The following is a 50,705-nucleotide window of genomic DNA, read 5'->3' as shown; positions in this document are numbered from 1 at the left end:
TCTTATGTTCTTATGGGCGTAAGGGAGAGACTCTGGTGGGGGGGCGAAGGGAACTGTTTCTATGTTACAGGGGGGAGGGATAGCTCAGTGGTTTGAGCGTTGGCCTGCTTAAACCCAGGGTTGTGAGTTCAATCCTTGAGGGGGCCACTTAGGGATCTGGGGCAAAAATTGGTCCTGCTAGTGAAGGCAGGGGGCTGGACTCAATGACCTTTCGAGGTCCCTTCCAGTTCTAGGAGATTGGTCTAGCTCCAATTATTACCTTTACAGGCAAACGTTGGTAAATTCCCCTGCGGGACTTTTCCGCCCCCGCGGCTCCTTTGTTGTTGTCGGGCTGGGGAGCAGCTGGCCCCGGAGCCGTCAGAGTTAAAGGGCCGGTGGCGTTTGCAGAGCGTCTCGGGGCCGGGAGTGCCAGCAGAGCCCGGCGCGTTGGGGGGGCACGAAGACGCTCTCTGGCCAAACCAGCTGTTCTCGGGGCCCCTCGCTGGGGGCTGGCTCTGGGGAACCCCCCTCCCCCACGGTTGGGGGCTGAGCCCCTGGGACAGTCCAGCCTTTCAGCACGTCACCCCTGTGCTGAGCTCAGCAGGTCAGGCCCGGGGCAGAGAACAGGAGCGACCAGCCCTGGAGGCTCTGCCATGCAGGGAACTGATCAGGGGCCCTGTGCTGGGGTGATCCAGGCCCCACGCTGCAGAGGAGGGTGGAAAAGCCCCCAGGGCTCCCGCCACACTGAGCTGGGGGAAATTCCCTCCCTAGCCCCACGCTGACAGCCCATCTGGGGGCCCCAGGAAGGACCAGCTTAGAGCCTGGCCCCGCCCCGCTGGTGTCCCGCCAGGTAATGCCCATTTTGCACTGGGGTAAGTAACGGCACACGCTGCAAGGCAGAGACCCGGCCCAGCGACGCCCTGGAGCCCCGGGCGCCTGGCAGCTGCCGCACGACGGATCACAAGCGCGCAGAGGTGTCACTTGAATAGATACGTGGACAGATTTGGCACCGGCGTTTGTTGCAGGGTTTGGTTCCTGGGTTAGTGTTTCTGTGGTGTGGTGTGTAGTTGCTGGTGAGTATTTGCTTCAGGTTGGGAGGTGTCTGTAAGCGAGGCCTGGCCTGTGAGAGTGGGGGATCGTCCTTCAGGATGGATTGTAGATCTTTGATGATGCCCTGGAGAGGTTTTAGCTGGGGGCTGAAGGTGACGGCCAGTGGCGTTCTGTTATTTTCACCATCATACGACCTAATCACATCAGCCACGCCATCAGGGGCTCGTTCATGTACAGACATATTAATGACATTAGATCGCACACACAAATGATTCCTTCTAGGTCTGGGAAATACCTTTTCCTACCTGGTTCAAGCCTGGCACAGCATTGCAGCTCCTCCCTGCAGCCCAGACACCAGACAAAGGGGAAGGTTTTTTTCCCATTTGTAAAAAGTTCGACCTTCCCATTGGCTCCTTTGGTCAGGCGCCCACCTGTGGGCTTGTTAACCCTTTGCAGGTAAAGCAAGCAGAGAACAGCCCAGGAAGGTTTTACAGCTAACTGGCTGGCTGGGTGTCCATAAGGGAGCTCCCCTTCATTTATCACACACCCGCACACCCCTTTTGAGAGACAAACCCGAAATAATACTGGCTTGCCCTGTATAGAAAAACCCTGCACAGCGCAAGCGTAACGCCCACAGACCTGGGATCGAACCTGGGACCTCTAGAGCTTAGGGCATGAGCCATTAAGCAAACTCATTAAGATCTCTGGCTAGGTGGTCATGGTGCCTCCTCTCCAAAGGTGCCGGAGACAAAGAGATCAGGTGACCTCCTGGCCCGGGAAAGAGACAAAGGCCAGACAGGAGGAGCTGGAGGGGGGTTCAGTCTGGAGCTGGCTGGGGCCGAGGAGTGAGGATGCTCGGCCCCAGCCAGCCCCAAACTGAACCCCCCTCCAGCCCCTCCTCCTCTGCCTTCAGCTGGCACCTTGCAGGGGAGGGGCCCAGGCCGTCAGTTGCCAGGAGACAGAGGCTGGTGGCCCAGAACCTGGGGGCCCAGCTGGCCGTGAAGGCTGCAGCCCCCCCAGCAGGGGCCAGGCTGGGAGCTGCTCCAAGGCCCTGGGGAACTTGTCTTAGAAAAGGGCTTTTATCCGCGCGGGAGGGGTACAGCCCGGAGGGGGGGGTGTCTCTGTCACCGGCCTGTGTGGCTCCCCCTCGCCGGCTCGGCCCTGGCTCTGGCTCGGCTAGTAACTAATGTCTGGGTTGGTTTTACCCCGGGCAGGGCTCTGGGGCACACACCAGGGGGCAGGGTGAGCTGGTAACAGGGGGCTGGTTTCACACGTCGGGGGGACGACCCAGAGTGTCTGGTCGGTCAGAACTCGGGGGGGGGATGGAGTTGGGGAGACTCGGTCTGGGGAGCCCCAAGCTGGCGCACGGCCGCATAGTGCCAACCCCTGGGGTGTCCCCCTGCCCCAGGCGCTGGCCCTGGCTGGGGCTCAGCGCAGCCGGCTGGTTGAAGCCCCCAGGGCACTGCCCCGTGATGTCTGCTGCAGCCAGAGGTGCCAGTGCCGCGTGGGCAGATGGCCCCGTGCCGGCTTTCACCGAGCCACGGGAGCGCCCGTCACTGTCACGCTGCCGCCCCCCGGGCTGGAGCCGCCCCTGGAATTACCCAGGTCCCGGCGGGCACGGCCCTGCTGCCACGGCTTCCCCGCTGGGGCGTCTGCGAGAGCTGCAGCAAAGCTGGCTCGGGTACGGCTCCGTGTCCTGCGGGCGCACCACCGGGGCAGGGCAGCTAGAGGCGGCCGCGAGGGCCGGCGAGGTAGCTCCGTGCCCAGGGCTGTCAGCCAGTTGAGGGCTCCCTGGGACGTCCCCTTATCTCACCCAGCAGACAGCTCCGCACACGTTCCCCGCGGGCTGCGCCCTCATTCTGCCATTCCAGCCAGCACCACCATTGTTGGGGGTAAGGTCCTGGGTTCTCTCCCTGGCTCTGGCAGGAGAGCGGGGGCTGGTGGTTGGGGCTGGGAGCCAGGACTCCTGGGTTCTCTCCCTGGCTCTGGGAGGGGAGTGGGGGCTGGTGGTTAGAGCTGTGGGATCTGGTGGGTTAGAGCTGGGGGAGCTGGGAGCCAGGACTCCTGGGTTCTCTCCCCGGCTCTGGGAGAGGAGTGGGGGCTGGTGGGTTAGAGCAGGGGGCTGGGAGCCAGGACTCCTGGGTTCTCTCCCCGGCTCTGGCAGGGGAGCGGGGGCTGGTGGTTAGAGCTGGCAGGCGGGGGCTGGGCTGATCTCTAACTAGCAGGGATCAGGAGGGAACTGTCCCCACTGGGTTCCCATCACGTCCTCCTGCCATCGGTCTCGCAGCTGAGGCTGGAGCAGCTGAGGCTGGGCTCTGTTGCAGACCAGATACCGGGCTAGATGGGCCCTGGGCTGAGCCGCCCTGGCAGTGCCTGTGCACCATCCCCGCATTTCCAGTGACAGCGACTCAGTCCCCACCACCCCTGCCCAGAGCCCAGGGCCTAGGCGGGCCCCTGACAAGTCTCCCATTGACTGCAGTGCGCTTGGACCAAGCCCCAGGATACCGACAGAAAACCCAAGCCCGGCTCCCCCGACTCCTGCTCTCTCTGTCCCTCTCTCCTCAGCCATGAGACCCCAGTGGCTCCAGCATCCCTCTCCCGGGGGCTCCCTGGCGTGGCTGCTGCTTCTCCTGGCGCTGCCGGGTAAGTGCCCCCATCCCCCTCGCCGGCTCAGGCTGCGTGTCCCCAGGGGAATGCTAGTGGGATTGGGCTGGGCTGGGTTGGCAGCGCCCCACTGGCCCGGCAGTGACATCGATTTGTTTTACTCATTGTTAATGAAGGTGCCTTCTTATAGAATCACTGGGAGGGGAGTGGGGCCTAGTGGTTAGAGCAGACCGGGGGGCGGGTCTGGGAGCCAGGACAGCTGGGTTCTCTCCCTGGCTCGGGGAAGGGAGTGGGGTTTGATGTTCTCCTCTCTCAGTTCCACTGGGCTGTATCCCCCAGAGGTGTAGCCACAGCGGGACAGATCCGTTTGCCGTTTCAGGGGCCGCGCAGGGCTCGTTTGAGGTGAGTATTTCACCGGAAGCTGCCATGGTGGAGCACGGAGGGTCCGTCTGGATAAACTGCAGCCACACGTGCCAGGATCCTGGTGCCAGTGGCGGCCTGGAGACCGTGCTCACCAAAACCAATAGTAAAAGTGGAGCCGGGTGGGCGGCCTTTCTCCTCGTCGGTATCACGGAGTGGGTGTCGGCCCCTCAGTGCTACTTCACCTGCAGTGGAGTTACGAATGTGGCGGCTGCAAACATCTCCGCTTACCGTAAGTGCTGCTGGCTCCCAGCTGCAGTGGGCCTGGGGCTTCTGTGCCACTGACACACTGGTGCGGTGCAGCGCGGGAGGAAGGGGACAGTTGCTGGCGGACAGTAGGGTACAGAGCTGGGCTCTGGCCCCAGGCAGGGGACTGGCTGGCTCGGGGTGGGGGGGGGGCAGGGAACGGGACACGGGCCTTTCCCCGCTGGGGACACCGGCTCCGCTCCATGAAGCCAGGCAGCACCTGCGGGTAGTTCCCCTCTGGCAGCCGTTGGGTGGGAGGAGTTGGGGGGGCTCAGTCCGGCTCCTGGCAGGGCAGGAATCCACATCCCAACCCCCTGCCCCCTGTAGAGCCCCTGCCGGCCGGTCAGCGAGTCTGAGCCTGGCTCTCGCCGCCAGCGGGGTCCCCTCCGGGGCAGGGCTCAGCCGGCCTGGGGCGCGGGGATGCACCTTGCAGGCTCTTCCCCCAGCGGCGCCTTTCAGCAGCACCCGGGTGACGGGATCCGATTAACCCACCTTCGGCGTCGGCTCCTCAGTGCCACTTCCCCTGCCGTGGAGGGCGGCAAACCGCAAGTGACTCCCAGAACGAGGCCGTGCAGTGCCCGGGGTTGGGTTTCCTGGGGCGCATCCCCTCGGCTGTGGGGAGTCCCGGGGTCCCGTATGGGAGAGGCCACCCCCAGAGGTGGGTGAATCGCCCCTGCCGGACTCTCCCCAGCTCGGGTCCAGTGTGGCGACTGGTGCCCGGGGAAAGGGGCTGCTGCCACAGGGCTCCGGCCGCCCCCGGGGAAGGGGCAGGTGGCCCCCGAGGGACGTGGTGGGAGGTTCTGCAAAGGCCCAGGGAACAGGCCGACCCAGGGACAAGCAGCGTTTGGCAGACGGATTTCGGCTGCATCCTCCCTCCCAGCGAGCCAGGCGCAGGCTGCACCCTCCGCTCCGGGCCTGGGCTGCACCTCGCCCCGTGCTGGCCGGCTGCAGGGCTCCGGGCGGTGCCGCTCTCGCACAGCGGCTGGCAGCCCCGCAGGGAGCTGGGCGGCTCCTGTCTGGGGAGGCGAGATAAAAGCTGCCTGAAGGGGAGAGCCAGGGGCAGTTTGAAACGCAGCCCAGGCGGGAGCAGCTACCGACGGCAGGAGGAGCCACCGCCCCAGGGCCGGGGGCCGGGGGAGGGCAGGGCCTGCGAAGGGGGCAGCAGCTGAGGGCTCCCGGCCGGGCCTGGAGGCTTCTAGACTTTGGAGGTTGCTGCTCCGCACAGAAGGGGCCCGGGCGAGGCTGACGGACGAGGTGCTGCAGTGAAGGCCCCCTGCCACTCTGCACGCGGGCACGAGGCGTGCCAGGCACTCACAGCACCAGGGCCTCCCACGGCGAGGGGGCTGGGGGCTGGGCTCTTCTCCCCCTGGGGCCGGGGCCGGGACGGTCCCGGTGTTGGATTCCTGCCCTCAGGCTGCCCATGGCTCCATGTCTGTCACTCCAGGGCCGCCGGAGCTGGTGGTGCTGGAGCCGCTCCCCGAGATGGAGCTGGGCCGGGCCTATAACCTGACGTGCCGGGTTCTGAACGTGGCTCCCGTCACGCACCTCACCGTGACCCTCTGCCAGGGGGGACGGACCCTGCACACGGAGACCTTCCAGAACCGCACCGGGACCGGACCCGACGACGTCACAGTGACCCACGAGATCATCCCTCGGCGCTGGGACCACGGGCAGGAGATCACCTGCCACGCAGCCCTGGACCTGAGGCCACACGGGCCCCACTTCGAAAACAGCTCCTCCGCGGTGGAGCTCCAGGAGGCCGGTGAGTTCAGGCTCACGCCGCGCCAGGGGGACCAACCCAGTGCTGGCAGCTCAAGTCAGACGTTTAATGGGACGCGGGTCAAGTGCTCCTCTGCCCCCAAGCCCAGAACACTGAACGGATGGAGGGAGCCAGGCAGCGAATCCCGCTCTAAAGCCAGGGCCGGCTGGTGTCATCCGGTGCAGCTCCGGGTGGCCCCCGGGGGGAAGCTGCGTGACCCACGCTAACGCCCTGCGGCGGTGCCCCCGGCCAGTGGGTGCAGCACGTACAGAGGTTTACGGGTCTGCTGCAGCTGGTTGCACAAAGCCAGGTGCTTTTCACAGGAAATGGGTGGGAAAATTCCAGGTTAGTTTGGGTCTATTTTCATCAAAATGTACGTTTAAAAGCAACACAAATGGAAAAATGTTCCGTCTCCAAGAGTGGGTGTTGCCTGACCGTGCCTCTCTGGACTGGCTCACACCTGCTTGTGGAAACACCGGACAGCCCCGGCCAAGATCGGGGCCCCCTTGTGCCTGGCAAAACCCCCTGCACGAAAGGAGGAAGGGTCAGGTTTTTAACGGGATTTGGGCACCTAAAGAGCCAGACAGGTGCCTAGTGGGATTTTGAAAATTACCAGAACAGGTAGGTTCCTAACTCCCATTGGTTCTCTGGGCACCCAGGAAAGTTGGGCACTTTGCACCTACTAGGTGTCTATTTGCATCTGTAGGCACCGAAATCTCTCTTCAATCCAGCCTAAATCCGTTGGTGTGAGGCAGGCTGGGCGCTCGGAGCTGGACTGGCCGCTAGATGGGGATAAACGCCACGTTCCCTTGGCATGGCCCAGGATCTGCCCCCGCAGCCCAGGGGAAGTGAGACTCCTCCCGAATTCCTGGGGTTTGATCCCGGATGGTCTCGGTCCTGGCCGGGGGCCGCAGTGAAAACACCGGGGCCGTATTTTCATTTTGTTTCTTTACCAACATCGTTTAGCGATTTTGTGGGGAGGGAATTTAACCCTTTTCTGTCTCCCTTTCCAGAGAGCCCGACGGCTAAAATCATTGCAATTTCTGCCATTGCCACCGTACCGGCCATGCTGCTCGGCATCCTGGTCTGGGGGCTGGCTCGGCGGGGCAGGCCCCGGAGAGAGGCCAGGCCGGAGCCCGGGGAAGCAACGCCGAGCCGGGCGGATTTCGAGATGGCCCGGGCCAGCGCAGAAGACACCCCAGAAGAGGGAGGCAGCTTGAATCCTGCTGAAGACGCTTCCCCATAGAGCAGACGGCAGAGCTCAGGCAGGCAGCGGGCAGCTGGGTGGTGACAGGAGATGCACAGAGACTATGGGACGGGGTCCATGTGCTGCAGGGCAGGTCGCGGTGCTGCTAGTGAATGTTGCCAAGTGCTCCCCGGTTTCCCATGCGTCTGCCTCTGCCAGACTTTGACTTTTCAGGCTGAAATTCCCGGGCCGGGTCTGCTCCGGGCTGGGCTTTGTGGTGAAAGTCTCTGCTGAAGCGCTTGAGAGGGAGAATGGGCAGAAATACATTGCTTGTGCCGTGCTAAACCCTTCTTGCAGCTGTTCCGTGGAGAAGCACTCGCCCTCGGGCGGCTCGTGTGCTGCGGCTGTGAAAAACCACCCAGGTCTGGCCTGGTTCGGAGCCGCTGCGCACACGCTCAGCAGGGCACTGGGAGCTCACTCGGCTCCTAGCACAGCCTCAAAGGGCAGGCCCTGGGCGCTAGGAACCTAACGCCCGGCGAGGCGCTGCAGGGGATCTGGCAGCTCCGGCCGCCCTTCGCTAGCTGGCCGAGCACAGGCGGCTGCTCTGCCTAGCGGCTGCATCCCCATCATTCCCCCCCTCGCCAGGGCGCGTGGTGAGGAACGTCCCGGGGCATCGAGTCAGCATGTCACCCACTCACCCTTTGTGAGGGAGAAAGGCTGGAAGGGGCACTGGGGAGAGCTGGCATCACCAGATCCCTGCCACCAGCCCCAGGAGAACCTGCCCTTCTGTGGGCAGAGGGCGGCAGCCACCGGGGGACACTGGAGGGAACTCGGCTCGTTCCATGCGGTGCCAGAGCCGGGCTCACACGGGAGGCAGAGTGGCCTAGTGGGTGGATCCTAGTCCTGGCTCGGCCCCAGGCCTGCTGGGGGACCTCAGACGAGGCGCATCCCCGCCCACCCGTGGGCTGTTTAGCCTGGGAGCCCTTTGGGGCGGGGGCTGGCTCGTCTCGCTGTGGCCGTAGAAGGCCCTGGCACGGAGCAGGGCTGCCGGCGTACACCCCTTGGCTGCCTTGCCAGCTGATCCGGTCAGTGACCTTCCTCCCCGGCCCCTTCTGGGAAGGCCCAGCCCAGCGCAGGCAGCCAAGGCAGAGCCCAGCCCTTCCCCTTGCAGCTTGGAGGCCCAGGGTTCAGGCCGGCTGCGCAGGGCAGGGGGCGCGTCCTTGCTGAGCCTCTGGGGGGACGAGCGATGCAGCCATGTTGTCTGCAACCATCAGGAAGCCGGTGTGACGGGCTGAATCACAGAAACCCCCGGGAGCTGCCACCTGATATGCTTCTGTCCCTGCTTTCCTGCCCCGTTCAGGGCCCTGCCTGGTTCGAGCCAGACCCACTGCCCTGCTGCAAACCCAGACCCAGCTCTGAACCACGGCCCCTAACAGCTGCAGGCTGAACTGAAAGCAGCTCACAGACGTGTTCCTGCCTTTAACACTCAGACGCCCAACTCCCAGGGGGGTCTAAACCCAACTCAATCCGTCTTACCCTGTATAACGCTCATGCAGGGTAAACTCGTCAACTGTTCGCCCTCTAGAACACTGACAGCGAGGGATGCAGGGCTGGTTGCACCCCCACCCCCACCCCCACCATTAACACACACGCTGGGTTAATTAATAAGTACAAAGTGCTGATATTAACTACAGAAAGGAGGATTGAAGTGGTTCCAAGTAGTAACAGCCAGAACAAAGTGAATTACCAAGTAAAATGAAACAAAACAGGCACGTCTGTGTCTAAGAAACCGACTACAAATAACACCTCCCCAGTTCCAGCGAGCTTCCTTTTACAGAGCAGCCTCCTGCTAGTCTGGGCCCAGCAACGCTCCCACCCCTGTAGTTACTGTCCCTTGTTCCAGTCTCTTTCAGGTATCTTTGGGGGTGGGGAGGCTCTCTTTAGCCAGCTGAAGACAAAATGGAGGGGTCTCCCACGGGCTTAAATAGACTTTCTCTTGTGGGGGGAGACCCCCTCCTCTCTCCTATGCAAAGTCCAGCTCCAAGATGGAGTCTGGAGTCGCCTGGGCAAGTCCCATGTCCATGCAGGACTCTCAGTCTTTACAGGCAGACGCCATTGTCCACATGGTATCTTGTAAGACTCCAGGAAGACTTCTTAAGTGGATTGGAGCCTTCCCAGATGCATTGTTCCCCAAGTGCTTCCTGACCGGGCACTTAACCTTGCGAATTCCTTTCTCCAGGAACTGACCACATGCTCTACCAAGGTTATTTAGCAATCAAGCCAGTACAGGGCCCATGTTCCTAACGCTGAATGCAGGAATGACACATGCCTACAGGCAGGAGGAACTCGTCCCAGGGACACTTCCCAGCTTAGCTCACTCAGGGCCTGGCCAGAAAGAAGAATTCCGGTTCACGAAAACTGGCAGGTTCCAAATTGTGCTTCTGTCTGCACTGGAACGGCAAGGAGCCCGCACGAAAGCTGCACGAGAAACCGAGACGAGCCAACAGCCCATGGGCAGGGAGGCCCGGGGGCCAGGGGAGAGCAGGGCCCAGCCCCTGCGCATCTGCATCAGACAGAGAAGGGTGCAGGGGGTGGAGGGACGGACAGAGGGGGGCAGAGGGAATGGACAGACAGTCCAGTGCGTAGGGGGACGGATGGACAGAGGGGGGTGTATGGGGATGGACAGACAGACAGGTGCGTAGGGGGACGGACGGATGGACAGAGGGGGCATATGGGGATAGGCAGACAGGTGCGTAAGGGGACGGCCCGGGGGGGGTAGAAGGATGGACGGGCAGAGGAGGGTTTCGGGGGACGGATGGACAGAGGAGGGTTTCGGGGGACGGATGGACAGAGGAGGGTGTAGGAGGATGGAGGGACAGAGGAGGGTGTCGGGGGGATGGCCGGACAGAGGAGGGTGACGGGGGACGGACGGACAGAGGGGGGTGTCAGGGGACGGATGGACAGAGGGGGCATATGGGGATAGGCAGACAGGTGCGTAAGGGGATGGACGGACGGGGGGGTGTAGAAGGATGGACGGGCAGACGAGGGTGTCGGGGGACGGACGGACAGAGGGGGGTGTAGGAGGACGGAGGGACAGAGGGGGGTGTCGGGGGACGGACGGGCAGAGGGGGGTGTCGGGGGACGGAGGGACAGAGGGGGGTGTCGGGGGACGGAGGGACAGAGGGGGGTGTCAGGAGATGGAGGGACAGAGGAGGGTGTCGGGGGACGGACGGACAGAGGGGGGTGTAGGAGGATGGAGGGACAGAGGAGGGTGTCAGGAGATGGAGGGACAGAGGAGGGTGTCGGGAGATGGAGGGACAGAGGGGGGTATCGGGGGACGGACGGACAGAGGGGGGTGTAGGAGGATGGAGGGACAGAGGAGGGTGTCAGGAGATGGAGGGACAGAGGAGGGTGTCGGGGGACGGACGGACAGAGGGGGGTGTCGGGGGACGGACGGACAGAGGGGGGTGTAGGAGGATGGAGGGACAGAGGAGGGTGTCAGGAGATGGAGGGACAGAGGAGGGTGTCGGGGGACGGACGGACAGAGGGGGGTGTCAGGAGATGGACGGACAGAGGGGGGTGTATGAGGATGGAGGGACAGAGGAGGGTGTCGGGGGACGGACGGATGGACAGAGGGGGCATATGGGGATAGGCAGACAGGTGCGTAAGGGGATGGACGGACGGGGGGGTGTAGAAGGACGGACGGGGGGGTGTAGAAGGACGGACGGGCAGAGGAGGGTGTCGGGGGACGGACGGGCAGAGGAGGGTGTCAGGAGATGGACGGACAGAGGGGGGTGTAGGAGGATGGAGGGGCAGAGGGGGCATATGGGGATAGGCAGACAGGTGTGTATGGGGATGGACGGACAGAGGGGGGTGTAGGAGGATGGAGGGACAGAGGAGGGTGTCGGGGGACGGACGGATGGACAGAGGGGGCATATGGGGATAGGCAGACAGGTGCGTAAGGGGATGGACGGACGGGGGGTGTAGAAGGACGGACGGGGGGGTGTAGAAGGACGGACGGGCAGAGGAGGGTGTCGGGGGACGGACGGGCAGAGGAGGGTGTCAGGAGATGGACGGACAGAGGGGGGTGTAGGAGGATGGAGGGGCAGAGGGGGCATATGGGGATAGGCAGACAGGTGTGTATGGGGATGGACGGACAGAGGGGGGTGTAGGAGGATGGAGGGGCAGAGGAGGGTGTCGGGGGACGGACGGACAGAGGAGGGTGTCAGGAGATGGACGGACGGGGGGGGTGTAGGAGGATGGAGGGACAGAGGGGGCGCATCGGGGGATGGCTGGAAGAGGGCGGTGTGGGGCTCGGGGCAGCGCCCGGCGCCCTGATCTCGGCCGGGATCGGGGCAGCGCCGGGCACGATGGGGCCCCAGTCTCGGTCGGGGTCGGGGCAGCGCCCGGCGCGGCGGGGCTCCGTCTCACTCGCCGCCCTGACCCCAGAGCTGCCCGCTCTCGGCAGGGACGTTCCGCGGGCTGAGTCGCTGCAGGAAGCGGAGGAAACCCGGGCTCCGGCGCCGGCCAGTCCCCAGGAACTCAGGGGCGGGCGCCCGGGCTCCTGCGCTGCGCTGCGCCGCGCTCCCTCCTCCGCCTAGATCCCGAGTCCCGGCGCCGCCAATCCCGAGCCCTGCGCGGCGCGGCGCGTCCTCAGCCATGCGGCTCCGGCAGCTCGGGCCCCTGCTGCTGCTCCTGGCGCTCCCAGGTACGTACCCCGCGGATCGGGGCCGGCCTGATGCCAGCGGGGAGGGGCTGCGAGCGCCGGGCAGCCGGGCAGGGTCGGGACCGGCCCACGTGCGGGGCTCCCGGCCACCGCCCGAGCCCGGCTTGCGGGGGCGGGGGGACCCCGAGAGGGAGCCAGTCCAGCCGCCGGGGGAGGGGGGCTGGCTTGGCGGGTGGCTCCTTAAGAAAAGGCTCCTCCCGATAGGCTGCGTGGGAGGTGGTGGGCACCAGTGGTTGCGGGGGCGTGGTCTGGGAGCCAGGACTCCTGGGTTCTCTCCCGAGCTCTGGGAGGGGAGTGGGGGGCTGGCAGCCAGGACTCCTGGGTTCTCTCCCCAGCGCTGCGAGCGTGGTCTGGGAGCCAGGACTCCTGGGTTCTCTCCCGAGCGCTGGGAGGGGAGTGGGGGGCTGGCAGCCAGGACTCCTGGGTTCTCTCCCCAGCGCTGGGAGGGGAGTGGGGAGCTGGCAGCCAGGACTCCTGGGTTCTCTGCCCAGCGCTGGGAGGGGGGGCTGGCAGCCAGGACTCCTGGGTTCTCTGCCCAGCGCTGGGAGCGGGGGCTGGCAGCCAGGACTCCTGGGTTCTCTCCCCAGCTCTGGAAGGGGAGTGGGGGGCTGGGAGCCAGGACTCCTGGGTTCTCTCCCCAGCTCTGGAAGGGGAGTGGGGAGCTGGCAGCCAGGACTCCTGGGTTCTCTCCCCAGCGCTGGGAGTGGGGAGCTGGGAGCCAGGACTCCTGGGTTCTCTCCCCAGCTCTGGAAGAGGAGTGGGGGGCTGAGAGCCAGGACTCCTGGGCATGCCATGCATCTGACGAAGTGGGGATTCACCCGCGAAAGCTCATGCTCCAATATGTCTGTTAGTCTATAAGGTGCCACAGGACTCTGTTGCTTTTTACAGATCCAGACTAACAGGGCTCCCCTCTGATACAGGACTCCTGAGTTCTCTCCCCAGCCCTGGAAGGGGAGTGGGGGGCTGGCAGCCAGGACTCCTGGGTTCTCTCCCCAGCTCTGGAAGGGGAGTGGGGGGCTGGGAGCCAGGACTCCTGGGTTCTCTCCCCAGCTCTGGAAGGGGAGTGGGGGGCTGGCAGCCAGGACTCCTGGGTTCTCTCCCCAGCCCTGGAAGGGGAGTGGGGTCTAGTGGTTGGGGGGGGAACTCCTGGGTTCTCTCCCCAGCTCTGGGAGGCAGGTGGGGGCTCGTGATGGGGTCACTGGGAGTCAGGACTCTGAGCTGCCCTAGAACTTCAGGCAAGTCCCTTCTCTGCTCCGTGCCTCAGTTTCCCTGCTGGTGAAATGGGAACAATAATGTTTGCACAGTGCTTTGGGATCGTTGGGTGGAGGGCATTGGACCCCCGCAGCGTCGTTACTGTAACGAGGCTGAGCCGCCGCCCTGGGCATGGATTCGAAACGCCAGGGGAGGCTGCCCTGACCCCGGTGTCCTCCGGCACCTGGGAGCCCCCCTGAGGCTCAGCACAACAGGCGCGTTTGCCATTTCAGGGGCTGCAGAACAATCCTTTAACGTGAGCGTTTGGCCGGAAGACTCCGTGGTGGAGCACGGAGGCTCCATCTGGTTAAACTGCAGCCACACGTGCCGGGATCCTGGGGCCAGGGGTGGCCTTGAGACCTCGCTCACCAAAGCCAAAAATAAAAGTGGGCCCAGATGGATGGCCCAAGAGCTGGTCGGTATCCGGGAGTGGCTGTCGGCCCCTCAGTGCTATTTCAACTGCTACGGAAACGTAACATGTGCAGTTGCCCACATCACCACTTACCGTAAGTGACTCATGGAAGCAGGCTGCTGGGGGATGGTTACGGGGGCTCCAGGGGTTGACCGAGTCCTGTGTGGGGAATCCCAGATTCTTTCCTGGGAGGCAGGAGATGAGCCATCAGAGTAGAGACCCTCCCGGAGCAGATGGGGATCCTCGCGTAGTTCTGGGGAAAGAAGCTGGATCGGCTTCTCCAGAGACTCCGGACTCAGTTTAGCCTCGTAGCAGCACAAACTTTCCCCGCGTCCACAAACCCCATCGGATGGGACCCACCCCCAGGGCGAAAGGGGGGTTAGTCGCAGAGGCACACGCTGCCCTCAGTCTCACTATAGAGGTTGCTGACGGGATGCCTGCACTGGGCCCAGCATGAGGATGTTGTTTTGCATCGTGGGGATCTGTTCCGTTGGGAACCCACGTGGTCCCACCTTTCCCCTGCTACTGGAGTGACCTGTGGGGCCGGCCAGCCAGCACAAAGGTCCTACGTCCGTCAGCTGGCCTGGGGGTGTGATCAGGGCAGGGAGATGCAGCCAGCTGCAGGTGCTGTCTCTTGAACAGTGCAGACGATGCGGTGGGACAGGCTACAGGATTTGGCCATGCCCTGGTGGATCCCACCGCAGCCACCATGTTGGATTCCTGAAAGGCTGCCTGTGTCTTTGTGTCACTCCAGGGCCGCCGGAGCGGGTGGTGCTGGAGCCGCTCCCCGAGATGGAGCTGGGCCAGGCCTTGTGAAGGAGTAGGAAGCACAGACTGTCTGTGCGGGGGAGGGGAGAGCCAGAGGTTTAGGTGAGTGTCAGGAATTCAAACTGTGAGCTGAGCTTGGCCTGGGGGAGGGGAGGTGACACCTCTGGCCAGGGGAGACAAAGGAAGGAGGCGGAGGAGAGAGGAGGGGCCGGAGAGGACTGGGAGTCGAGAGTGGGCTGGAGAAGAGAGAGGAACAGGGAGACCGAGCTCTGATCCCCGGGGGGGGGCTGTGAGGCCCCCCAAGATGGACCGAACCGGGGGGGGATCTGGTTATCTGTGCCTGCAAGACCTGTGTTGGACGGTGTTCCTGTCGTCTAAATAAACCTTCTGCTTTACTGGATGGCTGAGAGTCCTGGTGAATCGTAGGGAGCCCGGGGGTGAAGGCCCTGGGTCCCCCACACTCCGTGACAACTGGTGGCAGCGGTGGGATCGGCGGCACCCCGTGGACGGCGCTTCCTGCAGTAAGTGACTGGGGAGCAGGAAAACGAAGGGGCGATTCACTCCTGGGCGAGTGTGACCAGAGAGCAGGACTTTGTAGTAACAGGGTCCCCCGGGGGATCACAGCGAGCGATCCCAGGGGCGGAGGAGTCTGCAGCTCGACCCTGGCAGAGAGGGGGTGACCTCAAAGACTGGCACACGAGGGGTCCCCCTGGAACCCGTGGGGAGCGGCGAGCACCCCGGCCTGCGAGCGGCCAGCAGGAAGATGTATTCCCAGAAGCGTAAGTGTGAGCTGGTGGAGCTGTGCAAGCAGGGGGGGCTGCGCCATGGGAAGCTCACCAAGGCCCAGCTGATTGCCCGGCTGGAGGAGAGAGATCGCAGGAATGAACCGGCCCCTGCCTCTGAGGGAAGCAGCCGGGCAGATGCAGCGCAGGCACCAGTGTCTGTACCCGCTGGGAGTGGCCAGTCGGCGGATGAGGGCTCCTCGAGACCCCCCACCCCTAGGCCTAGGGGGAGGAGGAGCCCAGCTACGGAGGGCACCGTGACCCCCCCGGCCAGCAGGGGATCGTCCCGGCGACGCTCGGCCTCCGTGGAGCGCAGGCGGCTGGAGTTGGAGAGAGAGATCAAACGGATGGAGATGGAGGAGCGTAAGGAGATGAGGGCATATGAGGAAAGACAAAGGCAACGTGAATACGAGGCGAGAGAGAAGGAGAAGCAACAGCAACATGAATTTGAGGACAGGGAGAAGCAGCGTGAATTCGAGGCGAGAGAGAAGGAGGAGCAGCGCAGACATGAGCTGGCCATGGCCCAGCTGAAAAGCAGGGAGGCCCCGGCTGCGGTGAGTGAGGGGGGGCCCAAGCCTACAAAGAGCTTCGATGCGAACTTCCTGGCCCCGCGTAAGGAGGGGGAGGACATAGACACCTTCCTGACGGCCTTTGAGAATGCCTGCGAGCTGCACCAGGTTGACCCTGCAGACAGGATCCGGCGCCTCACCCCCTTACTGGACTCCACCGCCGTGGAGGTGTACAGCCGAATGAGAGGGGCGGAGGCGGGGGACTACAACCTGTTCAAAGAGGCCCTGCTCCGCGAGTTTGGGCTGACCCCGGAGATGTACCGGAAGAGGTTCCGGGGTCAACGTAAGACCCGGGAGGTCACATACCTGCAACTGGTCAACCGGGCGCAGGGGTATGCCCGCAAGTGGACAGCCGGGGCCCAAACTAGAGAGGACCTGCTTGACCTAGTCGTACTGGAGCACCTGTATGCGCAGTGCCCGTCTGACCTGAAGCAGTGGCTGATGGACCGGAAGCCGGAGAGAACCCGCAGCATGCAGGCCGGCTGGCCGACCAATACATGGACAGTCGGGCGGGGGATGGCAGGGAGGAGTCTCGAAGGAGCAGGTCTGCCTCAACGCAGAGAGAGAGTCACCATGGGACCTCCCAGAAGGAGCCGAGGGAGAGCCCCCACCAAAGGGAAGCATCTGGCGTCAGGTCCAGCCGTCCCCCTCGAGGGGACCCACGAGACATGGGCTGCTATCAGTGTGGCCAGCCGGGCCACGTACGGGCCCAGTGCCCCAAGCTCCGGGACAAACTGAGCAGACCAACCCCACACTGGGTCAACTTGGTAGAGACCCAGCCGGATGAGGGGCAGCGGTCGCACGAAAGGGGGGTGGGCCGCATACCCCCTGCAAAGGAGGGAGGGGGGCCCCGGGTCGACCCCTCCGAGGGGCTGGATGCTCCCAGCCCTGAGTTTGGGGTTTACAGGGTGGGCACGGGACTACCCCTCCGGAGCGAGTGCCTTGTTCCCCTGGAGGTAGACGGGAAGGAGGTCACTGGGTACTGGGATACGGGCGCAGAGGTGACGCTGGCCCGGCCGCAGGTGGTGGGCTCAGATCGGATGGTGCCCAACACCTACCTGAACCTGAGGGGCGTAATCGGGACCCCATTCAAGGTGCCTGTCGCGAGGGTGCACCTAAAGTGGGGGGACAAGGAGGGCCTCAAGGACGTGGGGGTGCACCCACATTTGCCCACGGAGGTGTTAATGGGGGGGGACCTCGAGGACTGGCCAAGTAACACCCAGGGTACCCTGTCCGTGAACCGTAGTCAGGGTCGACGCAGGGCTCTGCACCCTGACCCCGGGGAAAGTACTTTGGCCGAGACACCGGACCCTGACCCGGTAGGGAGGGAACGCCCAGGGACAGGGCTCAGAGAGGCTGTGGCCCCAGACCCAGCCGGGGAGAGAGAGCAGATCCCCGTCCCTGCCCCAGCGGCTGAGTACCAGGCCGCGGTGCGGGAAGACCCCTCCTTGCGGAGGATAAGGGACCTGGCCAACCTTAGGGGGGGACAGACCATGGGACGAGGTGGCCGGAAAAGGTTCCTGTGGGAGAAGGGGCTCCTGTACCGAGAATGGGCTCCCCCAGGGAAGATGGAGTCAGGGGGGATCAGGAGGCAGCTGGTGGTACCCCAGGAGTATCGCCACCAGCTGCTGTGCCGGGCCCATGACATTCCCCCCTCAGGGCACCAGGGAGCCTGGCGTACCCAGCGGCGGCTGCTGCAGAACTATTACTGGCCTGGGGTCTTTGCCCATGTCCGGCAGCACTGCCGCTCCTGTGACTTCTGCCAGAGGGGGAGGAGGGCCCGGGACAGGGGGAAGATGGCTGTAAGGCCCGGGCCTCGCCCCGAGGAGCCTGTCCAGAGGGGGGCCAGGGTCAGAAGGGGGGCTCTGAACCGAGAGAACCCGAATCACAGCCCCCCAGACTGGAACGTGGGGAGAAGGCCCCAGCCCAGCGTGCACCCCAGGGGGACTGGGGTGGGGAGAGGGCGCGGGCGGCATAAGGTTGTAGGTGGGTCCGAACTTCCCCGGGTCACTGGCTGGAGTGACCCCGCTCAGTTCAGTCTCGGAGGGGGGAGAGGTGTGAAGGAGTAGGAAGCACAGACTGTCTGTGCGGGGGAGGGGAGAGCCAGAGGTTTAGGTGAGTGTCAGGAATTCAACTGTGAGCTGAGCTTGGCCTGGGGGAGGGGAGGTGACACCTCTGGCCAGGGGAGACAAAGGAAGGAGGCGGAGGAGAGAGGAGGGGCCGGAGAGGACTGGGAGTCGAGAGTGGGCTGGAGAAGAGAGAGGAGCAGGGAGACCGAGCTCTGATCCCCGGGGGGGGGCTGTGAGGCCCCCCAAGATGGACCGAACCGGGGGGGGATCTGGTTATCTGTGCCTGCAAGACCTGTGTTGGACTGTGTTCCTGTCGTCTAAATAAACCTTCTGCTTTACTGGATGGCTGAGAGTCCTGGTGAATCGTAGGGAGCCCGGGGGTGAAGGCCCTGGGTCCCCCACACTCCGTGACAGGCCTATAACCTGACGTGCCGGGTTCTGAACGTGGCTCCCGTCAAGCACCTCACCGTGACCCTCCGCCAGGGGGGACGGACCCTGCACACGGAGACCTTCCAGAACCGCACCGGGACCGGACCCGACAACGTCACAGTGACCCACGAGATCATCCCTCAGCGACGGGACCACGGGCAGGAGTTCGCCTGCCACGCAGCCCTGGACCTGAGGCCACACGGGCAGCTTTTGCAAAACTCCTCCCCTGCGGTGGAGCTCAGGGTTTTTGGTGAGTGCCAATTCATTAGCCCGGCCTCTCGGACAGGCCCTTTTGCGAGTGCGCGGTGCCGACACTCTGATCGAGAATCTGGTCCAAACCGCAGGGAAACGAGAACCAGACCCTTGGCTCACCTGCCTCCCCTCTGAGCCGCCTGCTCACGCTCTGACAGCTGCCGGGTCTGCGGGAATTATAATCCCGTTAGCGGGAGTCTATTAATAACTCTGTGACGAATCCCCAGCCGGCTCCTCGCCTTTGTATCTGAGCTCCGGGCTCTGGTGGAGCTGCAGTGGCTGCTTGACTCACCGCGTTTCTCCCGTGCCGGGGCGAGCGAGCTCAGAGCTCACCTGGGCGTTTTCAATCTGCTGCAAACCCTCTTCTCAGCGGGAGAGAGGAAGCACCAGCGCTTGCCCCTGGGCAGGACAAGCCGTTCACAGGAGGTGTCATTAACCCCCCTCTGCCCTGCTCAGCGGTGCAGTGCTGACGAGAACGGCCGCGCTGGGGCCCAGCAATGGTCCGGCCGGCCGGGGGGTCCCTGACGAGAACGGCCGCGCTGGGGCCCAGCAATGGTCCGTCCGGCCCGGGGTCCCAACGAGAACGGCCGCGCTGGGGCCCAGCAATGGTCCGTCCGGCCCGGGGTCCCGACGAGAACGGCCGCGCTGGGGCCCAGCAATGGTCCGTCCGGCCCGGGGGTCCCGACGAGAAGGGCCGCGCTGGGGCCCAGCAATGGTCCGTCCGGCCCGGGGGTCCCGACGAGAGCGGCCGCGCTGGGGCCCAGCAATGGTCCGTCCGGCCCGGGGTCCCGACGAGAACGGCCGCGCTGGGGCCCAGCAATGGTCCGTCCGGCCCGGGGGTCCCGACGAGAACGGCCGCGCTGGGGCCCAGCAATGGTCCGTCCGGCCCGGGGGTCCCGACGAGAACGGCCGCGCTGGGGCCCAGCAATGGTCCGTCCGGCCCGGGGGTCCCGACGAGAACGGCCGCGCTGGGGCCCAGCAATGGTCCGTCCCGCCCGGGGGTCCCGACGAGAGCGGCCGCGCTGGGGCCCAGCAATGGTCCGTCCGGCCCGGGGGTCCCGACGAGAACGGCCGCGCTGGGGCCCAGCAATGGTCCGTCCGGCCCGGGGGTCCCGACGAGAACGGCCGCGCTGGGGCCCAGCAATGGTCCGTCCGGCCCGGGGGTCCCGACGAGAACGGCCGCGCTGGGGCCCAGCAATGGTCCGTCCGGCCCGGGGTCCACTACGAGAACGACCGCGCTGGGGCCCAGCAATGGTCCGTCCCGCCCGGGGGTCCCGACGAGAACGGCCGCGCTGGGGCCCAGCAATGGTCCGTCCGGCCCGGGGGGCCCGACGAGAACGGCCGCGCTGGGGCCCAGCAATGGTCCGTCCCGCCCGGGGGTCCCGACGAGAACGGCCGCGCTGGGGCCCAGCAATGGTCCGTCCAGCTCAGGGTCGTGTCTCTGACAGCGGCTGGTGCCAGGGGGCTTCAGAGGAAATGAATAGACCAGGTCAGTTCTCGAGTCTCCCTCCCATGTCGTCCAGTCTCAGCTTCTGGCAGCTGGAGGTTTAGGGAGCCTCAGAGCATGGGGTTGTGTCCCTGCCCATCCTGGCTAACAGCCACTGATGGACCCATCCCCCAGGAACTTACCTAACTTTGTTTTGATCCCAGTTATTCTTTTGGCCTTCCCGACATCCCCTGGCAGGGAGTTCCACAGGTTGTCTGTGCGTTGTGTGAAGTGGAACTTCCCTGTGTTTGTTTTTAAACCTTCCGCCAGGAATGTCCCTGGGTGGCCTCCAGCTCGTGTTACGTGACAGGCTGGGAGCTCTCGAGGCAGCCAGCTTTGGAGGAGGGGTCAGGTTTTCTCAGTGGGACGATGTTGAAATTGGAAGTTCTCAGGCCCAGATCCCGATCCTACTGCAGCTCTAAGGGCAGATCCTCAGCCGCTCTGTGACTGTCAGGCCCCTGGGTGGCCTCCCAAGTTGAACACCCACAATCACTAGTGGTGTTTGAAAAGCTTGGCCTTAATGTGTGAAAGTGAGCAGGGAGGGGAGGGGAGGGCTGGGAGCCAGGACTCCTGGGTTCTATCCCTGGCTCTGGGAGGGGAGCGGGGTCTGGTGGGTTAGAGCAGGGGGGGCTGGGAGCCAGGACTCCTGGGTTCTCTCCCCAGCTCTGGGAGGGGAGTGGGGGTGGGGGGGTTAGAATGGGCGGGGGGGCTGGGAGCCAGGACTCCTGGGTTCTCTCCAGGCACGTGGAGGGGAGCGGGGTCTGGTGGGTTAGAGCAGGGGGGGCTGGGAGCCAGGACTCCAGGGTTCTCTCCCCGGCTCTGGAAGGGGAGTGGGGGTGGGGGGGTTAGAATGGGCGGGGGGGCTGGGAGCCAGGACTCCTGGGTTCTCTCACGAGCGCTGGGAGGGGAGTGGGGGCTGGTGGGTTAGAGTGGGTAGTGGGGCTGGGAGCCAGGACTCCTGGGTTCTCTCACGAGCGCTGGGAGGGGAGTGGGGGGCTGGCAGCCAGGACTCCTGGGTTCTCTCCCCAGCGCTGGGAGGGGAGTGGGGGGCTGGCAGCCAGGACTCCTGGGTTCTCTCCCCAGCGCTGGGAGGGGAGTGGGGGGCTGGGAGCCAGGACTCCTGGTTTCTCTCCCCAGCGCTGGAAGGGGAGTGGGGGGCTGGGAGCCAGGACTCCTGGGTTCTCTCCCCAGCTCTGGAAGGGGAGTGGGGGGCTGGCAGCCAGGACTCCTGGGTTCTCTCCCCAGCTCTGGAAGGGGAGTGGGGGGCTGGGAGCCAGGACTCCTGGGTTCTCTCCCCAGCTCTGGAAGGGGAGTGGGGGGCTGGCAGCCAGGACTCCTGGGTTCTCTCCCCAGCCCTGGAAGGGGAGTGGGGTCTAGTGGTTGGGGGGGAACTCCTGGGTTCTCTCCCCAGCTCTGGGAGGCAGGTGGGGGCTCGTGATGGGGTCACTGGGAGTCAGGACTCTGAGCTGCCCTAGAACTTCAGGCAAGTCCCTTCTCTGCTCCGTGCCTCAGTTTCCCTGCTGGTGAAATGGGAACAATAATGTTTGCACAGTGCTTTGGGATCGTTGGGTGGAGGGCATTGGACCCCCGCAGCGTCGTTACTGTAACGAGGCTGAGCCGCCGCCCTGGGCATGGATTCGAAACGCCAGGGGAGGCTGCCCTGACCCCGGTGTCCTCCGGCACCTGGGAGCCCCCCTGAGGCTCAGCACAACAGGCGCGTTTGCCATTTCAGGGGCTGCAGAACAATCCTTTAACGTGAGCGTTTGGCCGGAAGACTCCGTGGTGGAGCACGGAGGCTCCATCTGGTTAAACTGCAGCCACACGTGCCGGGATCCTGGGGCCAGGGGTGGCCTTGAGACCTCGCTCACCAAAGCCAAAAATAAAAGTGGGCCCAGATGGATGGCCCAAGAGCTGGTCGGTATCCGGGAGTGGCTGTCGGCCCCTCAGTGCTATTTCAACTGCTACGGAAACGTAACATGTGCAGTTGCCCACATCACCACTTACCGTAAGTGACTCATGGAAGCAGGCTGCTGGGGGATGGTTACGGGGGCTCCAGGGGTTGACCGAGTCCTGTGTGGGGAATCCCAGATTCTTTCCTGGGAGGCAGGAGATGAGCCATCAGAGTAGAGACCCTCCCGGAGCAGATGGGGATCCTCGCGTAGTTCTGGGGAAAGAAGCTGGATCGGCTTCTCCAGAGACTCCGGACTCAGTTTAGCCTCGTAGCAGCACAAACTTTCCCCGCGTCCACAAACCCCATCGGATGGGACCCACCCCCAGGGCGACAGGGGGGTTAGTCGCAGAGGCACAGGCTGCCCTCAGTCTCGCTATAGAGGTTGCTGACGGGATGCCTGCACTGGGCCCAGCATGAGGATGTTGTTTTGCATCGTGGGGATCCGTTCCGTTGGGAACCCACGTGGTCCCACCTTTCCCCTGCTACTGGAGTGACCTGTGGGGCCGGCCAGCCAGCACAAAGGTCCTACGTCCGTCAGCTGGCCTGGGGGTGTGATCAGGGCAGGCAGATGCAGCCAGCTGCAGGTGCTGTCTCTTGAACAGTGCAGACGATGCGGTGGGACAGGCTGCAGGATTTGGCCATGCCCTGGTGGATCCCACCGCAGCCACCATGTTGGATTCCTGAAAGGCTGCCTGTGTCTTTGTGTCACTCCAGGGCCGCCGGAGCGGGTGGTGCTGGAGCCGCTCCCCGAGATGGAGCTGGGCCAGGCCTATAACCTGACGTGCCGGGTTCTGAACGTGGCTCCCGTCAAGCACCTCACCGTGACCCTCCGCCAGGGGGGACGGACCCTGCACACGGAGACCTTCCAGAACCGCACCGGGACCGGACCCGACAACGTCACAGTGACCCACGAGATCATCCCTCAGCGACGGGACCACGGGCAGGAGTTCGCCTGCCACGCAGCCCTGGACCTGAGGCCACACGGGCAGCTTTTGCAAAACTCCTCCCCTGCGGTGGAGCTCAGGGTTTTTGGTGAGTGCCAATTCATTAGCCCGGCCTCTCGGACAGGCCCTTTTGCGAGTGCGCGGTGCTGACACTCTGATCGAGAATCTGGTCCAAACCGCAGGGAAACGAGAACCAGACCCTTGGCTCACCTGCCTCCCCTCTGAGCCGCCCGCTCACGCTCTGACAGCTGCCGGGTCTGCGGGAATTATAATCCCGTTAGCGGGAGTCTATTAATAACTCTGTGACGAATCCCCAGCCGGCTCCTCGCCTTTGTATCTGAGCTCCGGGCTCTGGTGGAGCTGCAGTGGCTGCTTGACTCACCGCGTTTCTCCCGTGCCGGGGCGAGCGAGCTCAGAGCTCACCTGGGCGTTTTCAATCTGCTGCAAACCCTCTTCTCAGCGGGAGAGAGGAAGCACCAGCGCTTGCCCCTGGGCAGGACAAGGCGTTCACAGGAGGTGTCATTAACCCCCCTCTGCCCTGCTCAGCGGTGCAGTGCTGACGAGAGCGGCCGCGCTGGGTCCCAGCAATGGTCCGTCCAGCCGGGGGGTCCTGACGAGAGCGGCCGCGCTGGGTCCCAGCAATGGTCCGTCCCGCCCGGGGGTCCCGACAAGAACGGCCGCGCTGGGTCCCAGCAATGGTCCGTCCCGCCCGGGGGTCCCGACGAGAACGGCCGCGCTGGGTCCCAGCAATGGTCCGTCCAGCCGGGGGGTCCTGACGAGAGCGGCCGCGCTGGGTCCCAGCAATGGTCCGTCCCGCCCGGGGGTCCCGACAAGAACGGCCGCGCTGGGTCCCAGCAATGGTCCGTCCCGCCCGGGGGTCCCGACGAGAACGGCCGCGCTGGGGCCCAGCAATGGTCCGTCCGGCCCGGGGGCCCCGACGAGAACGGCCGCGCTGGGGCCCAGAAATGGTCCGTCCAGCCCGGGGGTCCCGACGAGAGCGGCCGCGCTGGGTCCCAGCAATGGTCCGTCCAGCCAGGGGGTCCCGACGAGAGCGGCCGCGCTGGGGCCCAGCAATGGTCCGTCCGGCCCAGGGGTCCCGACGAGAGCGGCCACGCTGGGGCCCAGCAATGGTCCGTCCGGCCCAGGGGTCCCGACGAGAGCGGCCACGCTGGGGCCCAGCAATGGTCCGTCCGGCCCGGGGGTCCCGACGAGAACGGCCGCTCTGGGGCCCAGCAATGGTCCGTCCGGCCCGGGGGTCCCGACGAGAACGGCCGCGCTGGGGCCCAGCAATGGTCCGTCCGGCCCGGGGGTCCCGACGAGAGCGGCCGCGCTGGGGCCCAGCAATGGTCCGTCCGGCCCGGGGGTCCCGACGAGAACGGCCGCGCTGGGGCCCAGCAATGGTCCGTCCATCCCGGGGGCCCTGACGAGAACGGCCGCGCTGGGTCCCAGCAATGGTCCGTCCGGCCCGGGGGTCCCGACGAGAACGGCCGCGCTGGGTCCCAGCAATGGTCCGTCCGGCCCGGGGGTCCCGACGAGAACGGCCGCGCTGGGGCCCAGCAATGGTCCGTCCGGCCCGGGGGTCCCGATGAGAGCGGCCGCGCTGGGGCCCAGCAATGGTCCGTCCAGCTCAGGGTCGTGTCTCTGACAGCAGCTGGTGCCAGGGGGCTTCAGAGGAAGTGAACAAACCAGGGCAGTTCTCGAGTCCCCTCCCCTGTCGTCCAGTCTCAGGTTCTGGCAGCTGGAGGTTTAGGGAGCCTCAGAGCATGGGGTTGTGTCCCTGCCCGTCCTGGCTAACAGCCACTGATGGACCCATCCCCCAGGAACTTACCTAACTTTGTTTTGATCCCAGTTATTCTTTTGGCCTTCCCGACATCCCCTGGCAGGGAGTTCCACAGGTTGTCTGTGCGATGTGTGAAGTGGAACTTCACTGTGTTTGTTTTTAAACCTTCCGCCAGGAATGTCCCTGGGTGGCCTCCAGCTCGTGTTACGTGACAGGCTGGGAGCTCTCGAGGCAGCCAGCTTTGGAGGAGGGGTCAGGTTGTCTCAGTGGGACGATGTTGAAATTGGAAGTTCTCAGGCCCAGATTCCGATCCTACCGCAGCTCTAAGCACAGATCCTCAGCTGTTCTGTGACTGTCAGGCCCCTGGGTGGCCTCCCAAGTTGAACACCCACAATCACTAGTGGTGTTTGAAAAGCTTGGCCTTAATGTGTGAAAGTGAGCCGGGAGGGGGAGGGCTGGGAGCCAGGACTCCTGGGTTCTATCCCTGGCTCTGGGAGGGGAGTGGGGTCTGGTGGGTTAGAGCAGGCGGGGGCTGGGAGCCAGGACTCCTGGGTTCTCTCCCCAGCTCTGGGAGGGGAGTGGGGGCTGGGAGCCAGGACTCCTGGGTTCTCTCCCCAGCTCTGGGAGGGGAGTGGGGGCGGGGGGGTTAGAATGGGCGGGGGGGCTGGGAGTCAGGACTCCTGGGTTCTCTCTAGGAGGGGAGTGGAGGCCAGTGGTTAAAGCAGGGCAGGAACTGGGTGTCAGGACTCCTAGGTTCAGTTCTCTGCTCTGCAACTCGCTGACTGTGTTAGCTGGGGTGGGTCATTTCCCCTCTCTGCACCTCCTGGGGCAGGGGCGAGGTGAGAATGGCAGAAGGTTTGTAGAACACAGTGAGGCCTCGTGTCATTGTGTCCGGATTCAGAACTGGAGCCTGGGAGGACGTGAGACGCTCTCACAACAGCCACTGGCTGCATTACAACTGGGTGGATCACGGTACTGCCTGGAGACCCCGACTGAGATGGGGGCCCCCGCAGGGCAGGCGCTGCCTAGCCCTGGAGGGTCCTTACCCCAAGGATTTCACAGTCCAACTAGACAGAGGGTGGGAGGGGAAACAGAGGCAGAGAAAAGGGAAGGATTTGCCCAAGGCTGGCGGCCAAGCCGGGAATAGAACCCAGGTGTCCTGAGTTCTGTGTACTTGGCCACATGCCTCTGAATGCTTCGTTAATGCCCACGATGGTTTTTCTCGCCCGCTGCAGATCTCCCGGAGGAGCCCCAGCTCCAAACCTCCCTCTATATCGAGGTGGGCACCAGGGCGCCCGCCCGCTGTGCGGTGGCCAGGGTGTTCCCCGCCGTGGGCGAGGCCCGGTTCACCCTGTCCTTCGGGGGAGAGAGCCTGGAAATCACCGTCACCACGTCGGGCGACACGGCCACCGCCCTGGGCGAGGTTTGGTCCCCGTCCCCGGGACAGCACCAGCTGAGCTGCACCGTGACCGTGGGGCCCGTGTCCAGATCCGCAGGGCGGAGCGTTCTCGTTTACAGTGAGTGTCTGGATTATTCCCCCCGGGGTGTGGGCAGCGCTGGCGCCGATCCTGCAAAGAGCTGCATGCTGGGCAGCCCTGGCCCTCCTCTGCCCCCTCTCTGCCGATCAGCCCCGTGTCCAGCTCCAAGCACGGAGCACAGCGGAGCTGAGCCAGCCAGGGCTCTGTTCTGCAGAGTCGCTCTCCCTGCCTGCCATGCGCGGGACTTCCCCTGGCTAATGGGAACTGCGTCGATTGCCAGCTGATCCTGGGGGGAGCAGGGCTCTTGTCCCAGAACCAGCGGGGACCCGCCCGGTGCCTGGCACACGCTCACACCGAGGGCAGAGCCAAGCCGGGGTGATTTTTATTAGAACCAAGGATAATGCCCGAAAAGCCCCAACCCACACAACCAGCTGGGGCTCGCCCTGCCCCCCTTCCTGGAGGACCTGGTGGCGAGAGACGAAGGCCCAGGACAAGCCGAATGAGTCCGATGGGCCAGGGTCCCAGCTCTCCCGCTCCAACCTGCTAGACCCTGCGCGCTCTCCTGGCGCTGGCGAGAGAACCCAGGAGTCCGGGTTTCCAGCCCCTGCTCACACCGCACCAGCCTGGCGCTATAACCCAGGCCTCCCCGGACTAGCGGAAATTGGGTTTCTTTGCAGCAGTGACGTCAGTCCCGTGTGAAAAATCATCGCTCTGCCTCTGTCCCCTGCAGGTTTCCCTCAGCCCGTCCTGGAGATCGACCAGCCACAGGCCCTCGTGAACAGGAACGTGAGCGTCACGTGCAGTGCCCCTGCCTCCCAGCCCCCCGGCACTACCCTACAGCTCAGAGACTCCGAGCAAACCCTGGTGTCCGGGCGCCAGCCCCACCTGCAGCTCACGCTGACCACCCGCAAGGGGGACAACGGGAGACAATTCACGTGTGAAGGGAACCTCACCCTGGGCAGCCGTTCCCTCGTAAAGAACACGTCCGCCCAGCTCATCGTCCTCTGTGAGTCGGGAGCGGGGCACAGACCCCGTCTCTTCGTGCCCCTGCACGTCCCGTGGTTACTGACCCCAGGGCGTCTTACGCCCTCCTGCCGGGGCCCTGGGACGGCAGCGCTGGAACATCTCAAAACCTTCAGTGCCTCTATCCTCATGCACCCCTCTGAGGCAGGGCTGTGCCATTATCCCCGGGGGTAGCTGGGGAAACTGAGGCACGGGAAGCCTGGCAGAGGAGGGAGTTGGGTCCCTAACCATTGTGCCATCCAGCTGCCTGGTTGTCCGCCCATCTCTGCTCTGCCTGACTGGCAGCCTCAGCAGGGGAACCCAGCAAATCGCTGTGAAACGCAGCCGAGCCCATTGCTGTTGCACCCCCCGGGCTTCGTTACAAACCCTCGTTAACAGAAATTAATAGGGACAGAGAGAGAGATGCTGGCAGACAAACCCATTTGCATTTTCCCATCGGCCAGAGAGGACGCACAAGCGTCTGATGATACAGAATGGAGTCGAGAGCGAGCCGAAGGAGGGGAGTCTATTGGTTGGGGGAGGGGCTGGGAGTCAGGACTCCTGGGTTCTATCCCAGTTCCAGGAGAGGATTGGGCTCTGGTGGGTTAGAGGAAGGGGGCTGGGAGCCAGGATTCCTAGCCTGTTCCCAGCTCTGCTACAGACTCTGGGTGGCCTCGGGCACATCTCTTCCCCTTTCTGTGCCTCAGTTTCCCGGTGTCGACTGCAATCATTGAGGTGGCCCCAGGCCAGGCCTCCTGCAGAAAGCCCCGGCTGGAAGGTGGGAGCTGGGGCACGAGGGATTGTTCTTGGCCACAGCCCAGCATGCGAGGCCTCTGTCTCTGCGAAGCACTTAAGGACGTGCCAAAGCTTTAGCGTGTGAGCCGGTCCCGTGGCCCAGGGCAGGCGCCGAGACGGGCGGGCGCTGACGTCCATCCCCGTGTGGCACGGCGCTAGAGCCCATGCGTCACTTCTCAGCACGTGCGCCAGGGCTGCGCTGTGTGGGGGCTGCAGTCCCAGGCCTGGAGCTCTCGCCCCTCCACCCACCCACCCACTGCCCTGCCGCTGGGGCCCTCCGGGCGCAACCAGGCCAGTGACCCAGGACATTGATCCTCCTGCCACCCCGGGAGAGAGCAGAGCGTCACGGGCAGCGACTCGAGTTCCGGCCCTGCACGTTCGGAGGAGCCCGAAACGGACGCGGCTTGAGGGGAGCTGCAGGGCCGGCGGGAGCCCAGCACCAGCTGTGGGGTGCGACTGAGACGCGGCCCCGCGGCGAGAGGGGACTGGACAGATCAGGCCGTTCAGACGGAGCAAAGGCGTCCTGGGCATCTCGCTCAGCCCTGCCGACGGGCGTTTTAACCCTTCCCACGCCAGCCTTATTCTTCTCTCTGTTCCAGACCAGCCTACGCTGGACGAGTCTGGCTGCCCAAGTCACCAGACGTGGCTCGAGGGGACCCCGCAGCAGCTGGCCTGTGAAGCCGACGGAAACCCGACCCCGGAGGTCTCCTGCAGCAAGGACAGCCAGGTGCACGGCCCCGGCGCTGTGCAGAACGTCACGAGAGGTCACGCGGGCGTCTATCGCTGCAGCGCCGCCAACGCGCACGGGACGGCCGGCAGGAACGTGACAATCCATGTGGAATGTGAGGGCAGGAGCGCAGCCGGTGGGGAGCTGAGGGCCCCACAGAGCTGGGCTCCCCGGTGTCGGGTGCTGGCGGCTTCCGGTGCTTGACTAGAAGTGACGCAGCCCCAGCAAACGCAGGACGGGTCAGACGAAGGGGGAGTGTGCGATTGCCAAGATTCCCCTTTGCTTGGGGGACTGACTGGCTTGGGGTGTGGGGAATGGGACATGGGGCCTGTCCCCCCCAGGGGGTGCCAGGCCTGACCCGCCCCAGGACTGGGAATGGGACACGGGGCCTGTCCCCTCCAGGGGGTGCCGGGCCTGACCCACCCCGGGACTGGGAATGGGACACGGGGCCTGTCCCCTTGTCACGGAGTCCCCGGGCGCTGCTCTGGAGTTGCTCCCCACCAAGCCAGGCAGGACTCTGGGAGCCTCCTCTCCCTCGGAGCAGCCTGTCTGCAGGGCAAGAAGCTCCCACGGCTTCACCTCCTGGGTCTCTCCTTGGAGCATTCAGCCTCCTCTGCCCCCCCGTGCGCTTCCCGCAGCGAGTCCACCCAGGCGGGGTCCTGGGGGGGCCACAGGATCCTGCCCCCCCACTGCGCAGTCAGACGGGACTCTCAGCCAGCCAGTAACACAGAGGTTTATTCGATGACAGGAACAGGGGCTAACACAGAGCTTGTAGGTACAGAGAACCGGACCCCGCGGCCGGGTCCATTCTGGGGGGCAGTGAGCCAGACCCCCACGTCTGCCCTCACTCCTCGTCCCCAGCCAGCCCCAAACTGAAACCCCCTCCAGCCCCTCCTCTCTGGGCTGAGTCTCTTTCCCAGGCCAGGAGGTCACCTGATCTCTCTGGCTCCCCCACCTTTAGCATCCCCTGGCAGGGGGGAAGGGCCGGGCTATTAGTTGCCGGGAGACAGAGGGTCGGCCATAACTGAGGCCCCCCCCACAGTATTCAGAGGGAACATTAAAACCAGCCCCACTTCATCACATCTCTCCCCCCTTCGAGACCGAACTGAGCGAGGTCACTTTAGCCAGTGACCTGGGGAAGTTCGAACCCACCAACGTTCCCATGGATGCCCCAGCATCTCTCCCATTCCTTGGTGGGAGTTACACCAGGACCTTCCCGTTTCACACCCTCCCGTGGGTCTGTTGTGCTTGATGGCGCTTGCAGGCCGCATGTGGGAAGGGTTATGCAGCCTGTGCCCCCTTTGCCACCCCAATACCCCTGGGGTTCAAGCTGGGATTGGGTCTTTTCCCAGCGCTCCAGGTTGGAGGGCTGCAGTTCGGGCTCTCTGGGTTAAGAGCCCCCAGCTGGACCTTGGCCCCCCTCTGAACAGGTGTCTCTGTCCCCCTCAGCTTGTCTAGAATCTCCCCAGGCCTAGGCATGGGGTCGGCATCAGACACTAAGCTTCCGATAGTCCCCACAGAGCCAGCTCATCCTGTCTCCCTTGGGGACCAGCCCCACGGGTGAGGCCCATGGGATGTTGAACGGCTGGATCCCATCTGAAGCCAGCAGGTCCCTGACCTCTCTCCAGGTTCTGGGCTGCTTCCCCAGTGACTCTGAACGGGGAACCCCTGATGGGGAGATTGGCTCCCACCTCAGGGAAGAGATCCCCCAGGGGGTCTGCCCCCTTCTCCTCCCAATCCTCCCCTTCCAGGTCCTGGGGTCCCCTCACTCTCCCCCTATACAGCAGCTCGAAAGGGAAGAACCCTGTGGATTCCTGGGGCACCACCAGCTGCCTCCCGATTCCCCTTGGGGAGCCCATTCCCTTGTTCTCTGCCTTCCAGACAAGCCCACCATGGACGAGTCCAGCTGCCCCAGTACCCAGGTGTGGCTGGAGGGGACCCTGCACACCCTGGCCTGTGAGGCGGACGGGATCCCCGTCCCCCGCGTCCCGTGCACCAAGGAGGGAGCAGCTGACGAGTTTGGCGGCGAGCGGAACGTGAGCAGGAACGACTCCGGCACCTACCACTGCACGGCCACGAACCGCCTCGGGTCAATGAAGAGGAGGGTCACCGTGCGGGTGGAATGTGAGTCTCCATTGTGCGCCGGCCTTGCACTACGCTGCCCGGGCCTGGCTCACCCTACGTGTGACCCTCAGGCTGTGCTGGCAGCATAGGGGGTGGGAACGGCTCCCAGAGAATCCCCCACCCAGACGGGTGCTGAGCTGGCATAAAGACCCTGCTCCCAGCCGGTCCCTGGCCTGTGCTCCGCAGGCGGTCAGACTAGGTGATCCCGTCTGGCCTTGGAATCTGTGAATCTGGCGCGTGGCTGGAGCCCACGGCCGTACGGTCTCTGCTGCTCCCCAGGGCCCACAGGGTGCAGAGTGTGAGTTAGAGCAGCCCCAAGGCTGCTCTGATTCACCCTGTGGGCTGGGCGAGAGCCCTGCATGACCCCAGAAGACAGGCAACACAAATGGCTCCTGTTGCTATTGCCACACTATTACGGCAGAGCCTATGGGCCCCAGCCATGGAGCAGGACCCCCCCCCGGGTGCTGGGAGCTGTACATTATTTGTTAGGTGAATTACGGTAGTGCCCAGGTGCTCCAGTCTTGGCTCAGGGCCCCACGGCGCTAGGCGCTGTACATTATTCGTTAGGTGAATTACAGCAGGGCCCCACGGCGCTAGGGGCTGCACAGACACAGAACGGAGTAACAGCCCCTGCCCCAGCGAGCTCACAGTCTCTCGGTCCCTGCTAGAAGCGCAGGAACGGAGCCCAGCGTGTGTAAAGTTCAGCTGCTCTGATTTTGCGCTAGTCCAAGCACAGCTGGGGGAAGCTGACCCTGGACATTCCTAAACGAGCCCAGCCCCCGCGCCCCGCCCCGTGGTACTAATTGCCCCGGAAATGACTGACCGTGAAAGAACATTCAGAGTCTCACGGACTCGCTGCTGTTGGCTCCATTTACTGGCCCCCTCGTCTGCTCTCCCCCCGATTCCCCTGCGCCGGGCCTGGCTCGCGAACGTTAGCCGGGGGGTCCCCGTGGTGCCGTGCCGCTGGGGGCCTGGCTGCAAAGTGCTGCCCAGGGCGAGCGCCGCCGGGACGCTCCCAAGACGGCGCGATCGCGGCCGATTCCCCTCTCGCTCGCCCGGCGTCCGTCACACGAGCTCCGCCCGGAAACACGCGAACCCACCGCAGCCAGAGGGAGAACCGAACGGGCCGGGGAGACGCGCGCTGGGGTCTGGGACGGAGCCGCTGGCGCTGTGCAAATAGCCGCGGAGCCGCGAAGCTGCAGCTCGGGCTGGAGCCTGCTCCCCACCGCAGCTGTCGGAGCCCCAGCCGGAGCCGCAGCGTCTACACGGCCGTTTCTGGGGCCGCAGCACGGGCCCGTCCCTGGCACTGGGCGCTGCACACGCCTGCGGTGAGAGGCGATTTCAGCTGCCAGCCACTGGTGCTTGTTCTGCCTCCCTCAGCGAGGTTCCGGGGCCCGTTCGCCGGGATTTCCGCCCGGGGTGGCGCCTCGCACGCCGGGGCCAGCTCCCCTCGCAGGTTTCTGGCTGAGCAGCGAAGCACGTTACGCTGCTTGCCGCCAGCCAGGTGTTTTCTCCAGCCTCGAACCTGCGCTGGCTCCGCTCTTCCCACTCCCCTTGCGAAGCCGGACCCGGCCGCAGCGTTCCCGTCTCGGTCTCACCGGGGTAAAACCGCCTCCCTGCGCCTGTTGGCCCAGCCAAGGAGCCGTTAGCCCCGACTCGCAGCATCGCTCCGGGCGCTCATGGCCAGCTGCTCAGCCAGCGTTAGCCCCATTTTAGGGCTGGGGAAATCGAGGCCCATTGCAATGGGGTGACAGGCCCACGGTCACGCAGGGCATCTGTGGCAGAGCCAGGGTTTGACGCCAGGGGTCTGCCCTGCTGCTCAACGCAGGGAGGCTTTACCAGAGCTCAGAAGAAAAAGCTCCTGCTCACAGATGGAGAAATCGCCGGGCAGTGGGGGTCTGGGGCTGGATGAGCAAAGGGAGCAGTGAGAGAGGTAGGATGGCACAGTGGTTAGTGCACTAACCTGGGACTCGGGAGGCCTCAGTGCCATCCCTGCACAGCCCAGGGCCTCTCTCGGTGCCCCCCATAGAATGGGGGTGCTGCTCCCCCACGGCGGTGGGCGGTAAATGGGGGGGGGCGCAGAGGGACCTGGGGCCGCACGGCTGCTAAGTGTGTGACCTTTTCTCTTCAGACAGGCCCATCGTCTTGCTCCTGGCCGTCAGCCCTTCTGACACCGTCCCACGCGGCGCCAACTTCAACGTCAGCTGCCGTGCCGAGGGCTCCCCGGCGCCTGCCTACCGCTGGACCGTGCCCCCCGCCCCCAACGTCCACACCTCGGCCGATAACAGCACCGTGAGCGTGGCCGGCGCTGACCGGCACAACCGCGGCGTTTACGTCTGCAGAGTCTCCAACGCCCACGGGCAGCACCTGGGCCAGGTCCGAATCCAGGTGACAGGTACGGAGCAGGGGGGCGAGGACGCCAGGGAAGGGCAAAGGGGGAGGACAGACCCGCTGTGGGGTTCCTGGGCGTTCTGCAGCAGCCCTGGGGGGCCGAGTTCCCTGCCACGCGGCGGGCGAGGAGGCAGGTCACGAGCCCAGCCTGGTTCAGCAGCCTGGGGCGAGTCTCTGCTGGCTTCGTAACAGAGAAGCTGCCTGGCGGCGGGAGGGGCTGGGGCTCTGTGCTGGGACCTGCTGTCTAGTCCAGCTCCACTACTGGGCTGCTGAGCCACCCTGGCAAGCCTCAGCCCCTCTCTGTGACTCGGTTTCCCTTCCCCCACCTCTGCCCTGCCGTGTCCCTTCCCCGCTCGCTGCCTCTGTCTAGCCTGGAAGCTCTTTGGGACAGGGTCTGTCTCTCCTGCTGGAGCCTCACCTGCGTGTCCCTCCCCCCCGCCAGATCACAGACTCATCATCGCCGCCCTGATCGCGGGGGCGGCCGTGCTGCTGCTGGGTGGGACGGCCGGGCTCATCTATTACCTCAAATCCACCGCCTGCAAGAAAGGCGAGTACAACGTGCAGGACGCCGAGAGCTCAGCCAAAGCCACCTGCCTCGGCCGCGACGGTGCCGTCTACGGGATACAGCTCACCCAGACCTGAGCCGGCCGGCGGCCGGAGCCACCCACACCAGGGCTGCTGGAGGGGAACCCGGCGGTGCGTCCCTGCGGCCGGGGCGCTGGCCGGGCTGGCTGGTTTGGTTGGTTGTTCGTTGTTGCGTCCGTCCTCTGGCCACTTTGGAAGCTCCTGCCGAGCTGTGTTCTCTGTCCAGACCCGGCCTGTCTCCGTCCAACCACCTCCGCGTGCAGCTTCTGTCCCTGGATCTTTCTGGCCTCGGATCTGCTCCTCCCCTTTTCCCTTCCGCAGCCCTGCCCCGTGGCCCTGGTGGAACTTCCGGTACCTTGCCTTAAATACGGGAAATGGGTCGTGAGCTGGCCCCGACCAGGCCAGGATTGTACTGGAGCGCGCGGGGTGCAGGGTGCCTAACCCAGCGCCTGGGTGGACTGGCACGGGCAGGGGACACTGGGTACGTGACCCGCTGGGATCTGAACGTCTAGGTCCCAGATTCCAACCCGGGGGGAGGCAGGAGCCACCAAGCACAGTCAGGGGCCTGCGGGGAAATGAGTGTGCTGGGTCTCTGTCCCTGTGCTGGCAGGAACGGGCCAGTCTGTCCTCAGATATAAGAACATACGAACAGCCAGACTGGGGCAGACCCAGGGTCCATCCAGCCCAGTGTCCTGTCGGCCGACAGTGGCCAGTGTCAGGTGCCCCAGAGGGAGTGACCAGAACAGGGGATCACCAAGTGACCCGTCCCCTGTCGCCCATTCCCAGCTTCTGGTGAACAGAGGTTAGGGACACCATCCCTGCCCAGCCTGGCTAATAGCCATTGATGGACCTGCCCTCCAGGATCTTATCGAGTTCTTTTTTGAACAGACAGAACAGCTGGGGGCCGGCGTGAGTCATGTGTCCTGCTAGGAACTGCGCTGAGACCCAGCAAACTCGTTTCATCGCAGGCCACTAAGTCTCTGGTCTGAGCACCCCAGGCCCCCCGTCAGTCAGCGTTTGGGTGCAGCTCCCCCAGGCTGCTCCTGCTCCGGGGTAACGACAAGCACGGGCTGTTAAACTTCCCCTCCTGCCTCAGAGACAGCCAGGGACCCCCCCAGCTCGCAGCGGGCAGTGAATTCTAGTGTTTCTGGGCCCTCAGATGGTGCAAATCAGCATCGCTCCACTGGCCCGAGCTCTGACTCCAGCGTGAGTCGCGTTGGCCGTGTGGTGCTGTCGCTCGCGCCAATGTCCAGGGCCCGGCGAGCTGTTCTTTAGCGACAATGTAACACCACAGCGTGTTTGTGTGAGTGTGAGTGTTGTGGGGCAGAATTAACCAGCAGCCCCCCACGCCCCAGGGCAGAATGCCATAGGAAAGCTGCAAAGGCCAGGAAAAAAGCCTCCATCTGCTGGCTTTGTGCAATTTGTGCCGGCCCAGCCGCTGTGGCTGTCTCTCTCCAGGCAGACTTAATTACCAGCACAGACTTTGTTCTCTAGCAACTGACACATTTAGCACGTCGGTGACAGCCTCACGGCTGAGCTGCAGAGAAAACCAGCGCCTCCTTGGCACGCGCCTGGCAAGCCGTACGCGACGCAGGTGGGAAAAGCAGCTTGCAGGGTAGCGTGCTGCAGGCTGCCGGCCTCGGGGCTCTGCGCGCTCAGCGAAGACGTGGGATAGCCAGTCGGCTCGGTGCTGGGACCGGCCGAGCGAGGACGCCAGCGAATGGGTTTGGTGGGATCCCCAGTCATGGCCCAAGGCCCGATTGTGCAAGGCGCTGTATGTTATGTATTACGATCCCACCGCTCCTGGGCCAGGACGCCCTGCACTAAGCTCTGTACAGACACGGACCTGCCGCGTTAAATCATGGAGCCAGGCTGCTTTACGCCGGCGGACGATCTGGCCCGTAGACATAACCAGCCTCTCAAACGCCTGTGATTGTCTTTCACGCTCGAGGCAGGTTTTATAGAGACACCTGGGGCTCGATTTTCCTCCTGTTACGTGAGCGGAATGTTTGAGTTTCTTTTGTTTCGTTTTCGGACTGGACAGAGCAACTCAGATGGGGGGGGGGGGGGTCCATCCAACCTGTCCCGGCTCATCCCACCCAGGGCGTGGGAGTCCCAGGAGGGGCCAGCCATGGGCTATTCTGCTACCGGGGAATTCTCTGCCCTGGGGCCGATGCTGGCTCCTGCTTTGGAAGTGGAAGATTTGGGGGCAGGTTCAACCCAAGCAGCTCTGCTGAGGACGTTCCCGCTGGAGCAGTGGGGCTCCTGGGCTAAGGATCCTACCAGCGTGGTGCTGACCTGAGCCAGCGCCAACCCACCGCCTTCGCCAGGAGCCGCGTCCAGGCAGATTTCCAGCAGCAGGTGGTCGGAGACGCAGCAGCAGAGCTGGCTCTGGTTCAAACCCACTTTGCGCCGGCAGCAGTGAGGGGAAGGAGCGTGGCGGTAGCTCAAAGCCCCCTTTGCTCTCCCCGTTTTCCACCCACCCCTGGGTGCAAGTGACGCTCTGCGTCCCACGCCCACCTGGCACGCTGAGAATCCCCGTGGAGCCTCGCGGCTACGGCCAGACGCTCCGTCTGTCCCCGGGGTCGAGCCCTTAGGCCATCTCTGCACCGGCCGGCCCCCTGCCCCACGGGGGATTTCTAAAGGGCTGCTGCCACCCACCATGAGGCCCCTTTCTGCGGTGACCTGAGCATCCCAGAGAATCAGGCTGGGAGCCATCTGAGCTCCCCCCCGGCCCCCGGCGGCACTTTGTAGAGGGTTTACACAGGCTCAAAGATCCCAGTTCAACCGCAAGCTACAACGGGATGTAACTAATGAAGGGGTTCGTGTGGGGCGGGTTTCGCTAATGACGATGGGTCCTGCTCTGCCAGCTTTCCAAGGGGCTCCTTGCACTGGTGAGGAGCTGGTACTTTGCACAGGCGGGGTTCCAGGGCTGTTTGCCAGCCGAGTTTCTAACTGCTTGTGTATGTTCTGGCTCGCTCCCCCGCAGCACGGGCCTGCGTCACTGCAAGCTGCACTATAATTCATGTTCAGTAAGGACGTTGGGGGCGGGCGGGGGCCCGCGGCTCCCTTCCCACACATAGCTCCGGAGCTCTGGCAGGGCTGGCCTCGCAGCTTGGGAATGGCTTTAAAACGTGCTTCCCAGAGGAATACGAAAGGACAAATCGGTAAGGTTGGGTTTAAAAAACAGGGCACAAAAAGCTGTGAGAATAGTTCCCCAGTGCCACCCCCGCCACCCCTGCTGGGCCCGAGCGCTCCCAGGGCTGCAGCAATGACTCATTCTGCACGCCTCCAACGTGCAGCAAACGCCACAATGAGAGCACCTTCTCCCCCTCCCCGGGGGCTGGTATACCTGGGGGGTAGCTGGGCTTTGCTGCAATGGCCCTAGCACTAGCCACGTGAGCAGGGATTTAGTCTCTTATATTAGGGTGCAGCGTGTTTCATTGTATTTCCTAAAACGCCACATAAACTACAGGCAAACGTGCTCAGGGGGCGTCACACCAGTCGTGCGAGAGCGACCGTGAGCGCCGGTGTTGCTGGTTGTGCGGTTGGATGCGGCCTAGCCCTGCTCTTCGCCAGGCTCCTATGCATGCGAGGGTGGGTTTGGCGCCAGCGTTAAGAAGCCGCACCGGGGTGAGTTTCTGTGCCAGTTCTCTAGCAGCTTGAACCTTCACCTCTCCCGCTGGCCCAGCCGGCAGCGTTTTACTGCCGAGAGCACGGGCAGCAGGTCGGCCTGCCGGCCGCTCCAGAATCGGCAGCTGGGGAACGGGTGAAAGTGTGGAGCATGAGCCTTTCCCGAGCGCGTGAGGCTCTCTCACAGCGAGGGCTGGAGCTGCCGGAAACCCAGCGTGTAGCCGCAGCCTATGCCAGCGAGAGGGGTTCGGCCCCTGGCACAGGAACATCACCTCCCCAAGCACGGGGAGCTCAGCTGCCAGAAGCCTTCACCACCCCAGAGTTCTGTCTACACCAAGGGTAGGCAACCTCTGGCACGCGTGCCGAAGCTGGCACGTGAGCTGATTTTCAGTGGCACTCACCCTGCCGGGTCCTGGCCACCGGTCCGGGGGGCTCTGCATTTTAATTGAATTTTAAATGAAGCTTCTTAAACATTTTAAAAACCTTATTTACTTTACATACAACAATAGTTTAGTTATATATTATAGACTTGTAGAGAGAGACCTTCTAAAAACGTTACAGTGTGTGACTGGCACAGGAAACCTTAAATCTGAGTGAATAAATGAAGACTCGGCCCAGCACGTCTGGAAGGGGCAGGTTGGCAGAACGACATGGCTCTGGGGGCACAGCTCCGGCTGCAGCGTTGTGCCATAGCAGGGACGTTTCCTGCCTCCCTGGGGAGGGGGTTTCCAGCGCTGTGGTTACTCCACCTCGCTGAGGGGCTGGAGCTGAGGCGAGAGAACGGTTCTTCCATCACCCCAGCTGCAGTTACAGCCGCGGGGGGGGGAGGTTGGTCACACAACACAAGGTTTTCACAGCCCTGGGCCGTGCAGCGAGGGCGAGGTCAGCGCCTGAGGGCTGCGGTGATTTAGCCGGACCCGTCTCGTTACAGCAGCACACGCCGCCCCTCCTGTGGATGCGGTTACACCGGCGTAACGGGTTTATCTCGGCAGCTCTACCGAGCACGGGCAGTAAGCCCGACTGGTAGAACAGGGCCAGACTCGCTGAGCGAACTAATGTTGGCAAAAAAGTCCCCCCCCCCAACCCCCACCTGCCACAGTTCTGTTGCTACGGAAACTGCGCAGAGCAGCCCGTGGGCGCGCAGGTCTCGTCGCCTTGCACTTCGGCCAGTGCCCCTACAGCCCTGGAGAGAGGCCAGCTCCACCCGAGGGGCGGACTGGGCCCGGGCAATGACCCACAAAGCACGTAGTCAAAGGGATGGAGCGTGGGCCTGGGAGTCGGGGTTCCTGGGCTCTGCCACTGGCCTGCAGGGGGTCCGTGCTGTGCCTCGGTTTCCCCACCTGTAAAGTGAGGCTCCTGCGCAAAGCACTCGGGGGAGGAGAGGTGCTAATAGTGCTTTGCTGCATCAGAGGCAGGCGTGGCATCTGTCGGCCTCCTCGTGTGCTGGGGAGCGGGGGGGCGGGGGGGGAAGCTCCCTGCCAATAGGAGGGGGAGCTACTGAGACTGGCCGGGGGGCTGGGAAGGAGCTTTCCAGTTCTTTCTACAGCCGCTCCCATGTCAGTTCCTCTAGGGCTGGTGCCCAGAGCCCTACGCTCCCCCCACCTGCAGTACCGGGTGCCCGGGGCACTGCTGACCCCTCCATCCCACCCTGGACCCCAGCCATTGACCAGCCCCCCGCACAGGGCTGTGCTTGGCCCCAAATGCACAGACCTGGGCTCAGGTCTAATAGCAGAAAGAACAGGCCGAGGGCGGAGTCGGGGGGTCGTCACGGCTCCCAGCCACGGGAGGGAAACCAGCAAGGACCCAGCCTCGGGTGCAACCCCCCCCACCCCGGGGACAAACAGCCGCCCCCCGCCAGCAGCTGCTCAGGAAACGTCACAGGCTGTGGCAAGGGAGGTGGGAAAAGCTGGGGTGGGGGAGGGTTGACGCGTGGGGGCAAATGGCTTTTTGACAAAACCGCAAATCTTCACAGCAAAATGTTTTCTGCCAAAATTTCCAGGTTTTCAGTGAAAAATGGAAAACCAGAAAAGTTCCAATTTTCTGTTTTAACCAGATTTTTAAACAAAAACAATCAATTGTTTCAATTTTGCGGGGGGGGGTTGACCTCCCAGCCGCGCTCGGCTCAGGACAGCTGCCAGGGCACAAGTGTCAGCGTCGCTCACACGGCCTCAGCGGAGGGGACAGCTGGATTCTGGCCCAGGGTAAATCCACACCAGGCGCGCACGCCCAGTTCACACAGCTGGGAGGCTGAGCCTCACCTGTGAACAGGGCCAGAGTCTTTTCTACCTCGTCTCCTAGAACAGCGCGTGGGCCATGGCCCCAACACCTCCGTGCTCGGCTTTCGCTGTAGAGTGTCTTTCATTTTACCAGCCTCCAATGAGCCAGGCTTTGCAGCCCTCTCGCTTCCCTCCACTTCGCAACACGGCTCGTGAGCAGGCCCAGGACGGCCCCCCTCTGGGAAGCTCTCCCCCAGCCCCCGCGTAGTTCTGGGCCTGCCAGTTCGGGTGTGATGGAGCTGGATCTCGTGCGCCCCCTTGTCCTTCCCTCCCCTAGGCACGCGGGGGGGGGGGGTGGAGGACTCGCTGGGAAATGCACAACGGAGACAGATTGGACCAAATTCTCTGAAGAGCCCGGAGGAGCCTCATTTCCACGTCCATCTGCGGCCAGATTTCTGGCCGATCCCACTCCCGTGGGCCGAGCACTTTTGGACACCTGACCCCTTGTTATGGTTCCTCAACAGGAGCCGAGTTCCCTTGAAAATTCAGCCCCGGTCCCAGAATCCTAGGACTGGAAGGGAGGCATCTAGTCCAGTCCCCTGCGCTCCTAGCAGGGCTAAGGATTCTCTAGCTCATCCCTGACAGGTGGGTGGGTGGGTGTCCTCCTGCTCTTAAAAATCCCCAATGGCGGAGATTCCACAACCTCCCTGAGCAATTTATTCCAGATCTTAACCAATGACGGTAAGTGCTGGGCCCTTGTCAGCCTGGTCCTGAGCTCTCCAAACTTTGGTCCTCAAGCCCAGGCTAGCGGAGCTCCCAGGAAGCACCAGCGATGTCGGTGCACGGGAGAAACATGGGGAAAACCACCAGGCCCACATGGATGGAGCCAAAGCAAAAGGCTGCAGAACGGATGCCAAGCACAGAACCGTGCGGATTAGAACAAGGGAGAGAGGCTCACGGTTATTCCGATCCCCCACAGTCCAAGCCGGAGTGTTGCTATTTACTCGTTAGCTGCTAACAGGGTGTGCTCCCAACCCGGGCGGTGTTAACGGAAAGGCCAACGCACCGGCCTGCCCTAAAGACTCAGGAGTCCCCTAGCCCCTGCGGCTTACAGAGAGGGGGGCACGTGACACGCATTCGCCAGGGAGTTACATCCAGCCTGTTATACAACATCATAAATCATCCCGTCATAAAGCACGAAACCCCTGGACTCTGTATCCCGCATTGGCCTCAGTGGCCTGCATGTCAGAAGCTTTTCAGTCAATTCAGCCCAGCACTTGAGCATTCATTTGGCTTTAATTTTGACTTCAGTGGCGTTAAACCCGTTATTAAAGTCAGCCACAAGCTTTGCTGAATCGGAGCCTTAATAGTTAGCAGGAGCAACAGCACCTCCAAGCAGCTCAAATAAAAACAGCATAAACAGGAATCCCAAGGCTGGCTCAGACCCAAGGTCCCTTCGACCAGCGTCTCCATCTCCTACAGTGCCCAGTCCAGGTGCTGGACGGGCAGGTATAAGAACCACACCCACCCCGGTAGTAGATGTGGGATAATCTGCTCCTGGTGTCTAGTAGTTAGATTGGCTTAAACCCTGAAGCACAAGGTTCAAAATCCCTCCCAAAATCTGTATAACTCGTTAGGAGAACTCTGGACACTCTTGCTAGCCATATAAATGTCCAGTCCCCCTTTGAATCTTGCTATTTTTTTTGCCTTCCATGACTTCCAGTGGCAGTGAGTTCCACAGACTAATCACACGGTATGAAAACACATTTGCTTCCATGAGTTCTGAAGTGGGCATCTTTTAACTGCACATCCCCTGGCCCTGGCGTGGTGAGACATGGGAGACCAGAAACTCCCGCTCTCCTTTCTCTGCCCAGGCTTCATTTTATGTACCGACCTCACTTCATCGCCTTTCCGAGGTCAACACTTCTAAGCTTTCCACTCGCTTTTCACAGGGGGGCTTTTCTGTGCAAAAGCAGGGAGCAGTCTGTTCTCAGGGGTTTCACTGTTTGGAGACGTTCATCGGCAGAACAAACCAAGCCCATAGTCACTGGCCAGAGACAGGAAAATAATGCCCCTGAGATGGGTTTCTCTAGCAATAACGACTGCATCCAGCCACAGAACATCTGAGTTCACTGCCTCTAGGCCTCCTATTAAGGCCCCGATACGGCAAAGACCTTGACTTTAAGCACATGCTTATGTGCTGTGTTGAACAGAGATGGGATTGCTCATGGGTAAAGCTCCTGGAAGCAGCTAAGCCCCTAAGTCACTTAGGTCTGGCTCCGCTACAGTGTTTAGGCATCTAACACCCATTGATTTCAAGACTCCTTTTGCCGTTTGCAAACCACTGAGACAGGATTGACCCAGCTGTGAATGGGGGAGGCCTGGCTTTATATCTCCCAGGAGAAACCAACATGTCACATCAAAACTCAAAACGGACGCACGAGTAGAGTCTTGCCATACACAGCGACAAGAAGCCAGTTTTATTCTAAAGTGCAACCATCACATTCCCTCCTGAATGAAAGCCAAAAAAACCAACAACACCCGATCATCTTAAACCACATCTCTTCCCCGCATTGTCACCACGTTAGAGTGTTTGAACATTGGTACCAGAAAGGAGAAAACGTGGCAATTTTCATCCAAGTTCACAACTTGGCACATAAAGTTTTTGTGTGTGTGTGTGTGTGTGTGTGTGTGTGTGTGTGTGTGTGTGTGTGTGTGTGTGTGTGTGTGTGTGTGTGTGTGTGTGTGTGTGTGTGTATAAACAGTGCCGTACTGCAAAAATAAATACATTATTTACACATATAAATATATCGAGAGAATCATTTTGTACAAGAATGCCCCATAGGTACCATTTTAAGTAACAAGCTAATTGAGAATTGAATAAGTTTCTGAAATGCATAACAAGCTAATGAAGGAGATAATCTCTCTATTCAAAAAGTGCAACCCTTACTAAGTTTAGTGCAACAAAATAAATGAGGTTCCATATTAATTATCCCCAACTCACTTGTTGTTAGTTAGTTTTTTAAATTAGCAAATATAAAAGCTTTGAAGCCTGAGCCCTGCAAATGTACAAGTCTTAGTGTCTCTCCTTGGAAAGACATCAGCACGTTAACAGGAAAACTCTTCATTGGGGTCCAGGAACGAATATTGATCTAAAACATTCTTAAACCCTTAACAATGCTTCATTTCATTTTGAGCGGGTTTTTTAAGCATTGCCAGAATCTACATGTTCAGCTCATGTCCATAGCAGCGATTGTTGCTGCCACAGGTGCAAGTTACTATCTGAATGGAGCTAATATTTTATTTTCTTTAACATCCAGAATTATCTCAATTTCTTCTGGAGTCTGCGTTAGCCCCATAACAAGGCCTGCTAGAGAGAGCCTCGCTGCAGCCATCTGTTCTACAGTCAAGACAGGTTAGACCCAGGGCGTAGCACTGGTGTCCTGGGGTCTGAACAAGCAGCCACCCACACTCACACCCCCCAGGCGAGCCAGGAGCAAGCTTAAGATTCAAACTCTTATTTTCCCACCCCTCATTCAAGCTCGGTAACAACTTCGCCTGTGCAAAAACCTGGGTTCATTTTCCCAAGTTGCTGCGCAAAGCAAAGGCAGGAGCGGACGTTCATTTTACAGAACACAACAGCACGAGAGGGAGGAGGAAAAGCAACGACTGGTCCTAAAGGCAACTGGACTGAGCCAACGCTTCTCGCATCCCTCCGCTCAGCCCGCAGGGCAGCGCTGGGCCCCTGCTCACTCCAGCAGGTACCAGAGCCGCTCTCCGGCTAACTGCAAAGAGCCCTTGCTTGAGATTTAAGGAAGTCGTCGCATTTTCTAGAAAATAAAACAAAAGGAGCCTAATTCAATGATGCCCTTTAAAGCTACGGTTACTACGCTCGTTCCCCCGCTGGAGCTGCAGGGGGGAGAAGGCTGGATCAGAGGCAGGCCTCCATCGTCACGCTGAAGTGTGGGTATTATAGTGGCATGAGAAGACCCCGAGTGAGCCTGGGGCCCTGTTGGGCCGGGTGCTGGACAAACACAGGGCAAGTGACACTCCCGGCCCCAAAGAGCAGGAAACAGAGGCCTCGAGCAGCAACTCACCGGAGGTCAGTGCAGAGCCAGTGCCGCGGCTGGAACCCAGAGCTCCTGACTTGCCAGCCAGGGTGGGATCCACTGGAGCACCCAGCACCCAGCTGACTCTTGGTAAAGATGCACTGAGAGTGCAGAGACAGAGGTACAGGACGGATACATTTCAGAGCAGCCAACCTCCAAAATATTTGAGACCAGGCCAGAGTGGGGAGCTGGGGGAAGGGGGGACGACAGTGCTACTGGGAGAGCTGGCTGCACTTCCTGCAATCAGCCACTTCCCTCTTGCTAATCTGAGCCCCCAGCCTGTCCCGTCTCTTTTCAACCCTGTCACTTTGCTAACCGAATGCAGGCGAGAGAAAAGCCAGTGACAAGGAACGGAGGCTGGTAACATGATCAAATACCCGCTGCGTGAGCCAGCTTCTGGCTGCAGACAGGTCCCCCGTGTCAGGTCAGGTGTGTGCAGTTTCACTTGAAGGCAGTTCCTTCCTGCCTCACAACAGCCTCCAGGGCAGGACTCCTCTCCTCCAGCAGGTTCAGGGAGGGAGACACACGCGCACCCTGCCCCCACCCCCCCCCCCCCCCAGAGTACAGAGAGGAGGAGAATGTTTCTACTGCAAAATAACTTCTTGTGGCAAAATAATCCCTATTGTCCAGGGGAACGTATCTCCAGTAGGTGAAACTGAATATGTGGGAAGAGGCAGCACAAGGCTCCTGGCTTACATGGGACAAGAGGCCCCAGATTTTGTTCTGACTCCCTGCAGAAGGGTAAATTTCACCCTCTAAGCACCAGCTAACTTCACTGTAACCCAGAACTGATACATTTAAACAATTCGCTCCTTCCATTCCCCTTCACTAGTGTGAACAATTTCACGGGATCAAGTCTGTGGCTTCCACTGCCCAGCCTGCCCGAGCAAAGGCTCTGGAAGAGGTGGGGGGGGGGGATGTTACGATTCAGCCAAAGCTGCTCCTTTTTTAAACATAAATAAATCAAATGGGAATGACCTTTTCCCGGTTCTCTGCTGGGCCGCGGCCATGCGCAGTCTGTCTCCACAGTTCACGCAGCGGGAGTAAGGTTTGCCACTTTTCTTCGGGATATTCCAGCAGCGGAAGCAGCGTATCCTGTACTTTTTGTACCTGCAGAGGGGCGGGGGGGAATCCGTTGGTTCAGATAAATACATTTTTAGCCAAAAGTGGAACAATCCTTTTATTTCCCCTTAGTCTTTTGAAATGTTTCCTCTGCTTAGAAGGGGGATATTTAGGGTGGAATTTATTTAGGGAAATGGCTTGGGCCAAGAATTTTGGAAATGGGGCTCAGATTCTCAAAGGTGTTTAGGTGCCTTGAAATCGAGAGGAGTTAGTCACCTTTGAGAATCTGGGCCTGGGTTCAGCTCCTAAATCCATGTTTAGTGGCCTTGCCAGCCCCAAGGCTTCAAAAACCATGAGGCAGCGACCCTCAAAAAAATCAAGGGGTTTGCTTAGAAACCAAACCAAAAAATAATGAAATGTTGATTTCTTTGTCATTGCAGTCTGGCCTCAGAGCCTTCATATGGTCGCCGAGGGTCGTGTTTTCAGCTCTGTGACCATTGTTCAAAGTTTCAAGCTTTTTTCTGAACCATTTTTCAAAAATTAAAGCTCGGTGTTTTGGGTAATCACATGACTCTGGGAGCTGGAGCTTCCAGAAAAACGCCAATTATTGCAGGATTCCCAGTAAGACCACAAGAGCCGGCAATATTGATTTAGGCACCTAAATAAGGGCGTGGCGTCACTGCCATCTTACGCCAGGCACCTACCCAGTTTTAACCCAAGCGTGGCTTAATTTTTAAAAATGGCTGCATCAGTGGGAACTGCTGAGTGTTCAGATCGTGGAAACAAGCTGCTTGTTTAGGTGCCTGAATACAGGAATCCAAAAGCCTCCATCCTGCAAACACTCACCCACATATTTAACTTTGCACAGACCTTGGCCTGGCCCTTTTGTGCACAGTTTCAGAAAGCAACACTGGCAGCACTGTATCCCCGGTACCTGATGCCACAAGCATTGCAGAGTGGGGTGCCGTCCTCAGCAATCCTCCACAGGGGAGTTTTCCTCGTCTGGCAGGAAGCGCAACACTTACCACCTATGGAAAAGAGAAGCGTCAGATGTGGGCTGCGGGCTGGCTTTATGGCACAGTTTCATGGAGTTTTAGCATCATGCACTGAGTGCAGGGAACCTACTGACATCCCTTCCAGCCCTACCCTTCTATGATTAGATCATGTACCCTGACCTCCTACCTGCCACAGGCCATTACATTTCACCTGGTTATTTACCCCGGTATTGCTAAAACACCTCCCCGGTCTGGCTATAAAGACCTCACGAGATGAAGAACCCACCACTTCCCTTGGTAGCTTTTTTCCCATGGTGAGTCACCCTCACCGTTAAAAATTGGTGCCCAAATTCTGATGTGCCTTATGTCACAGCAAGACAAAGCAACAGCTGTGGGTGTATTAAAACCACAATCCCCAGGTATTGGAAAACGAGGAAAGGGCTTTGAGATCTATTTCCTTTCTGGTGGACAAATAGGATTTTAGTTTGTGGTGTGGTGGAAAAAAAGAAAAAGGAAGTCGCAATAGGCACAGTACTGTTGCAGCTTTATTTTGTCATAGCTTTTCTTATCAACTGTGTCTCCAAAACTAATCCTAGAATTAAATAACACAATGACCAAAGCAGTGTCCAGCCAGACAAGTACGTGTTATGCTTACGACCATGAGCACTGCCTGGTGAAGGTAAGGGGACTGATCACAGAAGTGCCACCCCTGGTGGTAAGTACGCGTGAGAAGAAGCACTTCAGTTATAAAAGCCCAGATCCTCAGCTGGTGTAAATCAGCAGGGGACACCTCAGGAGGTCTGGGAAGCTCCTTCACCGGCGGTTTCAAAAGGAGGCTGGAGCCACCTGTCTTGGATGGTTTAGACTCAACAAATCCTGCATCTTGGCAGGGGTGAGACTAGATGACCCTTGTGCTCCCTTCTAACCCTGTGGTTCTGAGAGTCTGCGGCTGTTCCTTGGAGCGCTGTCTGATTTCCACCAGCTAGGCTCTGGCTAGAGAGGAATTGAAGTGGAGTACAGATCTTAAGCTGGTCTCCACACAGGACTGAATTTCTCCCAGCAATGGGAGACTCAGGCCCCATATAGGTATTTATAGCTGCCCCAATTTTTTCCGAGTGTTACCATTTGATAGTAACGGTTTTTGTTTCTGAAAAGCAACATACTCTGGACAGAGAGGGAGCCTTGATCCTCCTCAGAACTGCTGGCTCTGCAGAATTCTCTTGTTAAAGAGACGTGACTTGGATTTGGGTTACGGCTTCTTTTCCCACACGTTGCACTGCAGACAGATTAGATGAGACAAATCTTACCAGGTTGTGACATTACAAACAAAATAAAGAGCAAAAATCAGGGGATCAGCATTAAAAAAATCTTCCTCCCAAACCAACAACAATTAGCTACCGAGGGTCAGATTTTTCATCCCTCTGCTTGTTGGGCCATCACGGATACCCAGCAAAGTGGGCACAAAATGCTCCCAGATCAGCCTGTCGTGTTTCACAGCTTCTTTCTACTGGTGTCAATGAGAGTTCAAGGTGCAGGACAGAGCAGCTGCCATAGTGGATCCGACCTACGGGCTGCCTAGTCAGGGGACAGCACAATGGATTCAGAGATGATCAAACCGGAAGGGATTGTTGTGATCAATGACCTCCCATACAACACAGGCCTTAGGACTTCCCAACTCACCAGCTCCTTCAGAGAAAGGGCCGAGAAACTCCACAGCAGGCAGATGTGGGGGGATCTTCCCCCCTGGAGGTCTCATCCCAACCCCTAGTAGTTAGCAATTGATTTAAGACCTAATGCAGGAGGTTTAATGCCCCTTCCAAAATGGTCATTAGCACTAGTGGTTAGAACTCTGCAGATCCTTGTTATCCACATCACGTCCGATCCCTCTAGGCCTCTGTGACCTCCCGTTGCAATACGTTCCATGGCCTAGTTACACACTGCATTTAAAAAGGGTTTCCTGGGCTCTGTGTGAATTTGCCAATTTCTGTTTTCCTTGAATGTGGCAACGGCAAATCAGGCCCCAACTGTCTAAGGACTGAGGGGGAGTTTTTCAGAAATACCTGAAGGGATTTAGGCACAAATGTCCCTTTCAAAAGTCAATGGAACGTGTGCTCCTAAAACACTTAGGTGGCTAAAAAACACCTCCCCCTCAATACCTGTCCAAATGTGAATTTTCAACATTTCCATATATCTCTCCAGGCTAAAGAAGGCTGAAACAGAACCAAAGTGAAGTCTCTTTTCTTCTGCTCTGTAACTTTAAAAGGCACTTGGTGGTTGCCATGTATTTTGACGGACACGTTAGCGAGTGGGAGATGACCAGGCTGTAGTACGAGATATTACAGGAAGAGACAGTAAACCTCACGTTCCAGGGCTTAAACCAGAGACTTCAAGTGGGGAGCAGATTATCCCACAGCTGCTACTGCAGGGCTCTTACGCCTGCCTTTGAAAGAGCTGGGGCTGGCCACTGACAGAGGCTGATCCTGGACTAGATGGATGTCAGGGCTGAGCCGGTCTGCCAATGCCTCTGCTCCTAAGTCTGTTTCAACTGGCTGCAGTTTAAAGTGCCAGAGAACAAACAATCCCCCCTCCCGCTCCCTCCCAAATCCGATCATTATATGAGCGGCGGAAAGGACTAGTGGAGAGACAATGGAGCCGGGGAAATTACATAATTTGTGTTATGATTACACACTGTCACAAATCCCGGCTCAGTATCTCCGACCCCCCCTGCAGAAAGGGGATCCCTACACAGAGCACTGTACAGTCCCCCAGTATCCCAAGGCTTGGGTGGGGGGAAGCTTGGAGGAGAGATGGCAGGAGTTGGGGCTGGCAGTTCCTTTAGCACCTGGAGAAGACACAGACACATACATGATAAACAATCATAAAGCAGGGACCCTGCCCTCTTTGGTGTGATTCACACTTTCCTGTTGCTTTCAGCACGCAGATAGCACAGTGACAGGCACGCCACAACACGTGTGATTGGAGAGCTCCATAGGTGGGGGGGTGCATGGGGCTGGATGGCTAAATAATGGGTGTGTATGGGGATAGATGGGGGGGTATGAGGATAGAGCGAGAGAGAGAGAGAGAGAGATGAGATGAGAGACAGAGAGAGTGGGGGTATGTGGATAGATAGGGGGGTGTATGTGGATAGATAGATAGAGGGGGGTGTATGGGGATAGATAGATAGATAGATAGATAGATAGATAGATAGATAGATAGATAGATAGATAGATAGAGGGGGTGGATGGGGATAGATAGAGAGATAGAGAGGGGTGGATGGGGATAGATAGATAGATAGATAGATAGATAGATAGATAGATAGATAGATAGATAGATAGATAGATAGATAGATAGAGGGGGTGGATGGGGATCGATCGATAGAGAGATAGAGGGGGTGGATGGGGATAGATAGATAGATAGATAGATAGATAGATAGATAGATAGATAGAGGGGGTGGATGGGGATCGATCGATAGAGAGATAGAGGGGGTGGATGGGGATAGATAGATAGATAGATAGATAGATAGATAGATAGATAGATAGATAGATAGATAGATAGATAGATGGGGTGGATGGGGATCGATCGATAGAGAGATAGAGGGGGTGGATGGGGATCGATCGATAGATAGATAGAGGGGGTGGATGGGGATAGATAGATAGATAGATAGATAGATAGATAGATAGGAGGGGGTGGATGGGGATAGATAGATAGATAGATAGATAGATAGATAGATAGATAGATAGATAGATAGATAGATAGATAGATAGATAGGGTGGATGGGGATCGATCGATAGAGAGATAGAGGGGGTGGATGGGGATCGATCGATAGATCATGGGCGTGTTTGGTAAGTGGATGGATGGATACACACTGGGTGTGCATAGGGGTAGCAGGCAAGCCAGCTCTGGGTGCCTATGGGGGTAGTTTAGACAGACAGAAAAGTCAGGTCTCCCTTAGCAGAGAGAGCGGGACCAGTGCCCACGCTGTGCCAGGAGCCCCGTACCTGCTGTACTGGGGGCGGATGAGGAGCTGGTACCCATCGGAGCTGCCTTGGCAAAGACAAAGGCGCATGCAGAGGGTCACCCCCTGGAAAGAGGGGTCTCGGGCCTCAGCGCTCCGGCTGGGTGCGGGCTGCTTGCGGGGCTTTCTCCTCCTGCAGCCCGGCTCAGGCTGGCTGGGGCCGCCGGCCCCTGGCTCCCAGCTCCGCCCCTCCTGCCCTGCTGCCCCGGCCTCTCTGGAAGCGCTGCCGTTGCAGTCTATGGGGAGGAGGCAGGGGGACGTCGTTTGGGGCCCTGCCCTAGTCTCGGGGGGGCTGGCTGGGGCCGCCGCGCCCGACACCAGATGAGAACAGTGCAGGCTGATGAGACTCAGGGTGTCCATGGGGCTGCAGGTGCCCAGGGAAGCGAGGGGGCTGGCCCCGGGCTGGGGCTGCGGCTGCGGGGCGCTGCGCCCTGGGCGCACGGCTGGCCCCGGCGGCGGCTGCTGGTGCTGCGCCCTGGGCGCACGGCTCGGCTCCTCGTGCCCCCCCGGCGCCTGGGGCAGCCGCTGGGCGGACTCCTGCAGGAAGCTCAGGGCGCTGCTGTCCGGAACCTGCAGGCAGCAGGCCATGCTGGGGGGGGGCTCCGGGCGGGGGCGCCCCGCGGGCCTGGGGGAGGAGAGCACAGGGGCGTTAGGGGGGCGGAGCACCAAGGGGACCGCGGGAGAGGGGGCAGGGGCCCGGGGCAGCTCCCCACTCACCCCCCTTTGGGCAGCTCCCCCCCCTCCCCTGGGGCATCTCGCCCACCCCGGGGCCTGATCACCCTTCCCCTCCCGCTCTCCACACAGCCCTCGTGGGCACCTCCCACACCCCCCGGGGCCTGATCCCCTCCCCCCACCCGGGACCTGATCCCCCTCCCCCGGGGCAGCTCCCCACTCACCCCCCTTTGGGCAG

The 50,705-nt window shown here is 61.4% G+C and overlaps 2 protein-coding genes across 3 annotated transcripts; one reads left to right on the top strand and one right to left on the bottom strand.

Moving 5' to 3' along the window:
* The first annotated feature begins 2,913 nt into the window (after positions 1-2,913).
* Positions 2,914-37,850, top strand: LOC123353502 (intercellular adhesion molecule 5-like). 2 transcript variants are annotated; one of them, XM_044994623.1, is made up of 13 exons: positions 2,914-2,921; positions 3,595-3,672; positions 4,013-4,285; positions 14,388-14,440; positions 18,236-18,500; positions 21,721-21,993; positions 22,654-22,971; positions 25,899-26,180; positions 26,872-27,147; positions 28,538-28,780; positions 30,547-30,789; positions 32,921-33,184; positions 33,623-37,850. In XM_044994623.1, the coding sequence occupies exons 2-13, from the start codon at positions 3,597-3,599 to the stop codon at positions 33,820-33,822; spliced, it is 2,766 nt and encodes a 921-aa protein (XP_044850558.1). In that variant the 5' UTR covers positions 2,914-2,921; positions 3,595-3,596; the 3' UTR covers positions 33,823-37,850. The 2 variants fall into 2 exon arrangements, with proteins under 2 accessions (XP_044850558.1, XP_044850559.1); XM_044994624.1 differs by lacking the exons at positions 2,914-2,921; positions 3,595-3,672; positions 4,013-4,285 and adding exons at positions 11,891-11,952; positions 13,455-13,727.
* Positions 37,851-43,120: 5,270 nt separating this feature from the next.
* Positions 43,121-50,163, bottom strand: ZGLP1 (zinc finger GATA like protein 1). The gene is made up of 5 exons (XM_044994625.1): positions 49,779-50,163; positions 46,944-47,056; positions 45,720-45,813; positions 44,702-44,833; positions 43,121-43,444 (listed from the first exon to the last, which is right to left on the bottom strand). The coding sequence occupies exons 1-5, from the start codon at positions 50,153-50,155 to the stop codon at positions 43,396-43,398; spliced, it is 765 nt and encodes a 254-aa protein (XP_044850560.1). The 5' UTR covers positions 50,156-50,163; the 3' UTR covers positions 43,121-43,395.
* Positions 50,164-50,705: the final 542 nt, after the last annotated feature.

Source organism: Mauremys mutica, chromosome 20, assembly GCF_020497125.1.
Source record: "Mauremys mutica isolate MM-2020 ecotype Southern chromosome 20, ASM2049712v1, whole genome shotgun sequence".
Taxonomy (NCBI): Eukaryota; Metazoa; Chordata; order Testudines; family Geoemydidae; genus Mauremys; species Mauremys mutica.
Note: the sequence above shows the minus strand (reverse complement) of the source record. Positions and strands in the feature narration are given on the sequence as shown.

Coding starts and splice junctions, on each gene's coding strand:
- ZGLP1 (XM_044994625.1), bottom strand. CDS start 50,155: ATGGACACCCTGAGTCTCATCAGCCTGCACTGTTCTCATCTGGTGTCG. Junction 45,814..46,943: donor AGGCTCCCTCTCTGTCCAGA/GTATGTTGCTTT, acceptor TCTTTTCCATAG/GTGGTAAGTGTTGCGCTTCC. Junction 44,834..45,719: donor TGCAATGCTTGTGGCATCAG/GTACCGGGGATA, acceptor GCCCCTCTGCAG/GTACAAAAAGTACAGGATAC.
- LOC123353502 (XM_044994623.1), top strand. CDS start 3,597: ATGAGACCCCAGTGGCTCCAGCATCCCTCTCCCGGGGGCTCCCTGGCG. Junction 3,673..4,012: donor GCTTCTCCTGGCGCTGCCGG/GTAAGTGCCCCC, acceptor TTGCCGTTTCAG/GGGCCGCGCAGGGCTCGTTT. Junction 26,181..26,871: donor GCGGAGCGTTCTCGTTTACA/GTGAGTGTCTGG, acceptor TGTCCCCTGCAG/GTTTCCCTCAGCCCGTCCTG.